The 72089-nt window shown below is 32.9% G+C and overlaps 1 protein-coding gene across 1 annotated transcript; it reads left to right on the forward strand.

Moving 5' to 3' along the window:
- Window positions 1-31864: 31864 nt before the first annotated feature.
- On the forward strand, window positions 31865-53345 carry LOC107872068 (protein trichome birefringence-like 33). The gene is made up of 6 exons (XM_047413337.1): window positions 31865-32033; window positions 32838-33051; window positions 48803-48974; window positions 51574-51773; window positions 52134-52292; window positions 52894-53345. Exons 1-6 carry the CDS (start codon window positions 31865-31867, stop codon window positions 53231-53233), a joined length of 1254 nt encoding a protein of 417 aa, XP_047269293.1. The 3' UTR covers window positions 53234-53345.
- The last annotated feature ends 18744 nt before the right edge of the window (window positions 53346-72089 follow it).

Here is a 72089-nt window from a genome sequence, read left to right on the forward strand (position 1 = left end):
GATAATAAGTTGAATGAAAAATCATCAATGATGGTTGCAAATCCCGTTAAGGATGATGCTCCAAATAATAAGAAGACGAAGAAGTCTTCTGGACAAGAGAAAGAGTAGAATAAGAAAATGTTCAAAGGCAGTTGCTATATTTGTAGTCATATTGGCCAAAAAGCTCTAGATAGTCAAGTTCTAAATAAAAATAACAAAAAAGATTAGATAAACATGTCGGAAACAACTAGAAAGATTGAAAATTTATATGATATGATCACTGAAAGCAATCTAGTTGGATATCCAAATGAATAGTGGTTTAATTTAGGAGACACTGCACATGTTTGAGCGGACAAAGAAGCTTGTGCTACTTATGATCCCATTGGTCCCAAAGAAGTGATCTTCATGGGAAATAATGCAACAACCATGGTGTAAGACCCCGCAAATTCTAGTGGTTTCAATCATAAAATGTATACCAAAATTTCAGCTAAGTATTATCACTTGGTCACATTTTTGGCCTTGATATTTCAATAATTTTATTTTGACTCTTAAGACCGTTAAGTACCAATTTTTGAGTTGAATAATAATCAGGGAGGTCCAGGGGTGTTCTTGAGAGAGTTTCAGACTTTTCGGACCTCATTAAGAGCTTTTTGGAATTTTATTTCGATGCGTCGCATCATCTATCGTGTTGACCAAAATTTTTCCCCAGCATCTGATGCAAATTCCAGTGAACCAACGCGAACTCAGCGCGGTGCGTCAAGATTGTGTCGGTACCATCGACGTGGCGCATTGGCCTGTGCGTCGCTGGGCGTATTTTTATTTCAGTCATTAAAGCTCCACTCCGAAGGGGTAATTAAGTCAATTTCTCCCACTCTTATTCCACCTAAACACAAGATTAAAACCTATTACAAGAACTTTAGGCAAAATTTCATCCATCTTCCCCCAATTTGAAACCCTAAGTTCAATATCCATCTTCAAGAATCTCAAGAATTTCACCATCCTTTCTCCAAATAAGTTCAAGATTTAAGATTCTCAACTCAAGAATTTCAAGAACCCTCATTCAAGAGTACTAATAGCATCTCAAGAAGCAAGTTTGTTCATCTAGTTCTTCATCCAAGGCATGTGGGGTTTGAATAAGGATAATCTTTTGTCCTTATGCCCAAGAAACTTGAATTTTATTAAAGATTATATGAATTGCAAGTAAGGGTTGACACCTAATTCTTATTATTTTTCGTTTATGACATTATCATGTTAATTAAGGTTTCAATTGCAAGAGATTTGATTTATATATATATATAGAGAGAGAGAGATATATATATCCATGCTTGAAATCATGAGATTCATATGAAGAGTTATTTTCTGTTATCTTTATTGAGATTGTTGAAAGCTTTTAAGTTGATTGTTGAGCATGAAGTTTAAATATGATTTTGATGCATTAAAGCTTCGTATTTGAGTCCCAAGTACCATTAATGATTTTATAAGGAAATGATGATCTCAAGTCCTATTGACACGTTTTGTTATGTGCTTTCAAAAGTAAAGATTCATGTTTATATCCCAAGCTAAGATAGGAATCTACATTATTCATACATTTTATGATTTAAATCAAAGAGAAGTATAATTGATTTTCATTATAAACCCTTGTGTTGTTTTAAGGTGGATTTCCTAAATGTTCTTAGCAATAAGTATGGTAGTAGTATTTAGCAGCGAGTTGGGTATGATTCCAAGGTCTCATGCCCCAGAACTACGTGCCATTGTAGGTTTCTGATTTGCCCATAGTGGGCTAAGATAGTGATCACTTAAGTTAAGGTTCTATTCTGATGGCAAGGATAGAACAACTCTCCCCAACATGGACAAGATGTTGGACTCCATGTCAGCTCACATGGTTTATTTCGGTTAGAAGAAACTCCCAAAGTCCCTAAATCTCAAATTTCCAGAGTCTCCAAATCTCAAAAGTTCTATAGTCATTAAGTCCTAAAGTTTCAAGATTTACAAAACTCCCAAGGTCTTTAAGATTCAAAGGAAGAGAATAGTATAAAAGCTTTTATAAACTAAGTGTAAAGGCTCACAGACTTACTCAGATATTGTTTTACTTAAACCTCAGTCACAGACTTACAGTTTTTTATTTTTAAAAGATAAAGATGAGCCCTTTTTACTTAGCTTACATGATTTGTAAATAAAGAAAAAGTACAACTTTTAGAACTAAGCATTATGACTCACGATAGAACAACCTTGCTACCTCTCCGGAGGTAGTGGTATGGACTGCGTACATTTTACCCTCTCCCCCAGACCCCACTGTATGGGAATACACTGGGTTTGTTGTTTTTGTTGTTGTTGTTGTTGTTGTTGTTTTACTCTTCATGGTACATGATCTCTCAGCTTTCAGATATTTAAGCCAGTGTCAGTCATTCTTTCTTAGAATGCACTATTTCTAAATTATATGTGCACTTTTGTATATTGTTACTATTTTACTTATGCATACATCCCCATATACTCAGTACATCCTCAAAGTATTGATCCACATATACGGCTATGTGCTACATTGTCTCATAATGTAGGTTCAGATTCTCAGTCTCAGCAGCGTGAGTGATTTTAGCATCTCCACCTACACTCTTACAATTGGTGAGTCCTCATGGTTCGAGGACCTACTTCTTCAGATTTCCAGTCTTCAGAGTATTTGATTTACTATTTTTATCGTAGTCCAAGTCAGTTGGTGGTCTGTCCTAATGACTCTCTATTTCTTTAGTAGTAGAGGCTTGTCGGACTATTAGTGGTTTTTCAGACTTACAGTATTTGTCTTTCAAACAGTGTTTTCAGTTTATTTCAGTTTAGATTTGATATAAAACAGTGCTATCATTGGACTAGTTTATCTTAAAGTAAGCTCCAGATTTATAAGCAGGCTCAAAGGGTTAGCTTGGGGCTACTTGTAGCCTTAATCACCGTGTGATGTTCTTGGGATGAAATTTTAGGACGTTACACGTGGTTGAAGAAAGTGAAAGATATTTCGAAAATGAACTTCCGACAAGGTGTTGACTCTCAATAATGTTCTCCATATTGTCACTATTAAGAAAAACTTAGTGTCGACAATACTTCTCATTAAAAATAGGTTTAAGTGTATTTTTATTTCGGAGAAAGTTATAATAAGCAAGAATAAAACATATATAGGAAAGGGCTAACCCAACAAGGGACTTTTTCAAACTTTATGTAATGGTTGTTAAAATGTAGAAAGTTGAGGCTTCTTCTTACTTGCTAGAGTCAAATGATTTATGGCATAGTCTTTTAGGATATGTCAAATATAAAATATTGTGAAAACTGATTAGTTTGGAAGGGTTGTCTAAATTTGAGTGCAATAAATCAAAATGTCAAACGTGTGTGGAATTAAATTATGCTAAGAATCTGTATAAGTTCGTTGAAAAGAATTTAATTCCTTGGACGTAATCCATACAGATAATTATGATATGAAGTCAACTCCAACTCATGGTGGAAAAAAGAAATTTATAACTTTTATTGATGATTTCACTAGGTACTGTTATGTCTATTTTCTAAATAGTAAGGATGAAACAATAGATGCGTTTAGGCAATATAAATCAAAAGTTGAAAATTAGTTAGAAAAAAATATCAAATTGATAAAAAGTGATAAGAGTGGAGAATATGAATCTCCTTTTACAGAAATATATTTAGAGAATGGAATTGTCCATCAAACTACTATCCCGTATTCACCTCAATATAATGGAATAGCAGAAAGGAAGAACCGAACCTTCAAGAAAATGATGAACACCTTACTTATAAGTTCATATTTATCGCAAAACTTGTAGGGGGAAGTTATCCTTACAGCTAACCGAATACTCAATAGAGTGCCCCATGGTAAGACACAATCAATTCCATATGAAAAATAGAAAGAAAGGAAACTCAAATTGAAATATTTCAAAGTGTGGGGATGTCTAGAGAAAGTCCAAATTTCTATGCCTAAAAAAGTGAAGATAGGACCTAAGATTGTAGACTACGTGTTCATAGGAAATGCTAAAAGTAGTAAAGCATATCGGCTTTTGGTTCATAAATCCAAACATTTGGATATCAATGACAATACGGTAACTGAATCAGATAATGCAGAGTTCTTTAAACACATTTATCCATATAGAACTAGACATGAACATTCTAGTGGAGGGTCTAAACGATCTCTAAATGAACCAAGAGAGAATGTACATAATAATGAGAATCCAAGACGTAGTACATCACAAAATGTCAACTTCATGTGGATCATATTTTGTAATATTTCTCCTAGAAAATAAGCCTCAAACATTTAAAGAAGTGATGTCGTCTTCAGACTCATCCTTTGGAAAGAGACAGTCAATAGTGAGATTGATTCAATCTTGAGCAACCATACTTGGGAGTTGGTTGATCTTCCTCCAAGAAATAAACCTTTAGATTCTAAATGGATCTTCAAAAGAAAAAATGAAAATGAATGGTACTATTGAGAAATATAAGGAAAGACTTGTAGTAAAAGTCTTCAAACAAAAGGAAGACCTTGATTATTTTGATACATACTCTCCTGTAATAAGGATAACGTCAATTCGGATGTTAGTTTCCTTGCGGTGGTATATGGTCTTGAAATCCATCAAATGAATGTGAAAATAGCATTTCTAAAATGAAGAATTGGAGGAAGAAATTTACATGGAACAACCCAAGGGTATTGTGGTTCTTGATAAAGAAATGAAGGTGTGCAAACTTGTTAAGTCACTTCATGAAATAAAATAAGCCCCCAAACAGTGCATACAAAGTTTGACCAAACCATATTAGCAAATGGATTTAAGATAAATGAATGTGATAAATGTGTTTACATTAAAGACACTCCAAATCAGAAGGGCATTATTTGTTTGTATGTGGATGATATGTTGATCATCAGTAGAGACATTTTTGACATAAATGCTATGAAACAAATTCTTGAGAACAAGTTTGATATGAAAGGCCTTGGAGTTATGGATGTGATTTAAGAATAAGAATCCATAAAACTCCATAGGAGTTAGCGTTGTCATAGTTTCATTACATTGAAAAGGTATTTTACAAGTTCAAGTATTTGGATTTCAATATTGCCAAGATTCCATTAGACGTGAGCTCTGCACTTCAAAAAAATAAAGGTGAAAGTGACTCACAGTTGGACTACAAAAGAGTATTAGGATATTTAATGTATATCATGAACTGTACACGGTCATACATATCATGTGTTATTAGTAAATTGAGTCGGTACACGGGTAATGATACGGAAAAAACAAGGGAACATGAAATCACACCCTAAAACTATCCACAAATCACAACAAATCGTGGACCAAATGGGGACCTCTCTCGGATTCACTATCTAGAACAAGAAAGAAGAGGATACGAGGTGTTAATACACCAAAACAGCCAGCCAACAACAAGTTTAGCAGCACAAGATGAAGCTCCACAATATTACAATAGCAACAAGAACAAACGGGTTACATTAACAACACAAGAAGCCGAAACTAAAACAAGATACAAGATAGGTAGTTAGACAAGTGTTGATGTAGTCTTAACAACCCAAGAGCATATTTCACTCTTGGACCTTTAAAACTTCACACAACAAACACCTAACTCTTACAATTGACATAAGAAAGGTGTCCACCACCCAAGCACCAACGTATCAAGCAAAAAGCAACACACAAGAGAATCCACCCTTATATTATGTCCTAGTTTCAATTGGACTCTCTCTCACTCTATGAGAAGTATTCTTCAATAATAATGATCAACTAAAGAAATAAACCCTACAATGTTCTATTTATACTACATTACAATAATAGAAAAAATGTCAAAAGGGTCCTTTAGTGACTAGTCTTCAAAAAAACTCAAAAGTGTCATGATCATGATCATACTTGTATCATCCTCTCCATCTTGAGAGGAATTTTCCCACAAATTCATAACCTCACCCCTTTTACAAAGGCACTTCACAATCTCCTTCACACGGCCACACATCTTCTACATCTTCCTCGCCTTGCATTTTAACCTCTTTTTGCTCTCCATCTTGAGGCTTGCCATCAACCTTAGCCGATTCAATTACTACTTCTTCGCCAAGATAGTACAATTTTCCCTCCCTTAGGATCACGTTCCTCCGATTTGGGCACTCACTAGCCTTGTGCCCCCTCCCTTGGCATTTGAAGCATTGAAATCCCTTGGGATTGGAAGTAGAATTCAATTTACCTTCATACCTTGGAGGATGTTTTTGGAAAACCTTGGTGGCCTCAGGTTGGGTAGCCATGAATGGGTTATCTTTGAGCTCCCTCTCAACCTCTAAAACTGCATGGAAGATGCCATCTATGGTGTCGAATTTGTGTAGCGTCATGCGAGTGGAGATGTCCTTGTTTAACCCAACCTTGAAGCGCACAATGTCATGACTTACTTGCTCGCCTTGGTGGTCAAGTTTCAATATCAATTGTTGAAATTCATCATAGTAAGCCATGACACTCTTTTTCCCTGGCCTCAAATTGTACAATTTAGCAAGGAGCTTATGCCTATAAGTCTCAGGCAAGTACCTTTGTCACATAAGGTTCTTCAACCAAAATCAAGGAGGAGGTTGTCCCTTAATCATCCCATTCCCAAACCATTTAACATACTCCCACCATGTATTAGCATACCCTTCGAAGTGAGTTATAGCATAACAACTTTTTTTTTCTTCGGTGAGATCATTAAGTTGGAAGATTTTGTCACAAGATCACTCTCATGCAAGGTAGGCTTCAGGATCACTCTCACCTTTGAAAACGGGAAGGCTGACTTTGATGGAATTGAGACCTACATCTCGATTTGGGTGGCCATCTCTCACCGCTCGACCTAACTCCCCATGTCTACGCCTCATTCTTTCTTTCCTCAAGTAAACATCATTATACTGCCCATAACCATCATATTGTCCTTCCCTAACATAGCCCTCAACATGGATGGGTCTATTTGGGTTAAATGGAGCTTGTAGAGGCGGGATTGGATTTGGATTGTGAGGTCTTTGGTCAAGTGGAGTTTGGATAGAAGGGTTCGGGTTTGGTGATGGTGATGGTATTTGGGTTCCAAGCCCTTCTTGTTGGAATTGGTGGAGTGGAGGATGGCTTGGTCTATTTTGTTCTCGGCTTCGGGAGTAAAGATTGGTTTGATTTATGGCAATTGGTGTATATTGCATTTAGTGCAAGGTCTCGGGAGTATTAGTTGGGGAAATGTTTTGAGAGGTAGAAGGTCGACTCCTTTGGCTTTCCACATGTTCTAATCTCCCACTCATTGATGCCACATCCGTATCTAATTTCTCAAGAACCACATTTAACCTAGCCACATCTTGGGACATAGTTTCAAGGCGAGCCAAAATGAGATTGATGGCATTATTATCCATTGTTTGAGGATTTGAAGCCTCGGGTTCCATTGTGGTGGTATCGAAAATAACCCTTCAAGTTGCGGTCCAATCAAGATACCAAATCAGTCCTCAATGTCACACACAATAATACAATGCAAAACCTACAACACAAAACACACGTTATTTCAAAACAACCTCCCACAATGACATCCCACCTTCAAGTTTCTTCAAACTCAAGCTCAACATTGGTGAATGGCTCAAACAACCTCAAATTTAGCTCAAATTCGAACCCTATACTCCTATAGTGTTAGAGAACACAAATCTAACACTAAAAACACAAGAAAAATGCAAAATCAAAAACTCAAAATTTGACCTAAGGTCAAAAACGGGTTTAGTATATTTTTGGGGGATTTTCGATTTTGACACTTTTTTTATTGGGATTTTCAATTTCTATACTCTAATAGTGTTAGGGAACAAGATCTAACACTAGAAACACAAAAAAATCAAGTTTTTTTAAAGACCCTAAAAACGTGAACTGTAACTTTTTTTTTCAAGATAACAATCCCAAAATTGATTTTGTTGGAACAAAATCAAACCTTGCTCTGATACCAAATGATACGGAACAAACAAGGGAACACAAAATCACACCCTAAAACAGTTCATAAATCACAATAAATCGTGGACCAAATGGGGACCTCTCTCGGATTCACTATCTAGAACAAGAAAGAAGAGGATACAAGGTGTTAATACACCAAAACAGCCAGCCAACAACAAGTTTAGTAGAACAAGATGAAGCTCCACAATATTACAATAGCAACAAGAACAAACAGGTTACATTAACAACACAAGAAGCCGAAACTAAAACAAGATACAAGATAGGTAGTTAGACAAGTGTTGATGTAGTCTTAACAACCCAAGAGTATATTCCACTCTTGGACCTTTAAAACTTCATACAACAAACACCTAACTCTTATGTCCACCACCCAAACACCAACGTATCAAGCAAAATGCAACACACAAGAGAATCCACCCTTATATTATATCCTAGTTTCAATTGGACTCTCTCTAACTCTAAGAGAAGTATTCTTCAATAATAATGATCAACTAAAGAAATAAACCCTACAATGTTCTATTTATACTACATTACAATAATAGACAAAATGTCAAAAGGGTCCTTTAGTGACTAGTCTTCAAAAATACTCAAAAGTGTCATGATCATGATCATACTTGTATCAGGTAATCCCAATAAAACTCATCAGATGACAATGAAAAGAGTTTTGAGGTATCTTAAATACACTCAAGACTATGCTTTGCATTATAATAAATATCCAGAGGTAATTGAACGATATAGTGATGAAAATTGGATCACTGGATCGAATGAAGTAAAATCTATGAGTGGATATGTATTTACTTTATGTGGAGGAGTAGTCTCCTGAAAATCATCCAAATAGACATGTATTGCCCGCTCTATAATGGAATCTAAATTTATTCACATTAGATAAAGCCGGTGAAAAAGCTGAATAGATCAAAAATTTCTTGAAAGATATTCCTTATTAGCCCAAAACATTGGCATCGGTATGTATACACTGTGATAGCCAAGTGGCGATAGCTAGGGCAAGAAGCATAATGCATAATAGTAAATCTCGTTATATAAGATATCGACATAATACCGTTAGAGAACTACTCTCTAGTGGAATTATCAATTTTGACTATGTGAAGTCAAAGAATAATGTGTTGGATTCACTTATAAAAGGCCTATCTAAAAAGAGAGTTGAGAGAACAACGAAGGGAATGGGTCTATGGCCTAGGAGTTGTTAGCGTGGCGGTAACTCTACCTAGCAGACTGAAAATTCTAAGATCTAGGTTCAAAGAGATCAAATAAAGTTGTGACTAACGGTTCAACATTGTCAATATACTCAATACATTCTCATGATGTATACAATATTTAGGTAACAAGGATAAGGCTTATAGTGTGAGGCTTGGCTTTTTAATGGTTATCTAAATTTGACAGATTTGACCAAATAGTTTAATCTATAGAATTGAACATTTAGAAATCACCTATGTGAGGGTGAAGGGGAATCCGCTTCGAGGAGCATGTTAATAAAGGTCTACTCTCTACACTCTCATGAAATCAGGACGTGTTCATATCTAAAATGAACAAAACCATGAGAACCATAAATGGTAAAAGGTTGGTTGTGCGACATGTGTTGTCTAGGTTTACATTAAAGTTTGACGGTTCAAAGATATCAAATCTACCGATTGACCGAGTGCATACGATGCATGTTCACTATGAAAAGTTCAAAGGAAAATCCACTTATCTAGATGCAATAAGTTTTTGTTTGTTGATCGCGTACTTGTCCATAAATTTTTGATAAGATAGTCATTCCCCATTCATGTGGGAGATTATTGGGTAATTAAGAAGCGTGAATGAAAAATAAAAAGGTGGTGTTTTTTTGGGAAAGACACTAAGAGAAAGGATGCAACTTGAATAAGCACCTTTTTGGATTGAATGGTTATGACTTTTCCAATGGGTTGTGACTTTTTGAAGAGTTGTACCTTTTCGATGAGTTGTATCTTTTCGAAGAGTTTCACCTTTCTGAACTATTGCTTCTCTTCATGAAGCAACACCTTGATGGCTATAAATAACTGAATTTTTTCTCAAGCAAAGATATTTTTTTAGAGTTGAAAACATTCTTCGTCTTCTTAAAATTTCTCTCGTGATCATCAAACTATTGAGTGCTTTCAAAGTTTCTAAAAGTTTGAGGTATTGCTACTTTTATAAAGTGAAATATTTTATACTGGGAGGAAAGATTTCATAACCTCATGTACTTGAAGGGAATAAATTTCTTAAGGACACACCGTGAAGTCGGTGGACTTGGTCTTAAATTTGTATTCCATCATCATTTCTTAATAGTTGATAAACACTTCATTTGATACTTCATTTGATTATTCATTTGAACTCGTGTTTGAAGGTGTTGAAATTTATTGTAGTTTCTTAAAACTTATTCTTGAACTTAGTTTGAAGTTTGTATAGCCATACAAATTTTGTACCCGTCGAAATAACATTGAGCAAGTAGAATAATTCGTTACTCTTCATCTCTTTCCTTCCATTTCTTGAAGAGACTAGTGACATTGAGATGTTGAAATCTCTCATCTTGATATTCATAATTTTTCAAATTGTAACAAAACATGAACATCCTTAAAATTGTTGGTGTTAAATTATAGTTGAAAATAAAATGAACAAAAGTGAAGAAAATAAAATAATCATAGTTGAAAATAAAATGAACAAAAGTGAAGAAAATAAAATAATCTTTTTCTTGGTTGAGGCGTGAATATCTCGTTCTCTTTAAGAAAATTCAAACCCACTGCAGCATAATCTACATCAATTCAACAGTATATCTCTTGACTTATCCCCTCCAGGATACAATAGCCCATCAACGATGTACAACACCAACTATCTTCTTGGTTTACTGGGCGTTTCTCTAAGTCAACCAATTTTAATACACTTCTTATATATTATACCTCATTTATGTCGGCTTTAACGGGTGCCAGAGCACTCAAAAATTAGCTTTAGGTCCGCCCCTGCATATCACTACCTCATACAAAAAAGAGGGTCTGCTTCCGATAGATCCCCGACTCAAGACAAATAATAGTATAAAAAGCATAAAAATAACAAACGAAATTGATTTACACATCAATAGATGATAAAAGAAACAAGAAACCCACAAAATAATATTGTATACAATATATTCTAAATCATAAACATCACCAAAACACCACAAACAAAAAACTACAAGTCACAAGCATAACATTACAACCGGAGGAACAATTACAAACAAACCATTCCTTCCTACTTGCAAGGACACACTCTTATCCACTAACCCTCTACCCTAATTCGTGTCCTCTATGTCTAGGGTCATGTCCTCACTATGCAACTGCTTCATGTCATGTCTAACCACCTCCCTCAAAAATTTCTTCAGCCGACCTCTATCTCACCTAAAGCCATCCATAGCGAATCTCTCACACCTCCATTCTGGGGCATCAATGCACCTCTTCATCACATGTCTGAACCATCTCAACCTCGCTTTCTACATTTTATCTTCCAGTAAGTTGCTCCCACCTTCTCTCGATTAATCCATAAATCTTAAAAATAAAAGATGAAATCCAAAATTTTACAAAAGACAAATTTTGCGTTTCCTCAAACCATATCCTCCCCTATACTTAATCAAATCACTCTTTTGAATATTTATTTTAAAAAATATATTTAAATATTTGTAGAAAAATATAACACTACTATATATGATTTAGGAAAAGAAATATGAATTTACGTGAATCCGATGACCTTTATCTAGATACCCCTCAGACTAAGTTTATTCCTAATTGTTATAATAAAAGTTCTCGTAATTTCTTGACTATTGTATTTATTATGTAAAAACAATAAAAAATGAGGATAAACATATATCGTCCATCTTCTTAAGAAAGAAAGAAAGAAAATAAGCACCCCTACAATCGCGAAGTAGATAAGTTACCATTCCGAATATCATTATCAATTCCTAATCTATGACTATATATATATATATATAAAAGCTATAATCTATATCTATATCTATAATATATTAAAAGTTTGAACATCCTTAAAAAAGTGATTTGAATTTTTTGTCCTTCATTAGAAGACTTCGTAATAGACAAAACTATTTTTTCCCTATTTTCCTAAATAATTATTATTATTGAACTAAATTTAAAATCAACTAAAAATTTAGTTAAACTAGGTAACAGAATCCTACTAAAAAATTAAAATCAACTGTAACGTGTCCTTGATTAATGGGAAAGGTTTGATTTTCTATGATATATATTAAAAATTAAGAAGTACTTAAATATTAATTTGATTTTAGAAGTTTGATCAAACACTAATTGGTTCTCAGTAATACCTTTTAAAAAAAAATACGTTTTGATAAAAAAAATAACTTTAAAAAGCTTTTATGTAATATTATATTATTTATAATATTAAATATATTCCAAAATTTATGTGGGAATGAGTATTAATAGACTCCTACATAAATGGAAAGAACGAATTTCAATTAACCCAACACTTCTTCAATGTGAATTCTCTTTTAAAATATAAGATCGTGCTACTGCTTCAACTGTGGAGATATAAACTATGAACCGGTATATCGACATTATTTTACTGATAGATTTCATTGGTTGTTCTTTCTTTTTTTGGTACAAGCTATATTATTTAAATAGATATAAAATTTATTCTAACTTCAATTTCTACTTTTTAATAACTTTATTTATATATATAATTTTATTGACTTACGAGAAATACGCGTGCAAAGCACGTGCACTAAACTAGTATATATATATGCGCAAAATAAAAGCACAAGAAGAAGCCAAGTGGCGAGCTAATGAGAAATCATGCGGCAGTTTTGGTACATTCGACATTACTTTAATTTAAATCCACAAATTTTAAAATTCTTCTTTATTTTCTTAAACTCCACGTAAAGTCAAAACAAGCCACCTTTTTTGAAATGGATCGAGTAACTATTTAAAGGTATGATTTCTATGATTTCTCTTTTAGTCTTATTGATCCCATTTATTTATTTTAAAGATTAATTACTTCTTTTTACTTTTTTAAAAATGACAATTTAGTAAACATTATAAAGTCTTTACTTATTTTTTTAAATTTTGTGTCTGGTTAAAAGTGACACATAAAATGGAAAGAAGAGAGTATTACTTATTAAAAATGTTATTGATGTAATTATGATTGGAAGTCATAGACAATTAATTTGCAGTTACTTTCTACTTCTTATTTTTATTTGATTCACTTCAATTTCAACCGTTCATGTTCCTAGGATTGATTTTGCAAGATTTTATTCAACTCGTAAATGTCTGTTTAGACTTTTCAAGTTCAAACTAATTAGTAATTAGATTATCAAATGGTTAAATTTGAAAAGACTTAATCTTAATTTTGAATGTCTTCTAAAGTGTAACAATTACTATGATACTGATAATTAGATATATTTGTTTAGTTAAAAGTAATACAAGATATTATTCAAGTAAAAAATAATAATAATCTAATTAATCGGCATATCCAATCAAGTGAAGTCTCAATTTAGTTTTAAAATGTTTCTACTAATTAACCGACATTTTAATAGCTTATGTAACAATTGACTCAATTTAAAAATTTTCAAGTAAAATCAATAAAAAGACTACCTAAGAGCTAAACACTTGTGATACTGTGAGACGTACAATAATTTATTTATACCTATTATTGTCTTATGAAAGATTGCACGGATTCTTGTAATGCCATGCAACTTGAAAACTTTTCAAAACTAAAACACTCGTAGAACTTAGAGCTCAGTTCCGACCAATCCAAATTGCAATAACTAGTTAAACTAAGTAAGGATAGTGTTGAAAAAAAAAAAAAAAAAACGTATTATGCATAACCAAAAATCAACATCAATGAAACATCAATAGCTTGATGCAAAATCAGTGAAATAAGAGAGAATATTCAAGTATGAGAAATTAACAACAACCAAATATTAGTAACTGAATATTCAAATACGATAAATCATAAATAATTGAACATTTCTTATTGTGGATGAAAACACAGAGGAGATTTCCAATCCTAGATGAAAACATAAAACATAAAGTCATCATTGCGAATCAATTTTTGTGCCCAGTTTCTTCCTAGTGATCGGTGATTCTTGTGCCCAGTTTCCTCCTAGTGATCGGTCATGTCAGCTGGATATCCTGGATATCGGAACACCATGTGACAAATAAAAAATGGACAACGGCGACAGTTACGGTGACAGTTGTAACAGGTGTGAGGGTGAGCTGCCGCTAACAGGTGTGAGGGTGAGCTGCATCTGGAGCGGCGGGCGCCACCTGCGCGTTCACTGGAGGTGGATCATCGGAGCAAATCGGAAAGTGAGAGAGCAAAAACATGCGCCTTCACTGGAGGTGGATCATCGGAGCGAATCGGAAAGTGAGAGAGCAAAAACACGTAGAATATGTTTTTATGTTAGTGATTAGCGAGCACGGTATTCATTCTTTCGTGAGATACTACTTATACCCAGTCGATTATGCTTTTCAATTTTTTTTTCTTTTCTTTTTTATTTCTTTTACTATATCCGATAATAGTTGTGCGCTATTAACTTGAGACACCGATATAAAATAATAAATAATAAAAATAAATTTTACACTCTTTGAATATTATTAATTTATCATTTTGAAAAATATATTCAAGAATGAACAGTATTTAATAAAACGGATAAAATAAACACAATTAAATTAATTATTGATTCGTACTTTTTTTTTTAAATGAACTAGTGTTATTAGACATATAAAATAAATACATAAATTACTTCTTTTTCTTCTCAAATTATACTTCCTCCCTTCACTTTTATTTATTAGATTTTGACTTATCACACCATCAAAAAATAATTACTATTAATGTAACATACTCAGTTTAATCTCACAAAATAAGTTTTGAAGGGAATAAGTGTACGTGGTCGATATAACTACCTCAGAGTGAGATAGAGAGAAAGGTTTCAATAGACCCCTAGCTTAAGACAGTACCCTATTAACTGATGATATTATTTTATTTTAAAATTAATTTAAAGAATAAATAATTAACATTAAGGATTATATAGAAAAAATAAATTATCTTTTTTGATATATCAAAAAAAAAAAAGCAAATTGAAATACTTTTAAATAAATAATTTTGGCGAAATTGCATTTATGAATTTTCCTGTACAGTGTATAAAACAGAGACATATTTTTTATCCCTTTTCGAATTTCATTTAAAGAAAATGGTTTTGACCTTTTTAAAACTATTTCAAAAATTTAAGAAATTTTCGAAATAATTTTGAGAAATTTAGAGAGTCGACACTTGATTTTTATAGGAAAAATATCAAGAAAAACTTAACCTCGAAATAAGAGAAATTGAGTAAGGGTTCAATTAACGCTCTAAAAAGGTTTTTACGGCACTTAGGAGCGCCCGTTTTAAAACGGTTCACCAAAAGATTATTTTTTTTAACAAACTTAAAAGGGTGACTAACTTTGCGAAAGAGTTGCTTTTATAAAATTATTTATTTATATATTTAAAATTGGCATTTGTTTATTCAAACGAGAAATGTTCTACTTGAATTGAAAGATGTTACAACATGTTTCACTTAATCCAATCTTAAAGAATTATGAAATATTCCACCTAATTTATGATTAAATTTTTTTAAGAAATATTACAAAAATATTCTGCCTAAGAAATATTTTACTTAATTCATAATTTATCACGACAAATTAGAATTTGAGACAAAAATAAAGAAAAAAAATAAGAAATATTCTAATTGAGAAAATTCTACTTAACTCATAATTATTTTAAGAAACCTACTAATGTTTTAATAAAAGAGAAACCATTTTAACTGAGTTGCATACTTGAACTCAAGAAGGAAATAAGTTTGTGTTTTTATGATAAAAAAGAAATTACATTATTAATTTTTATTGTTATTATTATTGTTATTATAAAAAAAAGGATCGTCTTTTCTATAAATAATATATTTGGAGAATGTTATGGGAATATCGTGTTAAAAGTATTTTATTGATTATGGGAAGTAAAAAAAATTACTAGAAAATTGATTTCTTTGATTTGGAGAAAATTGCTTTAACTCAAGTAGGCTATTAGTCACATGAACAAGACAAACACCATATAAAAAAATAAAATGCTTGACAATTTTTTTTTCTTTTAAGATTAGTTTTAGGAAAAAAAAATCAAAAGAACCGCTTTAATTCATTTAGACGAGATAAGTTAGGCGAGAAGATTACGAATTGACCAAAAGTCAGGATAAAATAAAATGGTAATGCCTTAGGAGATTTATCTAGATTAATTAGTAGATTAAAGTTAGAATTATAAATATCACAAATGAATTACAAAGGAAATGAATAAATAAAATGGGAAAGGACAAAAATAACACCTAAACTTCAGATAATTCCACAAAATTAGCACCTAAATTTAAAACCTTAGAAAATAGCCACTAAGGACCGTGTTTTCTTTAGCCATTGCCTTTGCTAGGTTGTGTGATCCAGTTAGAGCGTATGGAGTTTTAAACTCTCGAGTAGCATAATTTTTTTTGGCAGATCTAACAATCATCTCCCTCATAAAGCACATGTTCCAGAGCACTAAATACTAATGGAAAAATCATTATCTTAGAACCAGATTTTTATTCTTTTTAAACAATTGAGTAATTATTATTTTTTTCAGATTATTTTGCATTCACCAACATTATTAAAATAACATACTATTTGTTATAAAACAAGAAAGAACAAGAAGAAAAGTAGAGAGAATAGAGAGAGTGATTCTTATTTCTTCTCTTAAGGAATGAGAGATTATCTCAGCATGATTCGATGAAGTGGCTATGATAGACTGCTTTGTATATCTCCAAGATATGGCAGTACCACCACATATGAACACATAGCTTATTTGAGACTCTACCAAGATCTATCAAGATCTACTTTGATCTATTAGGATTAGATAATTTTTGCATTATCTACAAATTAGACATTCAAGGGGAAATGTTATAAATGTATTTACATTATAGTAAATGTCTATCAAGATCTATCAAGATCTACTTTGATATCTATTAGGATTTGAAGCATCCGTCTTTTACACAGACTAGGAGTAAATTTTCCCTATAAATAGAGGGGTTTTATTCATTGTATTAACAATCAGATAATCTCTCATCCCTCAAGAGAAGAAATAAGAATCACTCTCTCAATTCTCTCTACTCTTCTTCTTGTTCTTTACTGTTTTATAACACTGTTTATTTTATTTAGTTTTACTTATTTATACAATAAAATACAATATCATATACCTTTAATATAATACAATTGTTAAAGATATATATCTATATATAATAATGATACAATTTCTATATATACACATATTCTATATAATAATTATAGCATTTTTATACAGTTTTTAACTACAATTATTATTTAGATACATATTTTATACGACTCTATATAGTTTCTACATGCATTCTAAAAATGTATCAATCTAGTATAAGTGAGTATCAATTGAGTATGTGGACACTGCAAGTGTATCAATGTAGTATAAAAGTGTATTAATATGGTATAAAAGAATATCAATTGGGTATAAGGACTGCATGTGTTTGCATAGAATTTCCCTTCTCTTTTTTAAAAAGTGTATCAATATAGCATAAAAATGTATCAATTTGGTATAAAAATGTATCAATTGAGTATAGAGACTGCATGTGATCAATTGGCCAAATGGCTAAAAAAAAAGAATTAGTTTAGCCTACTAGACAGTCCATGTCCACCTTTTCAAATGTGGGTCATTAGCCCATGTCCTTTTTCCTAAATAAAAAGAAGCTTGGATTGGGCTTTTGGCCCATTTTGATTTGTCCAGCCTTAGGATTGTATTCTTTCAGAAAATTACATGTCATAGACCTAAATGTAGGTGGCTTTAGATTTTTGACTCCAATAAATTTTTTTTTTGAAAACTAGCCTTCCTTCCTTTTTAAGTATTGTACAAGTATAATTTTGCCCTTCTACACATCAAATATATTTAAACTTTTCATACTCATTTGTCTTTTAAATTTTATTTTTTATTATTTTCACTTTTTTTTTTATTTTTTTCTTTAATTTATTTTCATGTTTAAATTCATTTGTCTCAACCTTTATTTTTCTCTCTTTTTTTTTCTCAAGCATTATCTATTTCTTTATTTTTTAAAATTCAATTGTCAGTAAACTTTATTTTTTATTTTTATTATTTCTCTTTTTTTTTCCTGAGTTTTCTCAAATACCCCCTCTACACCTCAAATATTTTTAAACTTTTCATACTCATTTATCGATGTTCTATTTTTTAATTATTTTTAATTTTTAATTTTTTTCTTTAATTTTATTTTCATGTTTTAATTTATTTTTCTTCTTTTTTCTTTTTTTTTTTACAAGCATTATCTATTTCTTCCCTTTTTAGTATAGTACAAGTACAACTTTGTCCTCTACACCTCAAATATTTTTTAACTTTTCATACTCATTTGTCTCTCAAATTCTATTTTTATTATTATTATTTTCACCTTTTTTTATTTTTTTATTTAATTTTATTTTCATGTTTTAATTCATTTGTCTCAACCTTTATTTTTTTCTATTTTTTCTTTTTTCTTAAACATTATCTATTTCTTCATTTTTTTTATTTTTTTAAAATTCATTTGTCTCAACCTTTATTTTTCTTGTATTTTTGGTTTTTATCATTTCTCTTTTTTCCCCTTATTTTTCTCAAATTTTATTTTTATTTTTTCTCTCATTTTTATTTTTCTCAATTTTTTTAATTTTTCACTTTTTCTTAATCTTTATTTTTTTCTTGCTTTTTTTTACTCAATCTATTTTTTTATTTCTCTATTTTGTTTGATCTTTTTTTCTTTTTTCTCAACTTCTATTTTATTTTGCTAATAAATAAAAAATTGAATAATCCGCAAAGGGATCTTTTTTTTTATATCAAAGCAAATTTAAGGGCATGAAAACATAACGTGGTAGAGTCAACTCTTGCCCGTGAGGCGTATTTGTTATTTGAAAGTTCTTGAGCTAAGTCTTACCTCTAGGGCAATAGTTGTAGAACATCTCATAAATGAAAACATAACGTGGTAAAGTCAACTCTTGTCCACGAGGTATAATTTGTAGTTTGAAAGTCCTTGATCTAAGTCTTGGCTCTAAGGCAATAGTTATAGAACATCTCATAAATGAAAACATAACGTGGTAGAGTTAACTCTTACCCATGGGGCATAATTTGTAGTTTGAAAGTCCTTGAGCTAAGGTTTGCCTTTAAGGCAATAGTTGTAGATTATCCCATAAATGAAAACATGATGTGGTAGAGTCAACTCTTACCCGTGAGGTATAATTTATAGTTGAAAGTCCTTGAGCCAAGTCTTGCCTCTAAGGCAATAGTTGTAGAACATCTGATAAATGAAAACATAATATGGTAGAGTCAACTCTTGTCCGTGGAGCATAATTTATAGTTTGAAAGTCCTTGAGCCAAGTCTTGCCTCTAAGACAATAGTTGTAGAACATCTCATAAATGAAAACATAATGTGATAGAGTCAACTCTTGCCGTGGGGCATAATTTGTAGTTTGAAAGTCCTTGAGCCAAATCTTGCCTCTAAGGCAATTGTTGTAGAACATCTCATAAATGAAAACATAACATGGTAGAGTTAACTCTTGCCTGGGGGCATAATTTGTAGTTTAAAAGTCTGAGTCAAGTCTTGTCTCTAAGGCAATAGTTGTAGAACAACACATAAATGAAAACATAATTTGTTGTTTGAAAGTCCTTGAGCTAAGTCGTGCCTCTAAGGCAATAGTTGTAGAACATCTCATAAATAAAAACATAACGTGGTAGAGTCAACTCTTGCCCATGGGGTATAATTTATTGTTTGAAAGTCCCTGAGCTAAGTCTTGCCTCTAAGGTAAGAGTTATAAAACATCTCATAAATCAAAGTACAATGTGGTAGTGTCAACTCTTACCCATAAAACATAACTTGTTGTTTGAAAGTCATAAGTCTTGCCTCTACAATGTAGTAGTGTCAACTCTTGCCCATGAAACATATCTTGTTGTTCGAAAGTCATAAGTCTTGCCTTTATAATGTGATAGTGTCAATTCTTGCTCATGAGATGTACCTTAAATGGAAGAAATCGAAGAAAAGAACAAAAATTATAAAAATTATGGAAAAGAAGAAAATAAAGAAAAGTATTAAAAAAATAAAAAGAAAAGAAAATGTAGAAGTTGAGAGAGAATAGAAAAAAATAAAGGTTGATAAAAATTTAAAAAAAAAAAGATTAAATAAAAATAAAGGTTGAGAAAAATTTAAAAAGAAAAAAAGAAAAGAAAATTAAAAAACAAAGAAAAAAAATTATAAAAGTAGACGTTGAGAGGTGTAAAGAAAAAAATAAGGGTTGAGAAAAAAACTAAAAAGAACAAAACAAAAAAGGAAAGAAAAAATAAAAAAATCAAAATAATATTTAAAAAAAAAAAAAAGATGAGAGGAAAAAAAGGAAAGGGTTGAGAAAAAAAAATAAAAAAATAAAAAATAAAAAAAAAATCAAAGTAATATTAAAAAGAGAAAAAAAAATTGAAAGATATAAATATGGAGTTGTTACCCTTTATAGGATCATTTATGTAACTCCATTGATCAGGGGCAATTTCATCTAAAAAAATATTAGTTAGTAGATAAAGGCTATTTTAAGGAATTCTTTTTAGGGCTAAAATTTGAAAGTCAACCTAATTTGGGTCTATTTTGAGATTCACCCGTATTCTTTTATGGACTTTGGATTCAGTTCCAGGATGTATATCACATGTATATCAGTCCCAATTTCTTCATGTTTTACTGTATATCACTACATATACAGTGTATATCTACGTGAAAACCTACTTATTTCCCCTCCATTTTTTATTGTGCACGGTGTAATAGTGCACAGCTGCCGCTTCCAACATATACCATCTGTATACAGGTATATACCAGCCTTGTTTCTTGTCCTTTGGTTCATTTTTTGGGACTTCTGTATGAATTTTTGACTCGGAGAAGTGGAATTTGGTCCCATAAATGCCAAGGGGGAGAATGGAGCCCAATGGACTTAATGAAATCGCGTGCATCAAGAAAAATACACCGAATTAGTATAAGTTCAAAATAATTTATCCAAAATGAAAGAACGAAGGAAAATAGGTAATTCAAACACCAAAGAAGATACCATGAGAATTTTTCCAAAGGGAAAAAACTTAAAGCTTAATACAAAGTTCAAAATATTTATTCGAAGTTCAAAATAATTTATCCAAAGTAAAAAAAACTCAAAGCGTAATCCATATAATTCAAACACCAAAGCATATACTATGGGAACTGAAACAAAACTAGGAGAATAGGTTAACAACTTAGCATTTACATTCATAGATCTTCAAACTTTTCACAGTTTCAACATTATAGTATGACAAACTGTAGACATGTTAGGTCTGGAGAACCATTTCAAAGGTCATTTGCTTTTTGGAGATATCAAGAATGCATGAAAAATCTCATTTTCAATTTTTAAACATGCATATACAATAAAGAGAAGAATAGAGAAGAAAATAAGAAAACTAGCAGCAAAATATTAGTCACAAAATGCACAATCATCCTTAACCCCACATGTTATTGCTACACTATTTATATTACTTCCAGAATTTCAGTGTTATAAAATACTCAATATAAGACATCTAAAGTGAATATTTAGGAAATAGGTTCGTTAAACTGTACCAACTCCATCTTATGCTAAAGTAAAATTATACTACATACTTTTTCAATTGTAGAGAAAAAAGTAGTACTCCCTCGGTTTATATTGGAACTTGATCGCTAAAGGATAGATTTCATAATGACAACATATTTTATACAAAGCTAAAACAGTTACATACAACGTACAAATAGTGAACACAAGGCAAAAATGTAATCTTCGAGATTTAATCAATATACTCCATTTCATTCACATTGGAGTCAAGATTATCTACACAGCAAGAAAAATGCAATAAAATCTTAGGTTTCTACAACGAACAGTCCCAGCAATTACGATTACGATGATGCTAATAAGGAAATAATTATGAAACAAAAACTGAAAGAGAAAGGTGTTTACCTTTTTAGGGTCAGCAAACCGGGACAAAAGAGCTCATCACGATAGAGCTTTCACCACCGGACTTTAGATTCCGATTCGTAGAAGTTTAATTTTTGTCGGGATCGAGTTTTAAATCAGTTTCTTCTGAAATTCTTGTTTACATGGGATTAAAGGAAAGCTTCTTCAAAATCTCCAATTTTTCCTCAAAAATTCCTCTAAGAATCTGATACAAGTACGACCACGAGGATGGACGTGTGAAAGTGTAATGAACCCGAGGCTTGAAGTGTGCAAGAAAAATACAAAAGAGGACCTAAACACACACACCAAAACCGAACCTACACTACACTCCATGGGCGATATTTTGAGGCTTTTCATTAAAGGGCCTTTTGGTCATTTGGTATTCTAGTTGTAACCTAGTATAAATAGAACATTGTAGATCATTTTTTTCTTAGACTTTGATGATATTGTAAGTTGTATAACACTTTGAAAGACAAGTCCTCTCTTCTCTTTAGGAGGCAACCCAAAACTAGGGTGATACTAGTGTGGAATCACTAGTGTTTCATTCATGGCTTGAGATGTTGGGGTTTAGAAGAGATTAAGTCCCTCTTGTGTCAACGTAGGATTTAGGTTAACCGTTGTGTGTAGCGTTAAGGGTTCAAGAGTATCACATATTCTTGGGTTCTTAAGATTATACCAACCAAAGTCTAACTATCTATCCCTTTTGTTTATTGTAATCTTGTAACCGTTTGTGTATCTTGTAATCTTCAACCCGTGAGTTATTGTCTCTTGTTGTTATTGTTCTTATCATATTATTCTCATCTTATTTTTGTTTTTGCTGTTTTGGTGTTAAAAACACACCTTTCTATCTCGTCATTGTGTGTTGTAGTGAATCCGAGAGTTGGTCTCCAATAGGTCCTCGAATCTTGTGATTTGTGGATTGTTTGGAGTGTAATTTCGTGTATCCCTTGGTTTTCTTGTATCATTTGGTATCAAAGCATGGCTTGATCTTGTTCCCACAAGATCAATCTTGGGCTTGTTAGTTGAAAAAAAAATTGTTAAAAAAAAAAAAGTTGAAATCTGAAAATTCCAGAAAAATAGCAATCTATCCATTTGTGTTCTTGGACGAAAATTGTGTTCTTGTTGTGTATTGGCCAAGATTTTTACTTGTCTTTGTTGTCTCTAAGTGTTAGTATTGTTCCTCACTAACACATTGAGTCTATATCTTAGATTTGAGCTTGAAATGTTGATGTTGTTGTAAACATAAGCTTGGCCGATTGTTGTTGGTGTTGTTGTGGCTCACGGTTTGGAATTGTAATGTGAATATTATTGTTGTTCTTAGTTTGGCCGTGTGATGTTGCTATAAAATTGGTGTCTTAAGACCAATTTTTTTAAAGATATGGTAGTCTTGGCCGTGTGAGACAATATTGTTGTGGGTTTAGAGTGGGCTGTGAAAAGGGAATTGTTGGTGTTCTTGAAAATTGTTGTTGTTGTTCTTGGTGAATGTTGTTGTTATTTTTTATGTTCATCACTAACTTCATACATTTCTAGAAAAATAAAGTACTTGTTTGATCCAAAAAGGTGAAGGAAAAGGTGTAGAAACTTGTTAGTCTTGAAAGACCCCCAACCACTAAAGACCTATCAATCACTTCTCAACAACTTTTCCATGATTTAAGGACCTTGTCTTGAGGAGAAAAGTCAAGTCTTTCTTTTTAAATTTGAAAGAGGATTTCAAGACTTGTTTTCCCTCCTTAACCAATTCCCACCAATTCCAAATTACAATTGGATCAAGACTTGAATTGGAAAATAAAATTTGATAACAACCGCAACAAATACATGGCTGCCACGTCACGTTTTACTGTTCACCAATAATTTTTAAGCTCAAATTTTAGACGTCTTTGTTTCTTATTTGTTGATCCTTCGTTTCGTTTAATTGATCCTAGTACTAATTAATAAACTAGTAAACTCCTACTAGATTGTCAATTAGTCCTTTGAATCCATTGTTCGTGTCTACGTTTCTTTTGTGCTTTTATCATTTTTAAAATCATAGTACTTCTTAGTTCAAGTTCGGACACTACTTTCCTTGGGTCTTCAAACAAAGAATCCATTCACACCAAGGAGTAGACTCACCCCTCGATTTATCACGAACTATGAGCCGACTTGCAACACTTGTGAATCCAATTGTGAGACAATTAAGTGTGTGAGATTATGGTGAGGTTCTTTCGAACTAAATTGTGTTTTGCTTTGTAGGCTTGTTCTTTTCTTTTCTTTTTTGAGGTACAATTACAAGGGAACCCGCTGCTTCAACCTCTCAACCCATGGACAACAATGCCACCAATGTCATTTTGGCCTACCTTGACACTATGTCCCGAGACCTAGCTATGGCAAATGAAAGGTTGGATCGTATGGTAGGTTAAAGGGAGCAAGTGGGCTACCTGGACACACATCAAGAGGAAGGCCGTATCTCATGTGAGTTACGAGGTAAAAAGTTATCCCCTACACTCCTATGAACTTAGAATGTTGTGTTGTGGCTAGTAGAAGCCAAGTAGGTGTAGTTGCGACTTTGCCTAGGGTAGAGGTGCTCGAGTCTCCTTTTGTGATACTCTCGGTATTGTTAAGCCACATGAGGACCAAACTCTTATTGTAGGTACGCAAGCACTAGTTGATCCTTTAGATGACGAAATTGATTCTCCTCGTGAGAATGATTTGTGTCCATCTAGTGCTAGAACTTATAACTTGACTAAGGTTCCATTACCAAGTGACAAGAGTATTCACACACTATTTGAACCTTGTGAAAACCAAGGTGGGTCTACGTTGGTATATGAGTTTCCAACAAGTAGTGAGGTTGTGGACAATGATCAATCGGGTGGAAATGACCTTGACGTGCTTGATTATTTAGGAAACCCAAATTGTGATTGTCTTGGTAAAGATGGTTTTGGTTGTGATCCCTTTGCTGCCCATGATAGTTTATGTCTATGTAGGGACTACTCTCTTGAAAGAGAAAGTGTTGCATGCTTATAAATTCCATCTACTTCTTCTTTATGTGTTTCCTATGTTAAGCCTACTAGTGTTGTTGGACTTGAAACTATTGAGTACATACATAAGGAGATCATAGTTGGAGTTGACTCGTGTGACACCTTTCTTTATCCTCTTTGTGCTCATGATATTTTCCACAGGGATATAAAGGGTATGTCTAATTTTGAAGACGGCACCTTAGGGGAAAGTGAGAGTGGTCGAGGCCTAAGTCCTTGGTTACTCCACCCATTTGATCCCGGTACCATCTTAGGGTGGGAACGGATTACTCTTGGCCTATTTTACTTTTGTCTTGATGCTTGCCCGAGCTACCTCATTTGTAGCATTTGTACTAATCTTTTCATGATTAAAACAAAGGACCTGTGGCTATACTTTAAGTTTGTTCTGCCTCGGCATGGCATGTTGATGTGTTATTTTTGGCTAACCCTAACCCCTCATGTCATAAGGATGTGTGCTTATTTGCCTTCTCTTGATTTTGTAAGGTATGGATTCGAGGTCCAATCCTTTTCAAGAAGGAGAGGATGATACAAGTACGATCAAGAGGATGGACGTGTGAAAGTGTAATGAATCGAGGCTTGAAGTGTACAAGAAAAATGCAAAAGAGGGCCTAAACACACACACCAAAACCGAACCTACACTACACTCCATGGGCGACATTTTGAGGCTTTTCATTAAATGGCCTTTTGGTCATTTGGTATTCTAGTTGTAACCTAGTATAAATAGAACATTGTAGGTCATTTTTGTCTTAGACTTTGATGATATTGTAAGTTGTATAACACTTTGAAAGACAAGTCCTCTCTTCTCTTTAGGAGGCAACCCAAAACTAGGGTGATACTAGTGTGGAATCACAAGTGTTGCATTCATGGCTTGAGACGTTGGTGTTTAGAAGAGGCAAAGTCCCTCTTGTGTCAACGTAGGAGTTAGGTTAACCGTTGTGTGTAGCGTTAAGGGTTCAAGAGTATCACATGTTCTTATGTTCTTAAGATTATACCAACCAAGGTCTAACTATCTATCCCTTTTGTTTATTGTAATCTTGTAACCGTTTGTGTATCCTGTAATCTTCAACCTGTGAGTTATTGTCTCTTATTGTTATTGTTCTTATCATATTGTTCTCATCTTATTGTTGTTTTTGCTGTTTTGGTGTTGAAAACACACCTTTCTATCTCGTCATTGTGTGTTGTAGTGAATTCGAGAGTTGGTCTCCAATAGGTCCTCGAATCTTGTGATTTGTGGACTGTTTGGAGTATAATTTCGTGTATCCCTTGGTTTTCTTGTATCAGAATCCCCCCTCTTCTCTCTAGGGAAACAACCTAGAAATTTGAATTTGAAAATTGGGATAAGACTTGAATTAAAATTGTACGGAATGATCCATTTGTGCTGACCTATTGCTGCAGCTATTGTTTGCCGTTATGTGGGGTTGCTATTTGACCGTTGCTGTCGCTTTTTGATATTGTTGTCGGATATTTAGGGATTGGGTTTTGTCGCTGAAGTTGTTACGTATTGTTGCTGATGTTGTACGTTGTTTTGTTAAAGGGAAAAGGGAAAAGGGAAAGGAAAATTGGGCTAGTACGGGTGTGTGGACCGCTGGAATTGGGCGGTGGGATGTTGTTGGGCTGGTTGTTATTTTGTTGGTTTAAGAGGAAAAGGAGAAGTGATTTGGGCTGAAGGGTATTATTATGTATAAATAACATAAATATCAACCTTTTTGGAAGTAATTACATTCTCTCCTATTTTTTAAATTACTCTACTCTCCCTATTAATATACATAACATAGCCGACATATACATATCATTCTGTGTATATGTTGGGATTCTTGTAATATGTTTAAGGAGTTCGGATTTTTTGTAATATTGAAAACATAAGTTGTGTATTTGTGTAATTTTTAGTATTATTATTTTGGTGGGCCAGGTGATGGACTGAGTGGGTTGTGGGCAGTTGGCCCAATCTTTCAAAAGAGAAATGGGCTGATTTGGCTTTGACTATTTATTAAATAGCCAAAAAATGAATATTACTGAATTGTATTAAATTTAACCTAATTAAAATTTAATTGACCAATTAGGGCTGAATTGATTTCAATTAAGGTTCAATTAAATTGACTAAATTAAAACAACACTAGAAATAAATTAACAACCAATTCCTTCCCAAGCCTCTTGACTCAATAAAATCAGACAACTATTTTTCTAAATCAATTATTTTGAGAATAAATTATATTTAAATCAATAATTTAACCGTTTGAATCAATTTTCAAGATAACCATTGATTAAAATTCAATTTTTTATAAAATAATTATTTAAGTAATGAAATTATATGATTTTGTGTATGCAAAAAAAATATAATTGTTACTTAAAATGACAAAATCACCCAAATAAATACTTTGAGAAGTCTTTTATTCGGATAAAATAAATGTCGTAATTTTATTTAAAATCGAAGAAACTCATGGTTAAACTTAGTCGTGGAGGATAAAAATTAGGTGCCAACACATATTGTCGGAGCTGTTCCTCTCATTCATTCGCAATTCAATTCATTTAATTTTTGACATTCTTATTAAAATAGTTATTTCAAGTTATTCATATATTAAATAACTACATAAATTATTAGTGATCAAATTTAAAATATCAAAGTATACTGCGAAGAAAAATAAAGTAGTTACATACTAAATTCGTTGTTACACATTTTAGATCTTCATCTTCTCCTGACACCTGTGACATTCAAAATTTTGAGTGTCTGAGATTGATTTGAACTTAAAATTTCAAGATAAATCTTGAATTCCTTAAATCACTTACATAAGTCTAATTTTGAGTTTAGGGGAATCAAATATTCATATATGCACCGTCACGCCCCAATTTTAACAAAAAAAAAATGATTTTAAGTTTGAAAGAGTTTTTACTATTAAGTGACAAAAGATGAAATTTGTTTTAAGAAGAATTTTTTTTTATTTGAACTCAGAGTCGCCACTTGGCATAAATTAGGTGTGCCAACTCACCTTTGAAATTTTTTTAAAAAAAATGATTTGACTCTAAAAACTGATCCACGAACAGAGATTCCAGTTAAGGAATTCTATTGACCGAGGGGAAGGTCTAAGGCACCCCCTCGATCCCATGATTCAACCACGATCGCTTCGTGGAGCATATCGGCTAATGTGACACTACAAAATGCATAAATCAACAAAACATACAATGAGAAAACAAACAACCAAACAATCAAAAGTCTGAAATATAATATCCAGTCCAATTTATTACAAATAAAAATAAAAATACTGAAATGAAAACCTAAACTATCCTAGCTATGCTTTACCCAATGCCTCGGGTCTTGATCACGAACCTCCATTGCGTACAAGATTCTCCGGTGAATAAGTACAATGTGCCCCGGGGCATTCCCCGACCAAATAAGTGTAATTGCTCCAAATGTGATAAAACAAAACCAATCAACAAATATCTCGAACATTCAACAATCATTGGTTCTTACGGTTTGCCTACCCGACCTAAGATTTACCTATTTAAGTGTCGGCCTAAAACATGATACTATCGAATTCAACAACATCCTTCAATGAATAAAAATAATCAACATTCACCTTATTCGATTATCAATTTCCGCCCCAAATTCTTTTTTAATTCTTAATGAGATATCATTTCATTACACAAATCATAACCCAAGGGAATCAAAAAAATCAAATAAGAGCAATTTATCACTAACCAAGATCAACCAACACACGATATTCAATCCAACATACCGAATATAATAAATGATGAAATATAAAGAGGGAAAGAATAGAGTTGGATCTCGATTGAAGCTTTTATTGCGTCAAATTATGTGATTGAAGGACAAAGCCGGATTCGAAAACTCCCATTCAAACCTCAATCTCGAACTAACCAAACTCGGCATACCCTTTACTGCTTTTGCCAACACGAACCAATGACCACGAAAAAAAATAAAGCCAGCACCCGCTTATGTGATCGGGGCGTCGGATTTTGTGGGTTTTATGGCTAACTTTTGGGATGCATTGACGCACTTTCGGCGAATCCGTCGCTGGAACAGTAACCAAAACATGAGACTCGAGCTTCTCCCTCAACTCTCATTTCGTCTCACGCCATCTCTCCCTCTATCTCTCTCAGTTCTCTCTGTCGTTGTTTCTCGATCACACCCTTTTCTCACTATTTTTCTTTTTCGGTGACTGTGTGTGCGTATGTGTGCTTTTTCGGTGAGTACGGGTGTACTGTTTTTGTTTTGTTACTGTGAATGTATGGTGTGCATATTTCGGGGGAGGCTCTTTTCCCGTTGATGGTGTCTACGTATATGTGGTGGTGTGTATGTATTTGTCTTGTGTTGTGTGTGTTAATTACTGTGTGGTGAGAAATGAGTGTTTATTGAAAAAGAAACGGAGGAGCCTAAAAAAAATGGAAGTGTGTAGTGACCTCTCTATGTGTAATGCGCAGAGGTGGATCCAGGATTCGAACTCTCCGGGTACCAAGTGAACCAGAGTCCAGAAATAAAGAAATAAAGGTGAAATCATGATTTGAAAATTGAGAGAATAGCGATGGGTTTTCTTTAATTTGGATGAGAGAGATTAAATTATTTTTAACAAATAAAGAAATTTAAAAAAAAGCCAAAAATAATAATTAGTAATTAGCATAATATGTATGCAAAACATAAGTTACGCTTGCCAGAGGCGGATCTAGAATTTAAAGGTTGTGGGTTTCCAACTTATAATTTTTACCACTAGACCAATAACACACGTTGTTTGTGGGTTCCCAACTTATAATTCTTATATATTTACTAGTTTTTTCAATATAAATTCAAGAACCGGACGAAAGTTATGGGTTCCTGGGAACCCGCACTTTATGTTGTGCATCCGCCCCTGACACTTGCTAATTAGCTTTAAAAAAACTTTTGCTGCCAACAAAGGTTGAAATCACGACCTTTGGGCCACTGAAAATGCATTTTACCACTTGCACTAGATTACCTTTTGGTATTGTGGGTGGTAGGTTTATTATTTGAATATTAATGTATATATACCTATATATAGAGAGAGTTTTCGTCGAAATTTGTGGGTGGCGTGCCACCCTCACGTGCATTAACAGATCCACCCTAATAATGCGTGAATTCATGTGAGCTTCCCCCTTTCTTTCTGTATGTGCGTATTGTGTATATCACCCAAAGAGGAAAAGAAAACATGAGGGGGGAAGGGGGCACGTGGGGTAGGAGTAAGGTAGAAAGTTGTTAGGATAAAGTGAGGTGATCCAATTTAATTGGGTGGGTGTTAATTTATTGGAAATTTTGTTATTTTTGTTAGGGTGAGGTATCAAAAGTGGTTATCAATTTGTTGTTTTCTTGTAGAACCTATCTCATGATTAAGGGGGTATGGTAAGATGGGGTAAATGATAAAATTTGGCTTTCAAAAAAGACAAAATTACGTGTTTACACCTATCATTATGTATTTAAGGTAAAAGAAAACGAGAGGCGAGAAAGGTAAAAGAAAGAGAGAGGGGAGAAAGATTACTACCAATTGATTTTATGAATTTGTTGTAAACGAGTACAATATTGTATTTTTTTTTATTTTTATTGGTTTCTTTTTAAAATTTTTGTAGATTTAGATTTTAAATAATATGAAAGCTATGAAACAAATTAAAGTTAAATACTTATAAACTTCTATAAACAAGGTGATATAGCATTTCTATATCGCCTAAAAGATCTTTTTTTTGTTGCTTTTCGAATATTTTCCTTCAATTTACTAGATAATAATATAATATTCTACTAACTTATTGAATTAAAAAATACACTAGCTTAGCACATGTAATTAAGTAAAAAGTATTGTAACCGTTCTGACTTGTGACGGTTCAACTAATGAAAGCTTAGGTTACAACTATAACTGTTGTGATAACTCAACTAATAAAAACATAAGTTTCATTTATAGAATATAAAAACAGTATAATTTATTAAAGTTGCAAATGTTGAATTAAAATAATGAGAAACAGTAATACTGATTGTCTTTTTCTTCATAATCCATCTTTCTTCCCTTTAAAATTGCAAAGGTTGAATTGATAGTACTTACTGCTTAATTCTTTTGATTTTCTTTTTGGTTATTGATTCACAACTTTGATTGAGATTACTATCAAATTCAATCTCAAATCATGATATTAAACAAAAATGTATTTATCGAATTTCTATTATTGCTGAAGAAATTTGAATATTCAAGATCTATTTTCACTATTAAAGATATATGTGTATTTTATCTCATGAAGAAAACTAAAAAAGATTTTGAATGTCACAGAAAAAAAAAATTAATGAGTACGTGACTCTTCCTTCTCCCCCATCTCTATGATAACTGCTTTCTTGAATTAATATTGTAACAATTGAAAGTAAAGGCACAACAATTATTGTGTTTAACTATCCAAAAGAGATCAAAATATTTTATATGAAAGTACCTTAATGTTTTCATGTAAAAAAAAGACTTTAAATGTGTTTAACTTTTAAATTTAATTAGATGTTTAAAAAATTATCATAAACTAACGATGTCTTTCATTACCACATAGGTACGGACAATTTCATGATCACGCGAAGCGCGACTAACCTCACTAGTTTAGAATAAAACGCTCCAGAAAGTCCCTACTCCTACCTTTTGACGGGCGCATTAATTACAAAAGATTTGCCCCAAATTCAACGAACACGAACCTTTTGTAGACACATTAATAATTATTACTGATATCGATTGCCTAGTTTAGAAAAAAAAGATAATATACCTTAATTAAAAAAACAATGAATCTAACTTATCTCTAATTTTTCATTCAATGTGTTAATCATGCTAGAGGCTTCAACATAAATCCAAATATAAAATAACCCTTGATTAAAATTCAAGCCTATAATATTTTTGACACTCAATAGATGGAATTGCCTCCTTTATTTCTCTTCAGAAAAACTCGTTTTTATAATTATTTATTTTTATTACTAACGTTGGTTGTATTTTTGATCACTTACTCATCCTATCTTGTTCCTTCTTCTCCATCAGTCACATCCTTGGCCAATTTGATTTGGCCAAATCCAAAATCTCCTAGTAAGTTTGATCAACATTCTTTTCTTTTCCTCAAAAGTATCTTTTTTTAGAACGTGTGTTTACTCAGAAATTATTAAGTTTGCAATTCCTCGTTCATTAATGAATAAAATGCTCCGATTAATCTCTTGGTATTATCATATAAAATGTTATTTACATTTGAGTTACTATTAGTCATATTGCTTTCATCGGAAAATCGTAAGAAGCTATATCGAGGTCTTTTTTGGACCTATTCATATGGTTGCGAATGTAATTATATGATACAAGTGAGATTATCAATCCTACTTGTGTATAAAAACATAACAAACTAATCAAAAACTTTAGAATTCCTTTGCGGAGGAGCCAAAATTTTCATTATGGAAAACTTCATTTACATCATTCAAGCAGATTCAACATATAATATACATAAATTAAAAATTAGCTTGTCTATATTGTGCAATTTTCAGTAAAGAGGTATCAATTGACACCCCTTGATTCTACATATAATATAACATAAATTAAAAAATTAGCTTGTCTATATTGTGCAATTTTCAGTAAAGAGGTATCAATTGACACCCCTTTGACAAGAATAGCTCTGCCGCTATCTGAGAGAAAGTTGCATCAGAAATCTAGAATCCGTGAGTTTAGAAATGAACCAAACATCACATGAAGGAACCAAACAATTTTAAAAAAAAAAAAAAAAAAAAAGTTAAAAAAGTTAAATCTTTTTCAGTTTTTTGGTTTTTTGCATGCATGAAGTGTGAGTGAAATTGATTGTATTTTTTTTTAAAAAGAAATTGACTGTATATAATGAATTTGTATTGATAGAGAAGTACAAAGAGAAATTACCATTTGCCATAGGAGAGACAAAGGAAGGATGCAATGTGTTCAATGGAAAATGGATTTGGGATGAGAAAAGGCCTTTATATGAAGAATCAGAATGTCCTTATATACAACCACAATTGACTTGTCAAGAACATGGCAGGCCAGATAAAGATTATCAACACTGGAGATGGCAACCTCACGGTTGTTCTCTCCCGAGGTAAAATTCTTTTATATTGTCACTGTAACTAAGTCAAACGAACTCTATGAAATTATTAGAACATTGGTGGATGTAACTATTGAGCCATGGGTTTAACCAAACTACTATTCCTCAGTTTCAGTTAATTGTCTGAGCTTGCTTGGGCACAGAATTTAAGAAACTAAGAGAAATTTTTGGAATAAGCTGTATTTAATTTTGTTACTTGTGATATTTATTTGACTAACATATTTAATCTTCGATTAATAGATTTTACCCCTTCAGTCCACCCACTAATTCATCCTCAGAAATATTTTTTTAAAAATTTGGATTAAGTAAAAGTACACATTTAGTTTTACTATACCCTCCACTCTAATTTATTTGACATGCTTTACTTTGTTGGGTTCAATTGGTGTGAATGGAAAATGGAGGAACATAACTCTTTGAGTAAAAGACACACTGTTTCGGAAAAGGGATGACTGTTCAATCAGATGTAACTGTTCAGAAAAGATATGATTGTTCCGAAATGATACACCCTTCCATGAACCATTGCTTCCTTTCCGAAGGAGCATTTGATGGATATAAATACCTAAACTTTTTTCCTCTGGTAGAATGAAAAATTTCTGCATTGAAAAACACTTTTCCATTTCTAGAACTCTTTGTGATCATCTACCGTTGAGTGTGTTTGAAGAATCAGAAAGTTTGAGGTACCGCTACATTCTGATTGTGAGCCATTTTATCCTGGGAGGAAAAATTCCGCAACCTCGGGTACTTGAGGGGAATTAATTCCTTAAGGACACTCCGTGAAATCAGAGGACTTGGTTCTATTTCTTCTTCATCTTATTTCTTTAACTAGCATACTTCTTTGACAGTTCTTGAAGAACTTGTGTTGAAGGTATTAAAAACTTCATAGGTGTTCTTGATATATTCTTGAACTTGTGTTGAAGTGTTTGTGCAAACAAACAGATTGTGTAACCGAAAACAACAATCTTAAGTAATTAAATACTAATTTGTATTGTTTTGTTCATTGTTTTTTCAGTAAATAGTTTGAACTTCATATTGAAAGTTCTTCAATTTTTTGAACTTGTGTTTCAAGTACTTGAAGCTTTTGGTTTTGTTATTTTCTAAAAAATAGTTTAAACTTCATTTTGTTGATGTTCATAAGTTGGGTTGAACCTTCATTTGATTGTTCATATGTTAATTTGAATATGTGTTTGAAGTTATTGTTGAAAAATACAGATTTTATCAAAATTGAGAAAAACAACAATTTTAAGAAAAGTATAAAAATATTTATTTTTGTGCTTGTTTGGTGAGAAAAAAAATAATTTATCGCCATTTATAAATCAAGTATCTGGTTAATCTGTATTGGGTCTGATTTTGTGGAGACTAAAATCTTTTGATTTCTACTCCCTCGATTAGAAAAATATAAAAACTTCATGGAGAAATCAATATGAGAATTTGGTTCGAAGAATATAAAAATTTCACCGATTCAGTAAAATCTCTGTATCGGTTTCTTGAGTTTAAAATCTGTGGGATTTCACTCTGTTTGAATTTGATTATGATTTGAAGTTATAAAAACTTCGTCATGTTTCATAGTTCATTCAGTTGATTATTTGAAGATATAACAACGTCATCATTGACTAGAAACGGATTGGCTAAAGATTAAATTCTTTATTGTTAGTATTCTCAAATACTAAAGAGTATGTCAAAGATTGAAAGGAAAATGACGAATGAAACTGAACAATAAATTGATTTGGTTGTGAATGGTGTTGTCCCAACGGCAATCAATGTTGTGTCATTAAGTCGTTCAGGTATTGCTCTAGCCATGAAAACGACAGAGAAATTAGAAAAAAAATTGATGTGAATTTCAAAGAATGGCAGCAAATGATGTCATTTTGACTGGCCAAATTTGCAATGCAAATGTTCACAAGCAAAGATCCTCATATTCTTGAAAAATAAAAATAATGATTGAAAATCAATTGTTTGATTTGAAAGATCTTGTGAATCATTCCAAGATAGATCAGGATAATGAGTTCAATAAAAAATCATCAATTATGGTTGCAAATCCTGTTAAGGATGATGCTCAAAATGATAAGAAGATGAAGAAGTTTTCTGGACAATAGAAAGAGCAATATAAGAAAATGTTCAAAGACAATTGCTACATTTGTAGTGATGTATGCAACAAAGCTCTAAATAGTCAAGTTCTAAATAAGAACAAGAAAAGAGATTAGATAAACATGTTGGAAACAACTAGAAAGATTGAAAATCTATGTGAGATGATTACTGAAAGCAATCTAGTTGGATATCCAAATGAATGGTGGTTTAATTTAGGAGCCACTAGACATGTTTAAGCAGACAAAGAAGCTTTTGCTACTTATGATCCCATTGGTCCCAAAGAAGTGATCTTCATGGGAACTAATGCAAAAATCAAAGTTGAAGGAAGTGGGAAGATATTCTCAAAAGTGACTTCCGACAAGTCGTTGATTCTCAACAATATTCTCCATGTTCCTACTATTAGAAAAAACTTAGTGTCGATAACACTTCTCATTAAAAACAGGTTTAAGTGTGTGTTTGTTTCAGAGAATGTTGTAATAGGCAAGAATGAAACATATGTAAGAAAGGGCTACCTCAATGAGGGTCTTTTCAAACTTTATGTAATGGTTGTTGAAATGAAGAAAGCTGAAGCCTCTTCTTACTTGCTAGAGTCAAACGATTTGTGGCATAGTCGTTTAGGACATGTCAAGTATAAAACCTTGCAAAAACTAATTAACTTAAAATTTTATCCAAACTTGGAGTGTAATAAATCAAAATGTCAAACATGTGTGGAATCAAAGTATGTTAAGTATTCGTGTAAGTCCGTTGAAAGAAATTTCAATCTCTTAGACTTAATCCACACTGACATTTGTGATATGAAGTCAACACCATCTCGTGGTGGAAAAAAGTATTTTATAACTTTTATTGACGATTGCTCTAGGTACTTTTATGTCTATTTGCTAAACAATAAGGATGAAGCAATAGATGTGTTTAGGCAATAGAAAACAGAAGTTGAAATCAGTAAGAAAAAAAGATCAAAATGATAAGAAGTAATTGAAGTGGAGAATATGAATCTCCTTTTGCAGAAATATGTGTAGAGAATGGAATTTTCCATCAAATTACTGCCCCGTATTCACCTAAGTCTAATGAAATTGTGAAAAGAAAAAACCGAACCTTAAAAGAAATAATGAATGTCTTACTCATCAGTTTAGGTTTACCACAAAGCTTGTGGGGGAAAACTATCCTTACATCTAACCGAATACTCAATAGAGTGCCCCATAGTAATACACAATTAATTTCATATGAAGCATGGAAAGAAAGAAAACCCAACTTGAAATATTTCAAAGTGTGGGGATGTCTAGCGAAAGTTCAAGTTACTATGCCTAAAAGGGTGAATATTGGACATAAGACAGTGGACTACGTGTTCATAGGATATGCTAAAAGTAGTAAAACATGTCGATTTTTTATTCATAAATTTGAAATTTCAGATATCAATGTAAATACGGTAATTAAATCAGATAATGTTGAGTTCTCTGAACACATTTATCCGTAAAAAACTAGACATGAACAATCTAATGGAGGGTCTAAATAACTTCGAGATAAACTAAGTGAGGATATATATAATGATGAGAATCCAAGATGTAGTACACGTCAAAGAAAGTCAACTTCGTTTGGATCAAATTTTGTAACATTTCTCTTAGAAAATTAGCATTAAACATTTAAAGAATCAATTTCATTTTCCAACTCATCCATTTGGAAAGAAGCAAACAATAGTGATCTTGAGTAACTATACTTGGCAGTTGGTTGATCTTCCTTTAGGAAATAAACCTTTAGGTTATAAATGGATCTTCAAAAGGAAAATGAAAGTGAATGATACTATTGATAAATACAAGGCAAGACTTGTAGTAAAAGGCTTCAAACAGAACGAAAGGCTTGATTACTTTGATACATACTTACCTGTAACAAGGATAACTTCAATTCGGATGTTAATTGCCTTGGCGGCAATATATGATCTTGAAATTCATCAAATGAATAGGAAAATAACATTCCTAAATAAAGAATTGGAGGAATAAATTTACATGAAACAACCCGAGGGTTTTATGGTTCCTGGTAAAGAAAAAATGTGTGCAGACTAGTTAAGTCACTCTATGGACTAAAACAAGTACCTAAATAGTGGTATGCTAAGTTTAACCAAATCATGATGGCAAATAGGTTCAAGATAAATAAATGTGATTAGTGTGTTTACATTAAAGACACTCCAAATCACAAGGTCATTGTTTGTTTGTATGTGGATGATATGTTGATAATCAATAGAGATATTTTTGACATAAATGCTACGAAACAAATGCTTGAGAGCAAGTTTGCTATGAAAGATCTCAGAGTTGCGGATGTGATTTTAGGAATAAGAATCCATGAAACTCCACAAGTATTGGCGTTGTCACAGTATCATTACATCGAAAAGGTACTTGAAAAGTTCAAATATTTGGATTTCGATATTGCCAAGACTCAATTGGACGTGAGCTTTGCACTTCAAAAGAATAAAGGTGAAAGTGACTCACAGTTGGAATATGCAAGAGTGTTGGATGTTTAATGTATATCATGAATTGTATACGGCTAGACATTATGTGCTATTAGTAAGTTGAGTTTGTACACGAGTAATCCCAATAAAACTCACAGGATGGCAATGAAAAGAGTTTTGGGGTATCTTAAATACACTCAAGACTATGCTTTGCATTATAATAAATATCCTATGGTAATTGAAGGATATAGTTATGCAAATTGGATCACCATATCAAATGAAGTTAAATCCACGAGTGGATATGTATTTACTAAATATGGAGGAGCAGTCTCTTGGAAATCATCTTAATAGATATGTATTGCTCGCACTACTATGGAATCTGAATTTATTGCATTAGATAAAGTTGGTGAAAAGTTGAATAGCTTCGAAATTTCTTGGAAGATATTCCTTATTGGCCCAAACCATTGACACTAGTATGTATACAATGTGATAGCCAAGTGGCGATACGTAGGGAAGGGATGATGATGTATTCAGTAAATTTTGTCATATAAGACGGAGACATAATACCGTTAGAGAACTACTCTTTAGTGAAATTATCACTGTTGACTGTGTGAAGTCGAAGGATAATATATTGGATTCATTTATAAAAGGATTATCTAGAGAAGGAGTTGAGAGAACATCAAAGAAAATGGGTTTACGACCTAGGACAAATCAGCATGGTGGTAACTCTACCTAGCGAATTGGAGATCCCAAGAGTTGGTTTCAAGGAGATCAAACAAATTTGTGACTGAAAGGTTCAATATTTTCAATACACCTAATCCATTCTCATGATGTAGACGATGTTTAGTAAATAAGGATAAGGTTTGTGGTGCGAAGCCTTTTAATGATTATCTAAATTTGGCAGATTTGATCAAATAGTTTAATCTATATGATTTAACAAGTAGAAATCACCTATATGAGGGTGAAGTTGAAGTCGTTTCAAGGAGAATGTTAGTAAAGGTCTATTCTCTAAGCTCTTATGAAATCAGGACGTGTTCATGATTGAAACAAATAAAATTGTGAGAACCATAAATGGTAAAAGGTGGGTTGTATGACATGTGAATAGGTGTACATTAAAGCTCAACGGTTTAAAGATATCAAATCTATCGACTAACTGAGTACATCCGATGCATGTTCACTACGAAAAGTTTAAAGGGAAACCTTATTATCCAGATGCAATTAGTTCTTGCTTTCTGATCACATACTTGTCCATAAAATTTTTATAAAGAGTATCCACTCCCCATTTATATGGGGGATTGTTGGGTTCAATTGGTGTGAATAAAAAATAGAGGGACAAAATCTTTCGAGAAAAAGACTTACTGTTTCAAAAAGGAGTGACTATTCGGTTAGATGTGACTATTCAGAAAAACGTGACTATTCTGAAATGATATACCCTTCTATGATCTATTGCTTCCTTTCCAAAGGGACATTTGATGGCTATAAATACTCGAACCTTTTTCCTCAGGTAGAATGAAAAATTTCTGCATTGAAAAACACTCTTCTACTTCTAAAAACTCATTATGATAATCTACCGTTGAGTGTGTTCGAAGAATCAAAAGGTTTGAGGTACCACTGCATTCTGATTATAAGCTATTTTATCCTGGAGCAAAAATTTTGCAACCTCGGGTACTTGAGGGGAATTAATTCCTTAAGGACACTCCGTGAAATCGGAGGACTTGGTTCTATTTTATTAGAGTGTATACCCTACTGATTTTACTATTTTACTCTATTAGTTGGCTATCATTGGAACAAGTACACTAACGTGGTTCACTTATGAAGAGTAAATGAGAAGACAATATATTTACCTGGAAAACACCCGGCTCAAGAAAGGTGTAAAAAACCATGACCTGTACCTTTATAGGATTTAACCCCAACTTCACTAATACTCTTGAGACTCAACAATCAACAAACTACAAGACTTTTGTAAACTAGAAATTAAACTCTAACTCTTATTTCTACAATAACATAAATCTTTCCAAGATAAGTGTTCCCAAGTCTTCGAGTTCCCTAACTTTAAGACACAACTCCTAACTCAGTTTATATTTCATTGAGTCTAGAATCAAAACCCATTACAACTTAAAGAACCAACATATTACACAAAGTGTACGACTCTCTAAGTAAAGGACTAGGTTCTTCTTCAAGCTAGAGAACGAATTTGCTGATTGATGCTTTTCTTATTGGTGCGTGAGTGAAACTCTTTGAAGTAGTCTCTTTTATTTAAGCCAACTCTTGATGAATTCCTCTAGATAATGTAGTCTTCTTTCTTCAATAGGACTCTCAGTTAGTTCCACTCCTTGTTGCAATCTATCTTCTTTCTGGGTAGGATTCCTTTATTAACTCAATCTTCAAGTGTCATGTTTATCTTCTTTCCAAACTTCTTTTTTGCATGAGACAAATTCTGAATTTGGTTGCTTATTAACTTCTGACTTCAACCATGATTTATCATTAGCCTTACTCAACACTTTCTCCTGTGAGAAGCAACATGACTAACATGTTTCATTCATAAGTCAATCATCAAAACTTTATTTCTCTAATAATTTCCCCATTTTTATGATGACAAACCAGCACATGTTTCACAGTATCACAACATCACAACTTTTCTCTTAAGTCCCTAACATACTCAATAAAAAATTAAGCACAGGGATAACTAGAATGAAACAGGTTAGTTATTTAAGTATAAACATTGCATAATATAATTCTTTCCCCTTTTGACATCATCGAAAAGAAATTTCTCATTGAAGTAAAAGAAGTTTAATAGTCCATGGCCACTGAGGTTACCAATAAAATAATCAAAAGCTGGAGTAAAGATCCATCCTTTATTAGATTAAACAAAAGAAAGAAATAAAAAGCAATGAAGTTAGTACATCCAAGAGCAAGCTATAATCAACTAATACCAAAACACTGATAAAGATAAACAGGCCAATCACAAAAATAGAAGTACTCCTAAGGTGCTAGGAAAAGAGTTAATTTGAGGAAGAGAAAGCAGAGGGAATGAGAGCAGTCAATTTGCTCACGATTTTAGAATTTGAGGATCTTTCACTCTCAAGGGCAGCTTGAAGAGAAGCAATTGAGCATGAAGTTGCAGATTTTCAGCATGTGCAGCTTTCAATTCACCAGTCTTAGCAATAAGTGCATTCTTTAAAACAGGTAGTTCCATATGGTTCACTGTTCCTATAACATCTTTGGTGGTCTGCGGAGTCCACACTTGAACAGGTACCCTAAATTCTTCAAATATAGGAATGAGCCAAAATTCATAAGGGAGAGCATGACCATTCACATCTTTAAGAAGAACCCTTTGCATGTACTGTAGAATAATCCTAGGCAGATCAATTTTCACCTTAGTATCAAGCAGTTCCATGAGAGTAGGATCAAGGCAATTTGCTACAGTCCTTCTTTCCTTTCTAGGTGTAATTATCTTGTGAACAACATCAAAATAGAGACGATGAATTGGAGACATCTCTCTCTTGATAACTCTACGATGGTTGACAAACTAAGGATTACCAAAAAACTTTCATGAAATATCAAGTGCTGATGCAATATTGTCAAGGGGTAGCCAAGTGACCTTGATATAGTGACCCTATCCCCCCATAGGAATGTGTGAGATTCTGGAAATATCAGCAATATAAAGATTTATTATAACCCCCTTACAGTGGTGGAGAACATTTCTCCAATAGCAACCCCATTGGCTTAGAATTCATAAATCTTAGCTTTTGCAGAATTTCTTTATGAATCTCCTTGAAGAAATTAGTGTGACCACCCCTGGGCCTCTAATTTTGTTAACAAAACTTCTATGTCAGTACCCCCAAAACCACTAACAACTCATCCTTTAGCCAACTTACGATTCTGAAAATGTAGAAGATGCTCTGTAGGAGAACCAAGATTTATAGGTAATTCATCAAGCTCAAAGTCAAGGTCTAACTTAGTAGAAGCATCAGGAAGTGACTCAGATTCAGAGGAATTGGGGAACAAGTATGTCAACCTGTTTCTTTAAACGTGTGGAGGCTCTTTTTGTAGTGGACTTAGAAGAGGATGAAGTCTTAGGAGTAGGAGTGGATTTTGGCTAACTCGAAGGCGTACAAAAGGCAGAGGATTTTGGAATAGTCTATTTCACTATTTTGCTTTTACATACAGAACGGAGTAGCACATCATGAGAGAAAGATGGGGGAGAAGGAGAAGAAGGGGGAGGAACAGGTGTATTTACTCATTTTCTTTTGCTAGCTTGAAGAGCTTCAACAAAGGATGTTTCTTCCTATTATTTCTTTCAGCGAGTATGAGGAGTTCTAGGAGTGGGTACAACAGGACAAGGTTCAACAAGATCATGGTCGTTCAACAAGATCATGGTCCTCAACAACAATGATGGAGGATTTGATGGGTGACAGGATAATGATGAAGAGTTACAGTGGTGATGGGATTGTGGTGGCAGTTTTTTGAAAATATTGGACTCTTGGGATTTGGCTGTTAGAAAAATTTAAAGAACCAAGAGAGAAAACATGTTTCTCCTTAGTTAATTTAAGGTAAGTTGATAATCATACCTGGACTCTTGAAAATTCTGAACAACAATTGCTTTAAGTGTTCTAACATCACTAAAAAAATTAAACAAATAAAGGTTATATCACTAACCATTTTGGAATTAGGACACATAACTAACTGTGCAAGACTGGATTAATCAACAAAAATACAAAAGCTCATCAACTTTTCTAGTCAATCATTTGGGGAGATTTATGCAATCTTAATCATCCCCAAAGCTAACGTATTTTTTTCAAAGTGTTCCCTGCTTAATGCCTTAGTGAATATATCATCAATTTGTTCTTCAGTAGAACAGAACTTGATTAATATAAGGCTTTTTTCAACAATATCTCTAAGAAAGTGATGTCTAATATCAATATATTTAGTTCTTTTATACCGAACAGGATTTTTTGTAATATTAATGGCACTTGTATTGTCACAAAAAGTAGGAACACATCCAACATCCACTCCAAAATCCATGAGTTGTTTAATCCATAACAACTGAGCACAACAAGATCCAGCAGGAACATACTCAGCCTCAACAGTAGACAGAGCTACTGAGTTTTGTTTCTTAGTGGATTAGGTAATTAAACATGATCCAAGGAAGTGTGTCATGCTTGTGTTGCTCTTTTTATCCACCAAATAGCCTGCATAGTCAGCATCAGAATAACCCACCAAGTTAAAATTACTATCTTTTGAATACCATAGGCCAAGAGCACTAGTTCCTTTGAGATATCTAAAGATTCTCTTCGCAAATTTCAAATGAGATTCTTTAGGATTTGCTTGAAACCTTGCACATAGTCTTATACTGAACACAATATCAGGTCTGCTTGCTGTAAGATACAGTAATGATTCTATTATCTCTTTGTATAATTTTGCTCCATATCAGACCTGTTTCATCTAATCTAGTTTTGTGGCAGTGACTATTGGAGTAGTGATCTCTTTTGCCTCTTCCATGGAAAATCTTTTGAGAATTTCCTTGACATACTTCTGTTGATGGATAATGGTTCCAGATACTGTTTGTTTGATTTGCAATCCTCGAAAGTAATTTAGCTCTTCCATCGTACTCATCTCAAATCCATAACTCATGAGTTTTGCAAAGTCATGTGTCATATTTATGTTTGTGGAGCTGAAAATAATGTCATTAACATACACCTGCACAGCCAACAGATCTTTTCCATTAGTTTTCAAGAAAAGAGTGTTGTCAATTTTATCTCTAGCATGACCAGGCTCCAAGAGAAATTTTAACAATTTCTCATGCCAAGCGCTTGGAGCTTGTTTCAGTCCATACAAAGCTTTGTCAAGCCTGTACACATGATCAGGAAACTCCTTACTTTCAAAATCTGGTAGTTGTTGACATACACCTTTTTCTTCAGAATTCCATTCAAAAGGCTCTCTTAACATCCATTTGATAGAGAATGAACTCCATATAAGCTGCAAAAGCTACAATAAGTCCTATTGCTTCAATTCTAGCAACAGGAGCAAAGGTCTCATCAAAGTCTATGCCTTTTTCTTGATTGTATCCTTGGACCACCAATCTTACCTTGTTCCTTATAACTGTTCCATGTTCATTAACCTTGTTTCTATACATCCACTTAGTTCCAATCACGGTTCTATCTTTTGGAAGAAGAACTAAGTGTCACACTTTGCTTCTTTCAAACTAATTTAACTCTTCTTGCATGGCTATGATCCAATCAGCATCAAGCAGTGCTTCAGACACTTTCTTTGGCTTAATTTCTGACAGGAATGCTTTGAAGGCACACATGTTTCTTAACCCAGACCTTGTGGTGATCCCAGATGTGAGATTGGTGAGTACATTTTTAATAGGATGTGATCCTTGATACTTGTATTCTTTTGTGACCAATCCTAGTGAGGTACTAGGATTACTGCAATTATTCTGAGCTGGGGTATTTGGTGGCTCAGTTCCTCCTGTCAATGTGCCTCCAGAATCAGTTCCCCCTGTTGAGGTACCTTCATGTTTGGTAACTCCAGTAGATGGACCGTGTTGAGTAACCTATTCCTTTAAATCATGCCATTCCTGTAAGTTAGTCTTGGCACAAGATTCATAAAAAACTACATGCACACTTTCTTCAACATAATTTGTTCTGTTGTTTAGAACCCTCTATGCCTTAATATGATGTGAATATCCTGATAAGATTCCCTCATCACTCTTAGTATCAAATTTTCCTAGTTAATCCTTTCCATTTTTATGAATGAAACATTTACAACCAAAAGTTCTAAAATGAAACATATTTGGTTTTCTTACTTTTAGTAATTCATAGGGAGTCTTCTCTAGAATAGATCTGATCATGCATCTATTTATAATATATGTAGAAGTACTAATTGCCTCAGCCCAAAGGTTTTTAGCAAGATTTTCTACAAGCATCATTATTCTAGCCATATATTTCAAAGTCCTATTTTTCCTTTCTACTACTCCATTCTATTGAGGTGTTTTGGGAGCAGAGAAATTTTGATCAATGCCATTTACAGAACAAAATTCCAAAAACTTAACATTTTTAAATTTTGTACCATGGTCAGATATTATGGAAATTAGGGAAGTGCCTTGTTTCTTTTCAATTTTCTTAATGAAAATAGTAAATGCATCAAAATCATCTTCTTTGTAAGCTAGAAACAATGTTTAGGTAAATCTGAAATAATCATCAACAATCACAAAAACATACCTTTTTCCATCTCTACTTTGCAGTCTCATTAGCCCACACAGATCCATATGGATCAGGTAAAGGAACTTACTTGTACTGACATGGTTCTTTGGCTTGAAAGAAGATTTTACCTGCTTCCCCCTTACACAAGCACTGCAAACCTTTTCTTTCTTGAATTTGGGTTTGGGAAAGCCCAGTACCATATCCTTGGAAGAGCGTTTTGTTTAATTGTTTCAGACTTACATGTCCAAGTATCATGTGCCAAAGAAGGAGATCATTTTTTATAGCACTTAAACAGGTCAAATTTGTTCCTGGTATTGTCATTGTATTAGTTTTGTACACATTCTTGTGTCATCTTGCAGTGAGTACAACCTCCTTGGTGTCCATCCTTTTGACTTTGACTCCTGCAGAAGTAAAAATAACTTTGTTACCTTTATTGCGCAGTTGTGATATGCTGAGTGGATTGTGCTTCAATCCCTCCAAAAGGTAGACATCCTCCAATTCCCTTGACTCAGATGTACCAATCTTTCCAACTCCTGTAATGATTCCCTTTTTGTTATCACCAAATGAAACTCCACCCTCACTTATTTTGGAGAGTAAAAGGAATTTTTCTTTATTACCAGTCATATGTCTTAAGCAAGCACTATCCAGGTACTAATATTTTTTGTTTCCTTTCACTCTCACCTGCAAAAGTAAATTAGGGGTTAGATTTAGGAACACAGACAAGCTTGGGCCATTTGTATGAGTAAAATGATGAATCAGATTTCTTTTAGTCCATGCAGGCAACAAGTTGCAAAACCTATTTCTTTTCACAGATTTTGTTTTTCTTATATTGGTTTGAGCTGGTTATTTGCCAGAATAGCTTTTAGTAGCAACAGGACATTCAATAGTTAGATAACCTGAATTGGCACATATGTAGCACAAATCTTCAGTAATATCAAGGCTTTTTTAAAAACCCAATCCAGCTTTTTCATTGAGACTTTTCTTACTTAGTTTGTGAATAATTCTTGAAGAATTTGTACACCTGTTTGCTCTCTCAAGATCAAGCTTTAGTTTGGTAATTTCTTGACTCAAATTATTTTTTTTCTTTTGCATCACTGCACTGTTGTTTGTACTTGATTAACTCAAGATCAACCTTTTCTTGTTCCTTGGTTTGGCCCTTTCTTCCCTTTTCAATGAGTGTTAGTTTTAGTACTTCAATTTTAAGTGTGACATTTGCAGAATCAAGTTGTACAACCTATTCCTTAAGAGTGTTGTTTTCTTTTTCAATAGTATTCTTCCATGCTTCTAAATCAATGAAGTCAAATTTGAGGCTTGCAAGGCTGTCGAATAACTCATCCCTATTAGAAGTTAATTCTTGGAAATCATCAATTAGGGCACTCATTAAGGACATAAGTTTTGTTTTAGAACATAAGTGTAGTTTTTCTTTAAGCTCAAGAATGCTTACCTCAAAAGTACCATCTTCTTCTTCTTCCAAGTCTGAATCTCCAATAGCCATGAGTGCAGTCTCATCAATTTCTTCATTTTCTGACTCATCTAAATCGGATCCCTAAGTGGATACCATAGCATACTCCTCTCTTTCTTTAGCCTTTTCTTTTAATTCATTTTTAGCTCTTTCTTTCTTCCACTCTATTTCCCATATAGGACGGTCTCTAATATGATGATCAATCTTGCCACACTTGTAGCATCCATTTGGATTGTCATTGAAACGTTTCTTGCTATCTATTCCTTTCTTATTTTTAAAGAACTTGATGAAGTTCTTAGTTATGAAGGCAACTTGTTCTTCATCAAGTTCAACTTCTTTATCACTGTCTGATGCCTTCTATTCCAAGGTTCTCTCAGGAGCTATCACTTCTTTCTTGATCCTATTAATTTGCATTTCATAGGTCTTCGGATTACCTACCAGTTCATCTAATGTCATTTGAGTGAGATCCTTTGTGTCCCTAATGGCAATGACTTTAACATCCTATTTAGACTTAGGTAATACCCTTAACACCTTTTCAACTTGTTACTCCATGGGAATGTCTTTTCCTAAGGAGGTCAATTCATTTGTTAGTGCAGTAAGCCTGGTCATCATTTCATGAAGAGATCCATTCTTTTTCATCTTGAAAGCTTCATATTCAGTAAAGAGAAGGACAATTCTAAACTTCCTTACTTGAGAGGTACCCTCATGAGCATTGACCAGGGCATCCTAAATTTGCTTAGCAGTGGTACAGTTTGATACTCTGTTGTATTCAACTGGCCATAATCCACTGACCAAGATATTTTTGGCCTTAGCATTCTTCTTTAATGCTAGCAAGTCATCAGCAATAAACTCACTTCTTACCTTCTTGACCTGTTCACCATCAACCAGCTTCATTGGAATAGTAGGACCATCAGTGATCTTATCCCACAATTCATAGTCTTCCCCTTGAATGAACATTTCCATCCTAGCTTTCCATTAGATAAAGTGAGAACCATCAAAGGGTGGAGGTCTAGTAGTTGACTGACCTTCACTATGACCAGTAAGAGGTGCGGAATTCATCATAGTGATCTTTTCTTAGGTGCTAACCTGATTAAGACAACCTCGCTCTGATACCACTCGTTAAAGTACGTACCCTACTGATTTTACTGTTTTACTCTATTAGTTGCCTATCAGTGGAACAAGTATACTAATGTGGTTCACTTATGAAGAGTAAATGAGAAGACAATATTTTTATGTGGAAAACACTCATCTCAAAAAAGGTGTAAATAACCACGACCTGTACCTTTACAGGATTTAACCCCAACTTCACTAATACTCTTAAGCCTTAATAATCAACAAATTACAAGACTCTTGTAAATTAAGAATTAAACTCTAACTCCTAGTTCTACAATAACACAAATCTTCCCAAGATAAGTGTTCCCAAGTCTTCGAGTTCCCTAACTTGAAGACACAACTCCTAACTCAATTTATATTTCACTGAGACTAGAACTAAAACTCATTACAACTCAAAAAACCAATCTATTACACAATGTCTATGACTCTCTAAGTAAGGAACTAGGTTCTTCTTCAAGCTAGAGAACGAATTTGTTGATTGATGTTTTTCTTATTGGTGCGTGGGTGAAACTCTTTGAAGTAGTCTCTTTTATTTAAGCCAACTCTTGATGAAGTCCTCTAGATGATGTAGTCTTCTTTTTTCAATAGGACTCTCAATTAGTTTCACTCCTTGTTGCAATCTATCTCCTTGTCTGGGTAGGATTCCTTTATTAACTCAATCTTCAAGTGTCATGTTTATCTTCTTTCCAAACTTCTTTTCTGCACGTGACAAATGCTGAATTTGCTTGCTTATCAACTTCTGACTTCAACCATGATTTATCATCAGCCTTGCTCAACACTTTCTCCTGTAAGGACCAGCATGACTAACATGTTTCATTCATACGTCAATCATCAAAACTTCATTTCTCTAACATATTTCTTCTTCATCTTATTTCTTTAAATAACATACTTCTTTGATAATTTTTGAAAAACTTGTGTTGAAGGTGTTAAAAACTTCATAGGTGTTCTTGATATATTCTTGAACTTGTGTTAAAGTGTTTGTGCAAACATACATATTGTGTACCCAAAAACGACATTTTTTTTGGTATAAACCAAAAAGAATGTCAACCGTCCTATATTTAGACACAGTTTAACTTTAAAATTTTTCATTTTAGCTTAATGATATGATTTATAGTCACAAACTTCTAAAACTTGTTTTAGGTCACAAACTTTACGTGCTACATAATTTGGGATGGAGGAGCATATGACCCTATATTATACCCCCTTTTATCCGAGTTTATGTGATACTTTTCACATTTTGAGAGTCAAATGGATACTGATATTATGTCTTATAGATGCTGATATTATGTCTTATACTTGTATTTATAGTACTCTGCTTAATTGTTTACCTAACTCTTCATCAGTTAGTAACTTATTATAAGAGACATTGTTATTCTACTTGTGTTTCTCCAGACTTTGTAGCTCTATTTTTTCTTTATTTTTTTATTGTTAATATTCCAGTTTCAATGCAACACTAATGCTGGAAACTCTTCGAGGGAAGAAGATGTTATTCGCGGGCGATTCCTTGAACAGAGGACAGTATGTTTCTATGGTTTGTCTGGTTCATAGACTCATTCCTGAGAATGCTAAATCCATGAAAACTGTTGGTAGTTTCGACGTTTTCACCATTAAGGTAATTATCTCTAGCTATTAGTACCAATATTGGCATGTTGGGAACAATGAAAGAAATAACTGATTATTCTTTCTGCTATAGGTATTATTTTTTTCTTTCAAAAAAGAAAGAATCATGGTAACCGTTTGAGCTAACGAAATTAGTAATATTATCCGTGAACATATTAAATAATATAATAGAGAAGTAAAGATTGTAAATACCGGAACCATAATTCAAGTAGGCGATGGCATTGCTCGTATTCACTAAGATGTCTCGTATTTCTCAAAAAAAATGATTTGATTGATGGGATTTGGTATGAGATCGATGATCTCGATGAGATTGATATTTCAATCTTTCTTCTCAGAACATATTGATTTTACCCCATAAGCGGGACCAAGCATGTAGCCGCCAGAAGCAGAACCCCATACTTCTTCTAGAGAATCTCCTAATTGTTCCAGAGCAACTAGAAAGAGATTTTTTAATCAAAAAGAATTTGGTTTGGATGTAGGATACCATCCAGAAGTTTTCGCAACTCGTCAAGGTACTGCAGGAAAAAAAACAGCAAAAATCCGATCCAATTTATCATAATCGATTAGTTAACATGTTGGTTAACTGTATTCTGAAACATGGAAAAAAATCATTGACTTTTTGAGCTTAAGTGTAGGTAGACATAATGTATCCCGTGCTAGTAATGCTTTTTGTGAAAGATCAGTCCCTTTTGTCCCAGAGGAATGTTCTTTCTGCTGTCCTTTCAATCAAAATAACAACCTTTTAGGTAATAGAAAACGTTGTGAGTAGTATATATGTAAGGAGAACACTATAGATTTTAGTAGGTGTACTCATCCTGTAGAGGACAAAAATCTTGAAGTCCGGGATGCTACTCTACCTTGCATCTTCTCGGCCAATGGTTGACATTGAATCGGTGATAGTATCTTAAGGTTAAAGTACACCAAGAAATGGAATGTGTTCTATGATTAGAAGTTGAGTGTTGAACCTTAGATCACTGTCACTGAAGTGCAGTTTACTGGTTTGTACATTGTTGTTCCTTAGATTAGTTGAATTTACTGTCTTCACGAATTGGATTTGAGCAAATATCTCTTCGCAATTTGCCTTTTAATCGATCATGAGGAGGGTTTCCACTTTAGTACTCAGGTCGGCTGAAATGGCTAGGCTCCCGTGACATGAAGAAATTCAGTATAGCAACAGTTGTGTCGTCCCCATGTCCTCCAGGTTGAAGAGTTGTAGTGGATTGCTCCTCAACTTTGGGACCTGATCCCAAACAGATTCAAAACAGCAAGAACTAGGGAAAACTTAATAATAAAGTACGTAGAGAAAGTAAATGACAGACACAACAATTTTACGTGGAAAAAGGGAGAAAAACCACGACCTGCCTCCAGGATATCTAAAGCTTCACTATATCCAAGCAACTTGAAAACAGACTCCAAACTTCAAGAATTAAACTCTTAATCCTTCTTTTTCTAGTAATAACTCTATAACAAAGAAAACACACAATAACTCTATTGCACCACACACCAGCTAACTCTAACTGGAATGATAAGCTAACTCTAGTTTGAAAACCACCTAGAGTGATTACAAAGAAATGAGTACACTACAACACCTACTAATAATCATGCAAGCAGCAGTAAGCAACATTTAAGATCACAATACAAAGACTCAAGTACAACAAGTAAAATATAACTTGATGAGCTATCAGTCCCCTGTTGCAAAGTGAGTCTTTGATCTAAGAGCTTCAAGAGAGATTTTTGTTTAAGTATATGAAAGCTTGGTTTTCTTGTTGGAGAAGACGAGCAATATATATATGACAAAAGAAAACCTAGGAAGAATACTGTTGGCTGAGACAAAAAGGTTGCAACAGCTTTCCACCAGTCTTTTGTACTTTCGTCCAGTTGGTGGTTGACTATGATAGTGGCAGGTAAGTCCAATCTATTCCCTAAGTAATAGCAGCTTTTTCATCACACAATCTTCAGGAAACAGGTCCCAACATGCAATTTGTCAATCATCACTTAACACGGGCTTTCTTGAAGAATAGAGCATTATTGTATCCAGCACATCCTGGATCATTCTATCATCAATCCTCTTTAGTGCCCTCTACCACCACCGCTATTCGAGTAACATGTGCAATAAAACTCAAATGTTGTTGTCTGTTTAGTACTTTTCCCAGTGCATAATATCACTTCGTTTTATCTTCTTCCATACTTTAGTCATGGGATGATCAGATTCTTCCATGTTTCCTCAGCTTCTATCTTGTATGATATATAGACTATACATTGCTGTGAAGTAAAAGATTTTATTCATTGAATATACCTTCACTTTACCATGAACATCTTACATGTAATTCATTGAATTAAGTAGCCTTTACGATAATAGGTCTACTAGTCATGTTACATGGCCTAGAAAACACTGTAGTACATCTTTATCCTCCATACTATTGATAAAAACCATGAAATATACTTCATTATGATAGTAGATTTTAGGCTTTGAGATAGAAATTGTCACCAAGATTGGTTTTCCTAAAGCTAATTGTATTCATACTACAATTTGATCAATTAGTAACATTGGTCTCATATTACAAATATATAAAGTTAGCTTCTATTTGCAGGCTTACAATGCAACAATTGAGTTTTACTGGGCACCATTTTTGCTGGAATCAAATTCTGATAATCCAGGCAAACATAGGATTGAAGAAAGAGTTGTTCGAAAAGATTCAATAAACACACATGGAAATAATTGGAAAGGGGCTGACATAATTGTGTTTAATACTTACCTTTGGTGGAGGAGTGGCTCCCGTTTTAATATTTTGTAATTTCCTTGGCTCTTTCTTCTGATTTATCTATGTATCTATTTATTTAATGCTCTTTGTTAGTTACGTATCTCACTAGTGGCCGAGTCAGAATTTTCACAAAATGAATATAATTCAAATAATAAAGAAGTACATGCAGGAAGAAACTAAAAAAATTCAGCATCTGCTATATACAGTGTAACTTCTAGCGAAGGGGATTTAAATGAACCTCGTTGAACCCCTAGCTCCTCCCCCAGATCCGATCACAAGGTCCTAAGATTGGAAATACTCGGAGTTTTGGGCTTAGATATTATTTCAAAATTTTTTCTTATAATTCAAAACTTATAACGTTTAAATTCTGGATTTTTCATTGCTTGTAGGCAAGGATCTTTTGATGATGAAGTGAAAAATATAGTGGAGGTATCCACAGAGGAGGCATATGGCATGGCAATGAGGAGTATGTTGAGATGGATTAAAGAGAATATGGATCCAAAAAAAACTAGAGTTTTCTTTACTAGTATGTCACCTTCTCATGAAAGGTGAGTAAAACTACAAACTTTTATCCCTCCCCTCAAGTAAAGAAAGAAATGTTCCTATCTCCTTCTCTTGCTATATGGTACATTTTTGCTTTAACAAAAAAAGGAAAATAAATTGGTGTTTGGACAATATTTGATTGAAATAGAACAAAAATATTTGAAGTTGGAAAACAGTATTTGAAAGTAATTGTTTTGGAAAATTTGGGAAAAAAATTGAAGATGTTGGAGTGAAAGCTATTATTTCACTTGAACTACTATAGTGTGTTTGGTATGAAGAAAATATTTTTAAAAAATATATTTTTTAAATTTCTCATATTTCGCGGGCTAAATATATTCTTTTAGAAAAATAAGATAAATAAGAAAAATGTTCTTTTTGTGAAATTACAAAAAATAAGTTTCTTAAATGATATTTCTTGGTAATTGTCCCCCATCTCCCCCTCTCAACATCTCATTCCCACCACAAATCATCCACCATCACCCACATAGTTTGGGAGTGAACAATTAAAAAACCCTAAAATAAAACTAACAATTTTAAATAACATTTTAGAATTTTGGGATTGTATTTTACCATTGAGAATTAACATATCCACTCTTTGTTTGTCAGGAGCACAGAATGGGGAGGAGAACCAAATAAGAATTGTTACAATGAAACAAAAATGATAGAGGATCCAAATTATTGGGGATCAGATAGTAGAAAAAGTATAATGCAAGTGATTGGAGAAGAATTTGGCAAATCAAAAGAGCCAATTACATTTCTCAACATTACACAACTATCAAGTTATAGAAAAGATGCACATACAACAATTTACAAGAAGCAATGGAATAAATTAACACAAGAGCAACTAGCAAATCCATTCAGCTATGCAGATTGTTTTCATTGGTGTTTGCCTGGCCTTCAAGATACTTGGAATGAACTTTTATTCACAAAACTTTTTTATCCTTAGATAATTTTATGGACGATTCGCGGTTTGTGTTTGGCAAATCAATTAGAACATTAACACTTGTATTTGGATATTGTCCTTTGTGTATACTTCTTTTTAGTCAATCGATTTTGATTTTTTTTAGGCAATTGATTTTGATCAAACTGGTTATTGTGAATATGTGAACATTTATAGAAGGGACCATGTCCAAATACACTTGTATTAAGGAGCAAGTCCCCTTTATATATATACAAATTAAAGAACATATATACATACGTATGGGGTCACGAGAATTCAGTAGTGTTTGCTTAGATCATATACATATATTTGTGAAGTTAAATATTATTATAATATTAACTTGAGATTGTTGTAAGAGAATCTATTACTCATTCAATGTTAAAGAAAGAGAGGATTATGAAATTAGCATAGAAGAAATTAAAAAAGGAGAAAGGACATAAATAGTACTTCGAATAAAACTATTAACACGAAAATAACCATTGAATTTTAGTCTCGTTTTCTAACCATTTGCTAGCAGTTTTATACAATACTGATATAAATTTGATACATATCTTATACAGATATGTATTCTATACAATAAAGATACAATTTTTATGTGCATCTTATACAATATATCTATAATCTATATCTATAATACATTAAAAGTGTGAAAACAAAGTTATTTGAACTTTTTTCCTTCATTAAAAGACTTTTCTTAGACAAAATCGTCTTTTCACTATTTTCTTTAATTTATTATTTAATTATTTTTTACTATATTAACTAAACCTCCTAAAATATATGGGACTCCAAAAATATATGCAAAAAAATTAATTAATATTTTTCTTTCTACTATCTAACTAAAAAAATACTCCTAAAATAAGACTTTATTAAGAAAATATTTCTATAAATATACGTTAGGACTCTATTACCATGTTTTAGATCTAGACAATTTGTCATCTAATATTCTCCAAAGTATTGTAGTTAATTAATTCAATATTTTGGATTGTAATGTTTTTCTTATGAAATTATGCTATGAATTATTATATATGGTAAAGATAAATTCGTCTGTGGACAATTGAAATTTGGGTTCAATTTGTATCTTTATTACTTCTTTTTTTCTAAGTTAATTAATATAATTCTCAATATTTGTATTGTTTATTTCACATTTATGTGTGTTCTTTTGTTTTTGCTTCGTCACGGAAGTTGAGATTGATACTTTCTTATATGTATCTTGATGTTGTTGTAAGTATGTCATGTTAATATTTATATTTATTGAATGATGTATGTTCTTATGGAGTATTTTATTAATTTGATGCTCTCTCGATTTTTTAACTTTGCGGTTATACTTTAATCAATTAAAGTTAATTTTCTTACCTGTTGGTAAGCCTGTCAAACGGGTCGGGTTGACTCCGCCCAACTCGGCCCGAACTGGCCCATTTAATGAAATCAGCCCGGTAAGACCAAGGGCATTAGGGAACCGAGTATCGGGCCGGGTTTTTTATTTTGGGCCCGGTTAACCAGGCTCGGACCTAACCCGATTGGGGCCCTCTGGTTAACCAACCCGGCCCGAATTTATTTTTAATTTTTTTAAAATTTTTGGATTTTGGGCCAAACTAGACGTTGGCCCAACGGCTATATATCTGTTTTTGGGTCCAAACGGCTAGTTTGAGCCAATTAATTAAAAAAAAAATTACTTTTAAAATTATTTTTTAATCCCCAAAAAAATTCTATAAATACCCTACACCTTCAAATCATTTTTCACACAATTTTTAATTCTCTCAAATCTCAATTCTCAAATATTCTATAAATTTAATTTTCTAAAGTGCTCACTTTAAATTTTTAATTTTGTGATTACAAAGTACGAGTGGAAGTTTCTAAAGTCGCAACCTTCGGATACTTTCAAAATTTGGTATTGTCTCCATCTCTTACGTTTATTTTTTATTTAGTGTATTAATTGTTGAATATTTAATTTTATTATATTTGTGTATTTTGAATTTTTTTCAGTTTAATTTATATTATGGATAAATTAAGAAACCTCGCTACTAAAGGTGTTAAAAAATTTTGTACCGGAAGCGGTAGTGGTAGTAAAAAGCGAATTATTAGCGGTAGAGGTAGTTCAAGTAGTAGATATACCCGTGTGCCTCCGACACCATTTAATCAACCTTTTGAGGAAGAAGTAGGTATACCTTTAGGTGTAGGTGCTCACGATATGGATTATGTAGAAGCTCAGGAAAATTACGGTATATAAGAAGAAAATAAAGTAGATGCGGTTAATTTAGATGAAGATGATGAAAATATTGGTGAAACACCCGCAGTAGAAAATGTTAACGTTAGATCTGAATCGGTTAATCTCCCTTCCCGTCCTCCCCGTGCCCCAAGAGCTCGTAAAATAACTAGTATTGCATGGCAATTTTTTGAATGTATATCAGATACTGAGGTGCAATACAATATTTGTCAACAAATATATAAGCATAAAAGCGGAGGCAAGCAAGGGGGTACGGGTACGTTAGTGAGACATATAGGTAATGCTCACGAAAGAGAGTTAAATATTGCACGATGTGGTGGGGATTTTGGTGGGCCAACGCAAACTAGAATGGACCCAGCAACTGGTTAGGTAACGAAGAAGTATAATAAATTGAGGGACCGGGAAGAAATAGCTAAAATGGTAGCTATGGGTTGTTTTCCTTGTAGTTTTGCTTCTTCTGATGCCTTTATTCATTATATTCAAGCAATTTATAATCCTATGTTTAATGGTGTTCCTAGAAGTACTCGTCGATCTGATTTTTTAGACTTCATTCACAAAATTATTTTATTTATCAACATTGTTAAAAAATATTCAATGTAGATTGTCCCTAACTTCTGATCTTGGTCGTGCTGTAAGTAAAAATAATTATTTAACCATTACTTGTCACTGGATGGATAGTAATTTTGTGATGCAAAAACGTATTCTTGCTTTTTTATATGATGAAGATCGTAAACATACTAGAGATTTTATTGCTGATTCTCTTGTTAAAGTTTTTCGGATTTTATGGTATCGAAAATAAAATCTTATATATTGCTTTTGATAATACCTCTAACAACAAGACTGCTATAAGAAAAATTAAAATCTAAGCTATCTCCGTTGTTGCCCGAAATTTTTCATATTAAATGTGCATCTCATATATATAATTTAATTGTAAAAGATGGTCTTGAGTTTTTTGACCTTTATATTGAAAAAATCCGTCTTGCTGTTGGTTTTATTCAAGAAAATAATCGAAGAAAAAGAATTAGAGAATTTAAAGTTAAATGTCAAGAAAATGGACTTGCACCGATATTGATGCCTGAGGAAATTGATATTATATGGAATTCTACGTATGATTTTTTAAAAACTGGTTATAAATATAGAGTTCCTATTACACTAGCTTTTAATCAACATTGCGGTTCATTTGCTGAATCTGCTGATTGCATACTACATGATTCTGATTGGGTTGTAATTAATGATCTTGTTAAGTTTTTATAAAAATTTTATGTAGCTACGGTTGAATTTTTCGGTGCTTATATCCTATTGTTTGTAATATTTTGGCATATATAGCCGATATTTCTGGTTTGCTCAAAGAATATAAAAATGAAGAAGGTTATAAAGAAGCAGTTGGTGCCATGTTTACTAAATTTAAAAAATATTTTTTTTCGATTCCCTTTATTTACTTGGTTGGTGCTATGCTAAATCCGTGCATGAAATATAATACTATGTGCCACTTTAGTACTATTATTTATGCTAACTTAGAAATAAATACTAACAATGATTCTGAACAAGTACAACCTGATTTGTGGACGGCTATGGGTGATGCGAATGAATACATAGAAAAATTATATAATCACTATGTTGATTTATTTGATTTAGCTGTACCTACAAATATTACTCCAACTGTCGCTCTTCATCCTCCCGATGAGCCATCATCTTCTAAAAGGCCGGTACATAGTGATTTTCCTGATTCCTTTTATGATTTACCTTGTTGGAACAGTGTTGATGATAGAGCTTACACATCAACTTATCAGGAAGAGCTGAAATATTATCTTCGGTCGCCGTCAGAGGATCGCAGATGATGGATCAACACGTTGGATTGGTGGAGGAGTAATGAAACACAATATCCTGTGCTTTCAAGATTAGCTAGAGATATCTTGAATGTTCCAATGTCAACCGTTGCATCAGAGAGCGTTTTTAGTCAGGGACGACAGCAGTTTGGAGACAACCGACACTCATTGGGAAGAAATGCAATGAATGTTCTAGTTTGCCTCAGAGATTGGATTAGATCGAAAAGAAGAAACTAAGGAATAAAACCGGAGCCGAACGACGAGCTGAAACTTGAAGAAATTATGTCTTCACGGGAGAACTCAACAGAATCAAGTTCAATGCATGGTTTTGCCCCAGTTGACTTTGACTATCCTATGCAAGTTCCCATTAATATTAACATGAATGAGTTGGAAAAAATGATGCATAATTTGTAGATTTTTCATTCATGTAAATTATAAATTTTGGATCATTTCACAATCAATAAAATTCTACATTCATTCACTCTTTAGTCCTTACTTTGTAATTTTTTTCATTTAATGATTTAAATTGAATTTCTACTTTAAATTTAAAACTTACTTCTAATATATCATTAATTTACTACCAAGTATTATTAATTTAATATATTAAGTAGCATATGTTTGGTATATTTGTGTATATATCTTCTATAGATGTGTATATTTAATGTATACGTGTGTATATGTTTTATAAATTAGTATATAACTATATATATATATATATATATATATGTATATATGTATATATATATTGTAATGTATATATATTGTAGAATATTTTATTTAAAGTAGTACATATATATTGAATGGTGTGTATATGTGTGTATATATCTTCTATAGACGTGTATATTTAACGTATACATGTGTATATATTTTACAAATTAGTATATAACTATATATATATATATATATATATATTGTAATGTGTATATATTGTAGTATATTTTATTAAAACTTTAAAGTAGCAATATAAATTGAATGTTGCGTATATATGTGTAATTGTGTATATGTGTATATATTTTTTACATTTTAATGTAGTATATACTATATATATAGTATATATATATATTGTTTAACGTATTTAAAATGCTTATAGGTGGGTATATATAGTGTATATTGAAAAAAAGTTTTTTTTTTACCGGGTTTGACCAAATTTTTAACCAGATTTAGGTGGGTCAGACTGGATTGGGTTAAGTGGGCCGGGTTAGGGTTGTTTTTAAAAAATTTACTATTGAGCCCACCCCGCCCCGTCCCACTAAATCCCAATCCAAACCCGGCCCGTTCCACAACCCGGATAATTTTAACGGGAAAGTTCCGAGTTGATCCAGCCCGGCCCACTTAACACCTTTACCTGTTGGGAGAATATGATTCATGCTCATCTAGCTTAATTCAGTTGAAGGTTTAGATTGATGGATGCTTGATTTTCTAACCCTCAACTTCTTTACTGTTCTTGTCAATATAATAGAATTCAACGTGTGTTTATATATGTCTTCTTTGTTTTCATTCAAGTCATTCTTTAGGGTCAAAGTTTTTGCTCAAACGAGAATTATTTTCATCAAAATCAAAGTTTTGTGATCACTATTGTATTGTTTTGTTTAAATTTACAAATCGTAGATGAATGTCGGTTAAATTTAAAGAATTTCTTGTGTAAAGGTTAGGTTAATTGTATTGTTTTTATATCTTTATTGTCGTATTATTTTATTTTACTTTACAAATGGTAAATGAATGTCGGTCGACTTTGAGAATTTTTTTTTAGATAAAGGTTAAATTTAATTGTATTGTCTTAGTATCTCTATTAGTTTATTATTTTGTGGTAGTTTACAGTTCGTAGATGAATGTCGATCAGCTTTGAGAATTTTTGTGTGTAAACTTTAAGTTTAATTGTATTGTTATTATATCTCTTTTGTCGTATTATTTTGTTGTAATTTACAAGTGGTAAGGTTAAGTTTAATTGTATTATTTTAATATCTCAGCTTTGAGAATTTTTTTTATGTAAAAGTTACGTTTAGTTGTATTATTTTAATATCGCTATTATCGTATTATTTTGTTATAGTTTACATGTGGTAGATGAGTGTCGAACCGCTTTGAGGAAATTTTTGTGTGTAAAGATTAGATTTAATTATATTATTTTGATGTCTCTCTCATTATATTATTTTATTGCAGTTTACAGGTGGGAGATGAATGTCGATTGACTTTTAGAGAAATTTTGGGTAAAGGTTAAGTTTAATAAATAAATTTACATCTTTATATACTCAAAAGATATTAAATTTAATTATTGTATTCATGTTTATTATTTAAACAAATATCTTATTTAGTGTAACGTTTGAATTCATTAAAGTGAGATACACGCGCGAGACGCGTACACCTAAACTCTCTCTCTCTCTCTCTCTCTCTCTCTCTATATATATATATATATATATATTTGTTTCTCTATTTTTTTTTTTTTTACAAATTGTATCAATATTGTATCTGAACTATCTAAATCAAAATAACTCAAATTATGAAATGACCATAATATGAATTTGTTTGGGCCAACTGATCATAAATGTCCAATGGCCCAGACCAACTATTTTGAAAAGGGATATCCCATGTCCTTTTCCCATTAAAAAATATATGTGAGTATTTTTAATTTATTTATTTTCTTAGATTTGAGAATTAGATATGAGTAAACTTTCGAGTATCTAAGTACTAAAAAAGATTTATTAAACAACTTGTATTGAAACGAGGATTTATTATGTACTAAAAAAAGTTTTATAAGTATTATAAAGGATTTATCAAGCAATTAAAAAAAGATCTATATATAACAATAAAGGAGGGACGTAGAGAAGGTGATGTGGCAACTCTCTATGAACTTCATTCTTATTTATCTTTTTTCTCCTTTTTTGATTTTTTCTATTCTTTTCATGAATTAATTAATTTGTTAAACAATTAAAATGAATGTATCAATTACTATTGCATTTATTTATATTCTTTAATATAAAATTTTAATTTTCTTTATTTTCATTACTCCCTTGACTTTTGATGGTCACAGCTCCTAAAATAGATTAATAGTCATATTCATTATATCATTTGATATTCCATATTGTTGTCCTACAAATAAAGGCATTATGAATTTTTTTTTCCTCCATCATCAAAATTAAGATTATTATTTTAATTGTATATTGTTTAGAATTTTCATTGTTCGAACTCCCATATATTTTTTATCAAAAAATAAATAAATAAATCATTTGCTACCTTCTAAAATGTCACATAACTGAGATTGTGACAATGCATCGGAAAAAGGAAGGGCTCACAGAGAACTGAGTGATGATGCAATTCCAAGTAGATATCAAAGTGATGAAGAGTGTAAACTTGCCGAAAAAGAGACATTAGACATGACCGATACTGTCACACCGTTTTTTCGCTTGAAGGGAACAGGTCGGGGGGTCTTTCCAATTAAAGCGACGGTTTTAAATAGGGATTAATTTATTTATAAAGTCGCCACTTGAAATTGAGTTATGGTGTTCTAAGTCATCTTATTGAATCCCAAGTCAAAAGAAAATGATTCTTTATTGATCTGCAAAAACAGAGCACCGGGTAAGAAATTCTGTTGACCGAGAGGAAGGTGTTAGGCACCCCTCGATTTCTGTGGTTCTAGCACGGTCGCTTTTATTGAGTTATCTTGACTTAAATTATTTTATATAAATTATGTTAAGGCATAAAATCGTTCATTTTTATTATATTAAAAATGTCTATCTACGCCTTTGATATTAAATAAATCGGTGAAAATTAATTTTAAAAGTTATTTGTCAAGGTGCATTATTGCCTCCTTGAATCTTTAAAATGTCTCAGAAAGATGCGTATGCCACATTCTTAATTGAGACGAATATTTTAAAACGCATCTAAAATTTGTCTAGCGTTAAAGGCGTGCCTACTCGAAATACTACTTAACCTTAAGCAAAATTTAATTAAGCGATTAATTAATTTAAAAAATAATTATCTAAATTTATTAATAATAAATTAAAATAACAATAATAATAATACAAATACCCAAAACTAATTATATTATCTCTAATTAATATAATTCCCAAATTTATTCCCTTTAATTTAACTCCTATATTTAAAAAAAAAACTCTAAAGTTCAATTAAAAATAAATATAGATTTGGAAAATATTTTTAGAAATTATTTAGGGATATATAAAAAGATCCAATGATTTTCAAGCGGTATTTCACCAGCAACAGTGGAGAATGACTGTCCGGCGACGAGAGAGGGAGTTTCCGGCGAGGGATTGGCATCGTTGGCGCCGGCAAAGGGAAAAAGGGCAACGGTATGGCTGGTTCCGGCGAGTTTCGCCGATTTGAGTCGCCGGTAGATCTGATTTCACGAGGATGGTGCGATTGGCCATTTTTCCGGCGCTTTTGCTGGCGACAATGGTCGGTTGACGACAGGAAGGGGGAGGGGAAAGACAGAGGCGGTGGTTATGGGTTTGGGGAAGGTTGGTTCCACAAATCAGTGTACGTGTGTGCGTGTTTCGGTGGGTAGGAGTGTTTTCTGGTTGTTTTGATCTGAAATGGGGCATGACAGTGATATGGTAGTGGCAGATTTGGCGTATTCCGGTCAAATTTCGCTGAATAATTTTAGCCAGAACTAGTTTTCATGTTTTTCGTTCACTTGCTTGCCGCTTCCAATATCATTGTCGATTTATACCTAAAACTTATCTTTTCTAATTTTTGTTATTGTACTAAGATTGTGTGTGATGTGTATAAATTGACGAGTTACTGCTTATGTGAGTGTGAATTAATGTGTGAATGAACTGTGTGTGCATATATCAGTATGTACATGTATATCAGTACAAACATATTTATAATCCTCAAACATATTTATAATCCTTCACCGTTATTTTAAATATTCACTTTATAAAATTTAAATTCTAATTTACTTTTTGATTTATTATTTTATACAACAAACATATTTGACTAACAATATATCAATATGATACATGATACTGAATTCCAATAAATAATCAACTCTTACACGAACAATACATGAAATCATAAAATTAATTTAATATGAAATAAAAACCTGTGTAGATGGATTGAATGAATATTGAAACAGACATGTTCTCACCGAAAACTCCAACGGAATTCGAATTCACTTATACTCTTTTCTCTCTTTTTACTGCTTTTTTTTCTTCTGTTTTTCTTTCTATTTTTTTTATCCGATGTTTCTCTCTGAGTCTGTGTAGGATAGTCAATGTACGTAGAATCTCTCTAGGTGGGAATCCTTTAAGTACAAGGATTTTTTAGGGGAAAAATAGGGAAGGGAACAGTTATTATCAGAAAGGGGTAGGTAATTTAAATTTTAAAAATAAAATTTACCACTTCTTTTCTTTTTTTTATTTAAAAATAAATAAATAAATCTATTAATAATAAATAAATGAATAATATAATAGAATAATAATAGCAATAATAAATATAAAAACTAACTTATTTATTAAAATTTAGAAAAGAAAAATATTTTTAATTTTTGTATTTTATTTTTATTTTTTTATTATAATTTTTTTAAAATAGAATACAATAATAGTAAAATGATAATAACAATTATAATAACAACTAATTAATTTTATGTTTAATAAAAATACAAATAGTCAAAATAAATAAAATAATATCAAAACGATTAATTTATTAAAATTTAGAAAACAAAAACATAGATTTTATTTTATTATTATTTTTAATATCTCAAAATTAACTTTATTTAGTTATTTACTTCTTAAATAAAATTTATTAAAATAAAAATAAGAATTTAAATAATATTATATTAGATATAAATATAAATACCAAAAAATAAGTTAGAATCCGAGGAGGATCAAAAATCACGTGTCTATATTTTTGCCCCTCTTTGTATGGAATCTCGAAGAGTTTTCATACAAAGAAGTAGACAAGATATGATTTTTGAACCTCCAATTATTTGAAAGGTAAGAAAAAAATAAAAGAAACAAAAAGAGAAAAATGTGACTGAGTCCTGGTTTTGGACTTCCCACTTATCCCGGGTTATAAGGGAATCAAGTCACGAGTAGTTCAAAGGTAACATGATGAGAGAAAGAGTTAAAAGTCGAATGAGATTCCGTCGAGTTTTCCAGTTAACGACTTCTGCCTTTTATAATCAAATGACTAACAAAAATCAAAAATGAAAAATACAAGTGAAAATTACAATCTCTAGAATCTTGATTCTAATCTTCGTGACTTGAACTTGAAAATTCGCCCTATTCTTTAGGCGGCTCCTGGCTTGCTTTTTCTACGCCCTGTTCTTCAGGCGGACTTCTGGACTTGATTTTTTTCACCCTGTTCTTTAGACGGGCTCCTGAACTTGAATTTTTTCACCTTGTTCTTTAAGCGAGCTCCTGGACTTTCTTTTTCTTCACCCAATTCTTTAGGCGGGCTCCTGAACTTACTTTTTCTTCACCCTGTTCTTCAGGCGGGCTCCTGTACTTACTTTTTCTTCACCCTGTTCTTCAGGCGGACTCCTGGAATTTCTTTTTCTTCACCTTGTTCTTCAGGCAGGCTCCTGGACTTACAATTTCTTCACCTTGTTTTTCAGGCGGGCTCCTGGACTTACAATTTCTTGACCCTGTTCTTCAGGCGGGCTCCTAGACTTACAAATTTCTTTACCCTGTTCTTCAGGCGGGCTCCTGAACTTACAATTTCTTCACCCTGTTCTTCAGGCGGGCTCTTGGACTAACAATTTCTTCACCCTGTTCTTCAGGCGAGCTCCTGGACTTCCTTTTTTCTGATTTTTCAAATATATTTCTGAACTCAAAATAAAAGGTAAAACAGAAAAATAACATCCCATTCTTCAGGCGAGTCCTATGCACAAAGTAAATTCCCATTCTTCAGGAGGGTCCTGAGCAAAAATAAATTCCCATTCTTCAGGAGGGTCCAGTTCAAAAGTAAATTTCCATTCTTCAGGAGGGTCCTATTCAAAATTAAATTGACATTCTTCAGGAGGGTTTTGTTCAAAAAGTAAATTCCTATACAACATTATAAAATTTTGCCCCAGTTTGTACTAAGAAAATTTGTATGTCATCAAATCATAAATGAGATCCAGCATCGTATGCTGTAATCATGATTTTTGCATTGATAAAAGTGTGAAATTGTATCTTTATTTGAAAACTTTTTATCCCTGTTTCAAACAAAACAAAGAAAAAATGTGAGTTTTAAAAACACGTGGTGGTTGGTTTGTCGTATTTGGCTCTTGAATTGACCGTTCTTGCACTTTTCATGCTCAAATCCTTTTCCAATCCTTGATAGATATCCATTGACTTGTCACACTTCTGACCCAAAATTCTGACTACTGAGACTCTCAACTCAAAACACATTTCTCTTCTATAATATCTCAGAATTTAACATTCCATACACCCTTTATCTTTCAACGAGTCAAAAATTGTCAAATCATAATCATTCTGAATTCTTTATTATACTTTGAAATGTCGTCCTTGTACATCGACCCTTTGTCTTGCTTTTTACTATTGAACAAGTTGATAGTAAGTTTGGATTCCTTTCTCACGAAACCTGACGTGAATTTGACTCAAAAACACATACAAGACAACAAAATTTTCGTTTGATGACAAGGACACAAAAATCTAAAATTAAAATAAAACAAAAAGAAAAAGGCAATAATCATCTCTTTTTCAAAACAAAAAGAAAAACTTATCTAAACGTGGAAACCGATTCTGATGATTATGACATGCATTTTGAATCAAACAACCAGATCTATCCACACCAATCATTACAATTTTTGTCCATTTATTGAGCTTAAAATTTAGCCAATCTTGAACTTGTTCCTTCTGGATAACAACTCTCCTTCGGCTAGTGGCACCTCAATGGGTTTTTGCCAACAAGTCTATCTCATTTTCATTTCTTTCTCATCTTACAATCGCCTTATGGTGCCTAACAGAGTTTTCACCAATGAGACTCTCTCTTTTTCATTTATTTATTTATTTTATTTTTTAAATAAACACCCAAAATATGAAATATCATTTACTCATAACATGTTTAACTTTGACATTCTCAAAGATTGATGTGAAGGTCTTTCTTTGGTTGTAACTTGCCTTTTGGATATGGTTAGAAAGAAAGGTTGGCATGAAGCTCAAAGTTTATACAACATTAGGTAAAACATTCAACTTTTGGAATCGATTCTTTTAAGAAAATAAACTTTTGCCCCAGTTTTCTTTCATTCTGGGTAATTTGAATTTTCTTTTGGTTGGACTGAACCCCGGAGTAGGGCTGCCTACATATCTTGTCATAGCAAGAATCAGGTCAAACGTAGTTCAGGCAAATTTTTTTTGCTTGATTTTGATTTTTTTTCAGTTTAATTTGATTCCAAAAGAGGGGTACGAAGAAAGATAAAACTCAAAAGGGGTAAGCAAAGGTTGATTTATTATTCAGATAGTAGAACAAAATTCCTTCATCATTTCAATCTTTTAAAATGCAAGTACAAAACATACATAATGTAATTGTACATGAATATCATACATAATATCTTTTAACAGCATCATCATTAACCGGCATTACTTTTATTTTGCCTTCTATATCAGTCAGATATAACGCGCCATTAGGTAACACTTTCTTTACCATGCATGGTCCATGTCAATTAGGAGAAAATTTGCCTTAGACTTCAATCTGATGGGGTAGGATGCATCTTAGTTCTAACTGATCAACTTCAAAATGTCTGCGACGCACGTTTTTGTTATATGCTCATGCCATTCTTTTCTGATATAGTTGTCCATAATATACTAATGTTAATATTTTCTCATCAATCAAGCTTAATTGCTCCAAACGAGTCTTGACCCATTGGTCCTCATCGATTCCAGCTTCTACAACTATTCGAAGAGATGGAATTTTGATCTCTGCAGGTATAACTGCTTCAGTTCCGTACACTAACAAGTAAGGAGTTGCACCAATTGAAGTTCGAACTGTATAACGATAACCCAAAAAACCACAAGGTAACTTTTCATGCCATTGTCGGGAACCTTGCACCATCTTACAGAGTATTTTCTTTAAATTCTTGTTGGCAGCTTCTACAGCTCCATTCGCCTTTGGACGATAAGGATTTGAATTCTGATGCATAATCATAAATTGGTGGTGTTTTGCGGAGAAATTTTGACTTTTGAGAGTCGCCACTTAATTTTGAAAAGAAATTAAGAAACCTTTAGAGAGTCACTTCAAACGATTCAAAATAGGAAAATCGTTTAAGTTAATAGATTCTGACTAAGCGGTTCCTATTAACGTTTTAGGAAGGTGTTAGGCACCTAAAACGTCCACTAACTTGCGGTTATCCGAACAGTTTGAAAATCGTCTTTTGATTAACCTCGAAAAAGTTGATTTTTTTTTTTAAAAAATGATTTTAGGAATATTTTGGTGTTTATACAAAGACCAGTTTTTTAGCGACTTGACTAAGGATTTTACTAGGTTCGCAAAACACATGTAAAACAAGTAAGCAAAAGAAAAGGGGGAAGTAGTGATTTAGGCTTTTAAGCCCAAACCGTCGACCCTGTCCTAATCTAGTTGGGTTTTTGACCCATTTTTTCACCTGTCCTAATTCTATGTTTTCAAACCCTTTCGGCTCGAGTTTTCACTCCACCTGTATTAAATTTACAACTTTGGATTTGAGGCCCAAATAAATAGACAAATAAAATAGATAAAGGAATAAATAAATAAAGACAACAATACGAATGAATAAATGAGAAAACGAGACCTTCAAGTCTCTTAGCCACTTCGGAGATGAACTTTAACCCATCTTCTTCATCTTTCGACTCCTTTCTTCGAAAATAATCAACTAGAATAGGTAGGCCTCATTAGCCCGTCATGAAATGCAATAGAGAGAGAACCCATTTGAGGTTCGAACACGTTGTCCCAAATTCATTTCACATGTATCAAACAAAATAATAGAGATAAATTATCTACTTATGGAAGTGAGGGAGGAAGACAAGAAATTCGATGAACTTATCAGGACAACATACTAAATTGAGCATGAACAGAACCAAATAAAAATAAAAGAAAGCATCCAAGATTTTTGACTGAGGGCAATTCCAGAATAAGGAAGGAGGTGAAAATTCATGCACATACTTACTGGAAAAATAAACCCAACATAACGCTAAGGAAGGGCATTTTACTTAGAATTGGTCTACTCAAGTCACAAACCACTCCGAATAACAGACATGCTTCATTAACTCGTAAACGCTATAATCCACATAATATAACCCACGCAGGTTCAATCAATCATCAAAGACAAAACTATTTGAAGCGAAGGTTATTGATTATACTATATTTTTCCATACAATTAGAAGGTGAGAAAAAGTCATGGTGTAAATTATTCACTTCTTTATGACATAATTAGGCTAAATTTGTCTAACCGAATTAACAAGATAGCATATTAGATCACTTATTCAAAAATCAACTAAAGACATTATCCTTTATTAAGTCATTTTCACTAATCATTGCCACATAATGAACTCCTTGTGACATCGTTTTTTGAATATGCAACCACTACAACACTGAAACAAAACAATAAAATACAATAAAGTGAAATACAATAAGACTCTAAAGCAGAACATCAAATATTTGAGCAGCAAAATCGATTTTCACATATTACAATTGGCAACTTCAAAGTAACACAACACTCAATACACCGATATAAGGTTCCAAAACTCTGTCATCGAATGTATAATGCTGTAAAGCAGTAAGTAATCAGTGGAAAATAAAGGATGAAGATCTCATGAAGTGGAACAGACGAGCAAAGAAAGAGAAGAGAACCATACTCACTACGGCCCAACAATACCCATAGGACGATTCAGATTAGGAACTTTCAAAGACGAAAAACATATCATGAAAGTCTCATTTTTTAGTTCTCAATTTTGTTAAGCCTCTTAGACATTGTAAACCAAAGAGGCTTACCAAAATGTTTGCTTCAAACTAACTAAACTGATTTCCATGATTTCTCAAATGACTTCAAATAAGGAATGTAAGACTAACAACAATGAGGAAAATAAGACTTCATTTCAATGATTCAGAGACACACTCCCAAATAGAAATGAGAAAAATAAGACTAATCAATATCCCTGTAAAACTACAGAAGGGATGACTACTATTCCAAACCTTCTCGCTATTCTAACAAATTCGAGCGGTATGGTCTTTAAGAGAAACTGGGACTTTCTAATAAGATTATGGAGCCTGCTCCTCGTCCTTCTAGCATGTGAGGAGCCAAAGAAACTTGAGGGGCAGCTCCACTAGCAGAGCTACTAGCTCGAAGATTTAGGCTCCGTTCAATAATAATATCAAACAAAACACTGTCAATCAGCAATTACGACCAAACAACCTCGAGTTAAGACTATTAAACATGGTCGAAGCGACACACTTTAACTAGGCAATCAGGCTATTCTAACCACCAACAATGCACAAAACAAGAGTATCGAATCGACACTCTACCAACATCTACCTACGGCTATTGAAGCTATCTACCAATGAACAGTCCAGCATACAATCATATTGAAGACTTATTCATGACTGTAGAAGATCGAGATGAAGCAGAAGCACTCGAGAACTCAAAGGGATAGGATGTTACCTTTCAGGGAGCAACAAATGGGATGACGAGCTATCAGTAAAAACGTCGCTTCCAGAATCTCGCGACGTCGACCACCAATAGCGTGTCTTTTGGCTTTTCTCTTAAAGATTTCGAAAACCACTTTCAACTCCCAAAATTTTTGACCCTTCCTGATTTTCCCCACCAAAGAATTTTTGAACAACCCATTTTTTTCAATTTTCCCCCCAAATTTTTCAACCAAAAATCCTCAAATTTTTCGTTCTCTTGATTTTTTCAGTCCAAAAAAGAAAGAAAGGAGAAATTTTCCCCTCAAATTCCTAACCCAACAATTTCCAACCCCTTTGTTCGCTCAACAGTGGGTTGTTTATATAGAGGATGAAAGGGGGTATTTCGGGGATATTCAAAATAGAAGAATTTGAATTCAAACAAAAGAGATCTTCAGCTCACCAATCGTACTAAATTTTGCCACTGAGAATATTTTGAGAAATGGATTTTTTAACCAATGGAAAAGGAGCACATGCGTACCTTCATGGGACAATTCTAACAACTTGGAACAGATTCTTGACAGCTAATGATTTTTGGAATATTGAGGGTTGCCATCTAGCCTCTTTCTAGAATATTCTTGTGATTTTAGTACGATTTCGCATGGAGAAGCACGCGTTCAAGAGTGAAATGATCGAGTTGAAGCTTCTCCGGGGCGGGTCCAGGTGAAATCATCGGATTCGGGTTGATGTGGACCGATTTTGGGTCGAAGAGAGGTTGGGTTTTTGGTGTTGAAATTGTTTCGTCGACTGATATTGTTGTTGTTTGTTGAATATCGTGTCTTTGTAAAGAAGAAAGAATAAGAAGGATTATTGATGTGGGCCGAACCGGGTTGGCTTTTGAATTGGGCCGATGGGTTGGGCTGTTGTTGATGGATAAAGAAGAAAAGGAAACTAGGCCGTTAGTCTTAGTTGGGGTATGGGCTGCTGGGGTTAGGTTGAATTTGGATTGGTAATTAAAGATATGAAATGGGCTAAAATTGGCGTTATTTAATGGATAACCCCAATTGAATTAAGAATTAGCTGAATCCGTTTAAATTTTAGCCAAATTAAAAATCAATTAGCCAATTGCATTGTAATTGAGGCCAATTTGATTTCAATTATAGCCAAATTTAATAGTTGGCCAAATCAAATCAAAATTCGATAAAAATTAATACCTAACTTAATCCCGAGCTTCTTGATTTAATAAAATCAAACACACATTTATCCAAATAAATTATTTTTGAGATTAAATTATACTTGAATCAAGATTTTATTCTCTTGAAATAATTTTCAAGCTCAATCTAAATAAGATTTCAATTTTGATAAAAGTAGTCATTTTAATAACAAAATTTATATAATCTCGTGTACGTGAATACGAAAATATATAACAGTCACTTAAATGATGAAATTAACCCAAATATATATTTTAAAGTGCATTTATTTAGAAAAAATAATTGTTGTGATTTTTTTTTGAAAATCGAAGAAACTCGAGATTAAACGTAGTTGTGGAGGGCAAAAATCAGGTGTCAACAGCTGGCACACTTCTTGCATCAGATGGCTATTGAGATTCACATCATTATTCGGGACAATTATCTTTGAAATGCTGAACCGACAAATGGTGTTGGGGTGAATAAAATCAACCACCACTTTCTTGGTCACTGACTTGAATGTCGCTGCTTTCACCCACTTCGTGAAATAATCAATGGCTACTAAGATAAACCTATGTCCATTCGAAGATTTTGGTTCAATTGGTCCAATTACGTCCATTCCCCAAGCCACAAAAGGCCATAGAGCAGTCATTATATGCAACTCAAATGGAGGGGAATGTATCAAGTCCCCGTATACTTGACATTCATGACATTTACGAATGAAATTGATGGAATCTCGCTCCATGGTGAGCCAATAATAACCTGCTCGGAGTATTTTCTTTGCCAAAATATACCCACTCATGTGTGGTCCACAAATCCCAGAATGTACTTCAGTCATGATTTTTGAAGCTATTTTAACGTCTACACACCTCAAAAGTTCCAAATTAGGAGTTCTCTTATACAAGATTCCTCCACTTAGGAAAAATCCACTAGACAAACGTTAAATGATTTTCTTTTGGTTACCCTCGGCATGTATAGGATACTTTCCAGTCTGACTATATTCTTTGATATCATGGAACCATGGCTCCCCATCAAGTTCTTCCTCAACCACATTGCGATATGCATATTGATCATGAATCTGTATATACAAAGGGTCAATATAAGTTTTGTCGAGATGTTGAACCATCAAAGATAAGGTCTCCAAAGCATCAGCAATCTCATTATGAGCTCTAGAAATGTGTTTGAACTTTACTGATACAAATCGTTGACAAAGATCTTACAAACAACCTCGATATGGTAGGAGCTTTGAATCATGAGTCTCCCAATCTCCTTGAATTTGATGGACTAACAAATCTGAGTCTCCTAACACTAACAGTTCTTGAATTCCCATGTTAATAGCTAATCTCAAACCCAAAATGTAAGCTTCGTATTCTGCCATATTATTAGTACAATAGAATCGAAGTTGGGCTGTTATAGGATAATATTGTCCTGATTCAGAAATAAGAACTGCTCATATCCCTACTCCTTTTACATTAGCAGCTCCATCAAAAAACAACTTCCATTCTGAAGGCAATGGTCAGAAACAAACTCATCAACATACAATACCTCTTCATCTGGAAAATAAGTTTGTAATGGCTCATATCCCTCGTCAATAGGATTTTCAGCCAAATAATCCGCCAAGGCTTGAGATTTCATTGTAGTTCGTGTCACGTAGACAATATCAAACTCTATGAGTAGCATCTGCCATTTTGCAAGTCTGCCTATAGGCATAGGCTTCTGAAAAGTATACTTCAGAGGATCCATACAAGAGATAAGGTAAATAGTATAAGATGACAAGTAATGTTTCATCTTTTATGCTACCCAAGTTAAAGTGCAACATGTCTTTTCAAGAAGAGAGTACTTAGCCTTATAAGTGGTAAACTTTGTACTGAGGTAGTAAATAGCTTGTTATTTTCTACCTGTGATGTCATGTTGATCCAATACACAGCCAAAAGAATTTTCTAATACAGATATATACAATATCAAGGGTCTGTCTGGCTCTGGAGGAACTAAAATAGGCAGATTCGACAAGTACTTCTTAATTCTGTCAAATGCCTCTTAACATTCTTCAGTTCATTCAACTTTAGCAT

The sequence above is a fragment of the Capsicum annuum genome, chromosome 5, assembly GCF_002878395.1.
Source record: "Capsicum annuum cultivar UCD-10X-F1 chromosome 5, UCD10Xv1.1, whole genome shotgun sequence".
Taxonomy (NCBI): Eukaryota; Viridiplantae; Streptophyta; class Magnoliopsida; order Solanales; family Solanaceae; genus Capsicum; species Capsicum annuum.

Coding starts and splice junctions, on each gene's coding strand:
- LOC107872068 (XM_047413337.1), top strand. CDS start 31,865: ATGGAATTGCCTCCTTTATTTCTCTTCAGAAAAACTCGTTTTTATAAT. Junction 48,975..51,573: donor TCGACGTTTTCACCATTAAG/GTAATTATCTCT, acceptor TTCTATTTGCAG/GCTTACAATGCAACAATTGA. Junction 52,293..52,893: donor ATGTCACCTTCTCATGAAAG/GTGAGTAAAACT, acceptor TTTGTTTGTCAG/GAGCACAGAATGGGGAGGAG.